This window comes from Peromyscus maniculatus, chromosome 1 (genome assembly GCF_049852395.1).
Source record: "Peromyscus maniculatus bairdii isolate BWxNUB_F1_BW_parent chromosome 1, HU_Pman_BW_mat_3.1, whole genome shotgun sequence".
NCBI lineage: Eukaryota > Metazoa > Chordata > Mammalia > Rodentia > Cricetidae > Peromyscus > Peromyscus maniculatus.
Genome location: NC_134852.1, coordinates 19,013,189 through 19,085,277, shown reverse-complemented (window position 1 = coordinate 19,085,277; position 72,089 = coordinate 19,013,189). Strand labels below are relative to the sequence as shown.

Below are 72,089 nucleotides of genomic sequence, written 5' to 3'. Positions count from 1 at the left end.
GGACTGTTAGAAGACCAATAGTGTTAAATCTTTAGAGAAAAGCAGAAACAAACATTTAGGAAGACATAAAATTTTTTTAGATAATATATACCCATACACCGTTTCACTCTGTTTCTTGGGATAGATGATTTGTCCTTTTTTTTTTCAGTTGTCTCATTTGTCCAGTGTTCTTCAGATTCCTTAACCTTCATTCTCCTAAAAGACAAAAACAAAAACCTTTCCCCAAGACTAATTTTGGGGATGTTTCCTTTTGACAAGTTATTATCTGATTAAAGGAAAAGGCATGTGTTATTGATACAAGTTAGTTTAAATTGGATGTTCATGCTGGTTGATGAACTATCACCTCCTCTAATTAAGAGGTCTCTCTTGTTCAAATCGAACCTTTATCAATTTTGATGGTACCCACAGCTTATCTTCTCCTGTAGAAACAAAAGCAAAACCACGTCCCCAATGTAATACATACCCTGGTTTCCATTCTGAGGTCAGCACATCCTTAAAGTATATAGGCTGATTTAATTCTGTAGTTTTTTCTATTATCCAATGTCTCTCTGCAGCTGTTGTTCCTTTCTCATTGGCATTCAGAAAATTCAAAGTTAGAAGAGCATTATGCAGTCTATTTCTGGGGGTTTTTGTTACCCATTTCTGTTTATTTAGCATATCCTTTAGAGTTCTGTTTGATCTTTCTATAACTGCTTGACCTGTAGGATTATGTGGTATGCCTGTAATATGCTTTATATTGTAATAAGCAAAAAACTGTTTCATTTTAACAGAGACATATGATGGAGCATTGTCAGTTTTGATTTGTGCAGGTATACCCATGATGGCCATAACTTCTAGCAAATGAGTGATTACAGAATCAGCTTTTTCAGAACTCAAAGCAGTTGCCCATTGAAATCCTGAATAAGTATCGATAGTGTGGTGTACATATTTCAATTTTCCAAATTCTGCAAAGTGAAACACGTCCATCTGCCAGATTTCATTTCTCTGAGTACCCTTTGGGTTACATCCTGCTGGTAATGGCGTCTGATTGTAGAAGGAACAAGTAGGACATTTCTTTATTATTTCTTTGGCTTGTTGCCAGGTTATGGAAAAATTCTTTTTTAAACCTTTACTATTAACGTGATGTTTTTTATGAAATTCTGAGGCCTCCAGCACATTTCCTATCAATAATTTATCAATCTCTTCATTGCCTTGTGCTAGAGGGCCTGGCAGACCAGTATGGGATCGAATGTGAGTTATATATAAAGGATGATTCCTTTTCCTGATTGTATCTTGTAATTGAATAAATAGTGAAGTTAATTCTGAAGCATCAGGGATAAATTCTGCAGTCTCAATATGTAACAGCACTCTTTCAGCATACTGAGAGTCAGTTACTATGTTGAGAGGTTCTGAAAAATCCATTAATACCAACAGAATAGCATACAATTCTGATTTTTGCACTGAATTATACGGACTTTGAACCACTTTACTTAAATTTTCTGATTTGTAACCTGCCTTTCCTTCTTTGTTGGCATCTGTATAAAATGTACGAACTCCAGATATGGGTTTTTGCCGTACAATTCGAGGCAAGATCCATTCAGCTCTCTTTATAAGATCAATTCTATTGCTTTTGGGATATTTGCTGTTAATTTCTCCCAAAAAATTACTGCAAGCTCTTTGCCAAGGTTCACTTTCTGTCCATAATTTTTCAATGTCCTCCTTAGTTAATGGTACGACAATTTCTGCTGGGTCTATGCCTGCTAATTGACGAAGTCTCAATTTTCCTTTGTAAATCAAGTCAGAGATTTTTTCCACATAAGTTTTTAATTTTTTATTTGGTTTATTTGGTAAAAATATCCATTCCAATATAATATCTTCCCTCTGCATTAATATTCCAGTAGGAGAACGCCTAGAAGGTAAGATAACCAAAATGCAATCCAGCTTTGGATCAATACGATTCACGTGTCCTTCATGCACTTTCTTTTCTACCAAGGCTAATTCTTTCTCAGCTTCAGGTGATAATTCTCTTGGACTATTTAAGTCCTTGTCACCTTCTAAGGTTTTGAACAAATTAGTCAGTTCATCATTTTTTACCCCAACAATAGTTCGTAGATGAGAAATATCTCCAAATAATCTTTGAAAGTCATTAAGAGTCTGTAGTCTATCTCTCCGAATTTGCACCTTTTGGGGTCTAATTTTTTGTAGCTCTATTTTATATCCTAAATAATTAATAGAATCTCCTCTTTGTATCTTTTCAGGAGCAATTTGTAATCCCCAGCGAGGCAAAATTTTCTTTACTTCTTCAAACATTATTTCTAAAGTATCTGCATTTGAGTCAGCTAGTAAAATATCGTCCATATAATGATAAATTATAGATTTAGGAAATTTTTTACGTATCACTTCCAATGGCTGTTGTACAAAATATTGGCACAGAGTTGGGCTATTCAACATTCCCTGTGGGAGGACCCTCCATTGAAATCTTTTAACCGGTTGAGAATTATTATAAGTAGGCACTGTAAAAGCAAATCTTTCTCTGTCTTTTTCTTGTAAGGGTATTGAAAAGAAACAGTCTTTTAAATCAATAACTATGAGAGGCCATCCTTTTGGTAACAGAGTAGGCAAAGGCATCCCAGATTGTAGAGAACCCATTGGCTGAATTACTTTGTTAATTGCCCTAAGGTCTGTTACCATTCTCCATTTACCAGATTTCTTTTTAATAACAAATACAGGAGAATTCCAAGGGCTGGTTGATTCTTCAATATGCTGAGCATTTAACTGTTCTTCTACCAGCTCTTCTAAAGCCTGGAGTTTCTCTGTTGTTAAAGGCCATTGCTGGACCCATACAGGCTTGTCTGTTAACCATTTTAAAGGTAGAGCTGTTGGTGTCTTTGGAAGATCATCAGTTATTGTGCCCTGTTCTTGTATAATATGGATGGCTGGTGACCACTCATTAGAACAATATCTTCTAATATTTCTCTCAGTAACATGTGCTAGTTTATGATTTGTTTCTGAGATTGGAGGGATGTTAATCTGAGTATTCCATTGTTGCAACAAGTCTCGACCCCACAGGTTCATAGTTATGTTAGCCACATATGGTTTTAATTTTCCTCTCTGTCCTTCTGGACCTATACATTCGAGCCATCTTGCACTCTGTTTCACCTGAGATAATGTCCCAATTCCTAACAGTTGAACGTTTACCTCCTGAAGAGGCCAAGTTGGATGCCAAAATTCTGGTGCAATTATGGTAACATCCACACCTGTGTCTACCAGACCAGACAACAAAACACCATTTATTTTTATCGTTAATTTTGGTCTTTGTTCATTAATAGAAGTTTGCCAAAAAATTTTCTTTATGTTTTCTCCTGAATTTTCTATTCTCTCTGTTTCATCATTCTGACCAGCATGATTTATTCCAATAGGCATTTGGTTATTTAATCGCTCTCCAGAGCAGGCATTTCCTCTATGGCTGCCGGAAAGGTTTGAACTGGATTTGCACTGGGGGCCTGCCTGAGGCCCCTCTGGGAGTTTCCCGAAGACTGAGGCAAAGGATTACCCTGTCTGTCCTTTGTTGATCTACATTCGTTGGTCCAGTGTTTTCCCTTACCACACCTTCTGCATACTCCAGAAGGAAGGGGCATTCTGTTGCCATTGTTCCTTGAAGAAACATTGTTTCTGGAAATGACCTGTCTACAGTCCCTTTTCAAATGTCCTTGCTTTCCACATCCAAAACATCTAACACTCCTCAAACCTTTTGAAATTACTTCTCCTACCCATGTATCATCATGCTCATCAGCTTCAACATTAATTGTTTCTCTAATCCAATCTTCCATAGGTGCAGATCTTGCCCTTAATGGCCTGATTATTCTTTTGCATGCTGCATTCGCATTCTCAAAGGCCAAAGATTCAATTATTGCCTTACCAGCTTCTGAATCCGAGACCGTTCTCTTTACTGCTGAAGCCAGTCTTTGTAAAACATCTGTAAAAGACTCTTTTGGGCCTTGCTTCACCTTTGTAAACGACTCAGATTTTTTTCCTGGTTCCTCAACTTTGTCCCATGCATTCAAGGCTGCCGTTCGACATAAAATTAGGGTTTGGACATCATATAAACATTGTGCTTGTGCTGAAGCATATTGGCCTTCGCCCATAAGCTGATCCTGGCAAACTTGTACTCCTTTATCCCTCCATTGTTTTTCTATGTTTTTAGCCTCCTCCTTAAACCAAGTCAGAAATTGAAGTCTCTGGCTGGGTTCCAGAACACCTTGTGCGAGGTCCCGCCAGTCCTGAGGTACTATCCTATTATATGTTGACCAAGTGTTTAACATTTGCTTTACATATGGGGAATGCATGCCATAAGATACTATTGCCTCCTTAAACCTTTTTAAATCCAACATTTCAATTGGAGCCCAAGTATTTTGTGTAGCCATTTGATCAGGCATCTGCTGTACTGTTACAGGATAAATTAAGGGTGACTGTGTGAAAACAGGCTTTCTTTCTGCAACCTTATGATCCCGACTTGAAACAACTTCACTGTTAATTTCTTCTGTCTGAATTTTTACAGGTTTAACAAGTTCTTCTAACGCTGTTATCCTGGCACTTAAATTGACTATCTTTTTAAATATTAAAATGTGGATTATTATAGTGATGAAGTGCATAATTCCACCAATACTAATATTATATAGTTGTTCCATTGCCAGACTGCCTAAAATTTCGAACAAAAACCAATTTTCTTCCAATGTACACATAAAACCCATTTGTTTTTTAATGTGGAAAAAAATTCTCGTTTAGATAGTTTCCTTTAAAATATCTGATATATTATGACTTACCAAATCTGTGTAGAACAGTAGAAATCCGAGGGGATTTTCAAAGCAGCCACCTAGTGTCCCAGGTGTAAATCCAGAGAGAGAGAGAGAGAGAGAGAGAGAGAGAGAGAGAGGAAAGAGAGAACGCACAAGAAAGTGTAGCCGGCTAAAGCTTAAATGCAGCCACGTGTTCCCTCTTGTGCCGAGTCAAGGCTTGGGTCTGGCTTCCTTAAGCTCTGACCGTGCGTTGGCTTTACAGGCGGGGCCCTGTTCGGCAGGGCAGGTCTGAGTTGTTTGTAGCACCGGCTTTAGGCAAGCTGCTCACAGACCTAGGCTCGGGCTAGAAGTTGCTACCCGGACTAGGACGCCAGCAGCTCGGACTAAGAAGCCGATCGCCGCCGGCCGCCGTGTGCCGCCGCTGCCGCCGCCGCCGCTGCCGCGGGCCGCCTGCCGCCCTTGCGGGAAAGCGGACCTGCCGCCAAGCCAAGCAGTTTTTAATGGATTCTTGTCACGTTGGGCGCCAGATGTAGATGTAACCAACCGTCTTATTAAATAAGAAACACAGAAACAATGTAAAAGAGAAAGCCGAGAGGTCAGAGCTCAGAGCTAAAATCTCACCCTTCCTCCTGCTGTCCCAGCTTCGCGAAAAGAGACCTACTTCCTCTCGGTTCGTATTTTTAAAGTATGTTGTTCTGCCTTCTCATTGGTTGTAAACCCAAACACATGACTGCCTCGTCACTGTCTGAATGTACAGCCCCCTAGGTCTTAAAGACATATGTCTCCAATGCTGGCTGTATCCCTGAACACACAGAGATCTTATGGGATTAAAGGCGTGTGCCACCACCGCCACACTCTTGCTATGGCTCTAATAGCTCTGACCCTGAACACACAGATATCTTATGGGATTAAAGGCGTGTGCCACCACCGCCACACTCTTGCTATGGCTCTAATAGCTCTGACCCCCAGACAACTTTATTTATTAACATACAATCAAATTAATATTTCAGTACAAATCAAAATAATATTTCAATACAATTAGATTACCACCACAAAAAAGTATTTTGTCAGGGTTGGGTTGAAAGCTCGGTCAATAAAGCATTTTCAGCAGAAGCATGAGGATGTGAGGTAAGATCACCAGCATCTGTGTAATAGCCGAGCAAGAATTGTCACTCAGCTCAAACGATGGTGTCCTTTTCTGTTCAAAAGCTTTATAGTTTCAGAGATTCCAGTTATTACAATACCCTGCTAAGAAAGACCTTTATTATGTCATTGAGTTCAAGCATATTCCCTACTTTAACAATTATTAGGTTCAAGGTATCTGGTCTTACGGTGAGATCTTTGGTCAATTTGGAGTTGAGTTTTATGCAGCGTGATAGATGATCATCTATTTGTATCTTCTACATTCAGGAATCCAGTTTGACGAGCACTATTTGTTGAAGATGCTGTCTTTTATTCTAGTATGTATTTTTTGCATTTTGTGAAAAATAAAATGTCCTTAGATGTGTGGAGTTATATCCAGGACTTCAACTATATTCCATTGATTGATGTGTTCGTTTTTATGCCAATGTCATGCTTTTTTATTATTATTCATTTTAAATACCAACCACAGAACCCCTCTCTTCCCTCCTTCCACCCCACAACCTTCTCCCCCAACCCACCTCCCATTCCCACCTCCTCCTAGTCAAGGTCTCCCATGAGGAGTCAGCAGATCCTGGTATACTCAGTTGAGGCAGGTCCAAGCCCCTCTCCCTGAACTTAGGCTGTGCAAGGTGTCCCACCACAGGCACTGGACTGCAAAAAGCCTGCTCATTTACTAGGGATCGATCCTGATCCCCCTGCCTGGTGGCCCCCCAAACAGTTCAAGCTAAACAACTGTATCCAATATCCAAAGGGCCTAGTCCAGTCCCATGGGAGCTCCACAGCTGTTGGTCCACAGTTCATGGGTTTCCACTAGTTTGGCTGGCCATCTCTGTATGTTTTGCCATCATGATCTTGATACCCCTTGCTCATAGAATCCCTCCTTTCTCTCATCTATTAGACTCCTGGAGCTCAGCCTGGCACCCAGGCATGGATCTCTGCATCTGCTTCCATCAGTTACTGGATGAAGGCTCTATGATGATAGTTAGGGTATTCACTAGTCTGGTTACCTGATCAGACCAGTTCTGGCACCCTTTGGACTATTGTTAGTAGTCTAAGGTGGGGTCATCCTTGTGGATTCCAGGGAACTTCCCTAGCCTGTGTTTCTCCATATTCCCAAGATGTCTTTGTTTATCAGGGTATCTCTTTCCTTGCTCACCCACTCTGTACCTGTTCCAGCTTTAACCTCCCACTTCTTTATGTTCTCATCTCCCATTCCTGCCCTCCATTACCCTCCCCCCATTTTTATTAGTGTAGCTCTGTATTAAAATTTGAGGTCTGGTATTGTGAAACACCCAGAAAGTCTTTTATTAGTCAGGATTTTTTTTAGCTGTTCTGGGACTTTTGTATTTCCATATGGAGCTTAAGATTCCTTTTTTTCAATTTCTGTGAATAATTGTGTTGACATTATAATGAAGATTGAACTGAATATATAAATTCCTTTTGATACTGGCAGAAAAACAGACAAATGGAACAGAATTAAGGATCCAGGACTAAACCAATAAAGCTATGGCCATATATTTTTTTATAAAGGTGACAAAGATTGCAATAATAAAAGCAAGTCAATCAACAAATGGTTCTGGCAAAATTGGATATTCACATACAGATGAGGAAATTTAATTCAGATTTTCACCTTGCACAAATATCAACTTGAAAATGATAAAAGACCTTAATTTAAAATCTAAAACTGCAGGATGAAAGCATAGGGAACATTCTCTAAGACCTTAATGTAAGCAAGATCTTTCTGAAAAACACTTCAGTGGCATAAGAATTAACCCCAAGTATCAGCAAGTGGAACTACATGCAGTTAAAAAGTTTCTGCACTTCAAAGGAAACTACCAGCAGAGCACACAAACAGCCCAATGAACGGGAGAAAATATTTACCAGCTACACTCTTGACATGGGGATAATATCTAGAATTCACAAAGAATTTTTGATTCGCAAAAATTAAACATGAAGAAAACAAAACTGCCAACCAACCAACGGGGTTATAAAATGAGGAAGTGTTTTTCAAAAGAAGAAACACTAATGGCTAGTAACTGTTTTTAAGTGTCCTGTCAGTTGTGATGGAGCATGATGGTAGGGTATGTTGAAATGGCAGAGACACAGGGGGTCAGTAGTTCAAGGCCAGCCTGGTCTACATACTACAGTAATGGCTGATGCATCTTCAATCCAAGTACTTGGAGGCAGATGGATCTCTGTGAGCTCAAAGCAAGCCTGGTCTACATAATAAGGTCCAGTCCAATCAAGGAGAGACCATGAGTCCTTGTCTCCAGAAAAAATAGTTGTTCAATATCCTTAGTCATCAAGAAAAAATAAAACTAATTTGAGGAATCTCCTAGGAATCTACAAGGATAACCCCAGCTAAGACTCCTAGGGGATAGCAGATATGTAACCTGAACTGGCCATCTCCTGTAACCATATTGGTGCCTAGACTAATTGTCATCAGAGAGGCTGCATCCAGCAATGGATCAAAACAGGTGCAGACCCACAGACATACATTAGGCAGAGTTTGGGGGATCCTGAAGAAGATGAGAAGAAAAGATTGTAAGAGCCAGAGGTCAGGGATACCACAAGAAAACTCACAGAATCAACTAACTTGTCATCATAGGGGCTCACAGAGACTGAACTGGCAATCAGGGAGCCAGCATGGGACTGATCTAGTACTCTGCATATATGTTCCAGTTGTGCCATCTTGTGGGACTCCTAGCAGTGCGAATAGGGGATGTCTACAACTCTTTTACTGGCTTTTAGGACCCTATTCTTCCTCCTCATACTGGGTCACCTTGCCCAGTCTTAATACATTGGGAGGTACTTAGTCTTACTACAGCTTGATATGCCATGTTTTGTTGATACTCATGGAAGACCTGCCCTTTCCTAAACAGAAGCAGAGGAGGAGTCGATTGGGGGGATGGAAACAGCAGTGGAGTTGGGGGAAGGAACTGCGATTAAAGGAGGGAGGGGAAACTGTAGCCAGGATGTAAAATAAATACATAAATTAATTAAAAGATACAGAGAGAAAGAAAGAAAGAGAGAGGGGGAGGGAGGGAGGAAGGAAGGGAGAAAGAGAGAAAGAGAAAGAAAGAATGAAAGAAAGAAAGGAGGTATTCTAAAAAATTAAAATAAAACAAAATATGCTATATGCCAGGTTAAAAAAAGGAATACTGCATATAGGAGCTGGAGATCCAGAGATAAACTGGTAAACAATAGAAAACTAACTTCCATCACAGGGCTGTGGTGACATGGTTCTTTTTCTTTTCTCCTTTATTGAGAATTTCATATATGCATATAATATGTTTTGATGAAATCCACATTCCTTCTCTTCTTATGCATATATTAACTATACAAAATAATGGGTTTCATTATAACATTTGCATACATGTACACTGTATCCATTAATCATATTCAATCCTCATTACCACTTCATATGCACTCATCCCTTTAGTGCCTCCCTCTTCCTAATATTCCATCTCCAACTTACTTGCCTTTATCCTCTCAGTTTTTACAAGAGAGAACAAGTGATGTGTTTTCAATTTTACTTTTTTCATTATATTGGTTCTTCAATAATTTTGTAGAGCCTATTGATCATATTCACTTCCCATCCCAGAACTTTTCCCAGATCCAACCTCTTCCTTGCCCAACAAAACTTTCCTACCCACTCAGCTTTGCATTGTTTTTGTTGTTGTGTTTAGTCCATTGAGTACAAGTTGTGCTGCCCATGTATTTTTGAGTGTATGGCCTTCCACTGGAGCATGGTCCAGTTGCCAAGGGCCATGCTGCCAAATAAAACTAACTCTTCCTACCCCCCCAGTAGCTATCAATTGCAATTACTTTTTTATTAATGGGGTAGGAGTTTGAGTCTTAATTCCCACTCCATGCTGGAAATCAAGGACCTCAACAAAAGACCTGATACCATGAACCTGACATAGAAAGAAGTAGTGGATGTGTTTGAACTCATTCACATAGTTTCTGAACATGACACCAGAAACACAGGTGTTAATGCCATCCAATAAGTGGGACCTCATGAAACTACAAACTTCTGTAGCGCAAAGGACACCATCATTCAAGTGAAAATGCAGCTTGCAGAATGGGAGAAGTTCTTTACCAACTACACATCTGAAAGGGCATTATTTTCAAGAATATAAAAAGTACTAAAAAACACTAAATATGAAGAAAACAACTCAGTTTAAAATTGCCATGTTAAAATAAGCACAGTTCTCAGTTTTTACTCTTCTTAAATTTAATTTGCATTAGTTTATTCTTTGAAAAATTTATGCATGTATATAATACATTCTGATCACACTCACACCCCTACACTATTACCCACCCACCACTCACCATCTGCCCACAACTATCATGTCTTTTTGCTTTATTCTTGTTAGTTTGTCACCCAATGAGCATGGCCAGGACCACCTGTGAACATACAGCTGCGAAGCCATGCACTAAAACAGGAGTATCTCACCACCAATGATGTCAATCGGTCCCCCTCCCACAGTATCCATAAATTACAAACACCTCCACCAGGAGGGACCACCAGGTCTCATGTGCTCCTCACCCATCCATCACTGTATACTGATAAGGCCAGTGTTGTGCAGGCAGCAGCAACTGCTTTGAGTTCCTGGAGCAACAGTAATGCCATATCCATCTGCTGCAAAGAGAAGCTTCAACTTGGGATAAGTTGAAATCTTAAGGTCATTTAACTTGCATGTCCATGATAGCTAAAGATAGTGAACACTTTTAAAAGTATTTGTCAGCCATTTGTATTTCTTTCCTGAGAACTCTGCTCCCTTCCATAACCAACTTTTTAATTTGGCTGTATTTCTTTGTATTTATTCTTGAGTTCTTTGTAGTTTCTAGACACAGATCTTCTGTCAAACACATAGCTGGTAATGTTTTTTTTCAAATTCTGTGTGTGCCTCTTCAGTTGATTAAATTTCATTTTTTAATAACTCATGCCTTCTAAAATTGGCATTATCCACTCACACAAGGAACCTTCATCTAAAATTTTGAAAAGAATATTTGCTTATAAAGTACTAGCCTTCAATATGGATTCTTTATACCTTCTCAGTTTGACTCCTCTTCCCTACCCCTTCCTCTCCTCCATCTCACATCCCCCATCCCTGTTAGAACCTTGAAATACCCAGTCTATTGTCCCTCTTCCCCCATATCCCATGTCTACATATTTCATGGCTATGGATAAAATAGTTGACAACATGAAGAAAAGCAAGTGTTTGTTTTAGCTTCCAGTTTGAGGGGATAGTCCATCATGACAGCAGGTACATGGGGCAGCTGGTCACATTGTGCTAGAAGTCACTAAACAGAGAAGATGAAAACTGATTCTCAGCATTCTTTGCCCTTCTTATTCTGTCCAGGACCCAACTAATGCAATGATGCTGCAATCTAGAAATTCCTTCTCCAATGTGTACAGAGATTTGTCTTGTAGGTGATTCTAGACCCTATCAAGTTGGCTGTATTAACAGTTACCTTCCCTAGTAGTGTCTCGTGCACAGTGAAGCTCAGACTGACCCAAAGAATGAAGGAACATGTGAACCTAATGGAAAACAGCAACCACCAGATCATGTGACACATTCAGAGAAAATATATATTTTTTATGACAGAGAAAAAAGAGCATGGAGACAGTTGACATTATTCATGAGTACAACAGGATGGAGAAAATGTATTTCCTGAAACTCAAAGCCTCAGAGTATCACAGACTGCCATATAAATAGTAGGACAGAAGAGTGGAGAAAAAGGTGACAGAAGAACCCAGATCATGAGTGTGGTAGAAGCTCTGGCTTTTGGGTGGTCTTGAGGGAATGGTGTGCATCATTGGCATACAATACTTGCCTCTTTAGGTCGTAGGGAAGAAACACATAGGGAAGCCACACAACCAAGTCATGAGATCAAAATATTGAATATCAGGAAACAGAACAGGAGTCAAAGAGTCAGTCAAAAAAATTACATTACTTTCAAAATATTTGAAATCTTAAGTATTTCAAACCTTCCGCTTCGTTTTTCTCATTTAAATGCAGTCCTAGCTCTACAGAGAAGCTGAGCTTCTTGTGAACCCCATATTATAATTACTTAACTATTTGAAATTATAAAATACTCTACTAAATGATGTCTCTGTGTTTCAGAGCTTTGGGGGATGAAAACAATGATATATCATGAAAATACTCAGCAAGCCTGTATTACAGTTGGGACAACTGCTGTACCAAATTATGATGCCACAGAATTGCTTAGTAGTGTTTGGCCATTACTGAAGGTAACCTTCCATAGTTGAAGGAAGAACATATGCGTGGTGGTATTGTGTTCCTCAAAATATCGGGCACCCTAATAAACTTCTCAGGGGTTAAAGAACAGGACAGCCACTAGATACAGAGGCTAGAAAATGGTGGCACTCACACCTTTAATCCTAGCAGTCCAGAGGCAGAAATCCCTCTGGATCTCTGTGAGTTTAAGGCCACATTGGAAACAACCAGGCCTGGTGATACTCACCTTTAATCCCAGAAAGTAAGCCTTTAATCCCAGGGAGTGATGGCAGAAAGCAGAAAGGTATATAAGGCATGAAGAACAGAAACTAGAAGCATTTGGCTGGTTAAGCTTTTAGGCTTCTAGAAGCAGTTCAGCTGAGAGCCATTGAGCTGAGGACACAGAAGCTTCCAGTCTGAGGAAACAGCATCAGCTGAGGAACTGTCGAGGTGAGGAAGTTGTGGATTGTTCTGCTTCTCTGATCTTCCAGCATTCACCCCAATAACTGGCCTCAGGTTTGATTTTATTAATAAGACCTTCTAAGATTCCTGCTACACATATGAGTATGTCAGAATACATAAAACATCAGAACAAGTAATAAATTCAGAGAAATTACTTCTTCCTATGCCAAGGTAAAAGGATACTGAAAATAGAGTTGTTATTATTATTATTATTTATTACTATGAAGGGGAAAAGAGTAGGGAAAAAGTTATCTAAAAGTACCAGTATGAACATCAGCCACATCCTCAGATTTCCACAGAGCACTAAGTAGAGTATAAGGATGAAGGACATTGAGTAGGAGGTGACATAGATACCCACTAGGATCAGAATGGATTGGGTGGCTCTGTCTTCAGGTGAGACTCTGAGAGAATGCAGGGCACTGTGGATATACTGTACTTGCTTCTTGTGCCTATACAGAAAGCTCACCATGGAGACATTGGACCAGACCATGATACACAGATAGAGAACATCAATGAAACTGATCAAGAATATATAAAATGGGGATGCATTGTTGACAGAAAGAAATGCTAAACAGGAGCCCACATTGAATTTCTTAGTGAAATTTATGTTAGTAGCAAGGGCGGTCACTGACCTAATAACTCTGCTGTTTAGAAGTAGATGTACAAGCCAGCTGAGAGAACAGGAAGGAACAATGTACTTGATAGCTCTGTGTTTAAACTTCATCCACCTGGAGTGGCTGGGGTTGACTGTGATTGCTTGGAAACAACTCAGGAGACTTGAGGAATGGAGAGAAGCCCCACGGGCTACCCGATACAAGTATATAACAAATTTACATACATTGTGATCCAGGATATATTTCAACCCAAGCTCAACAATTGTCAGATCAATGCCTCTTGAGATTACAATCAAGAAGTTGGCAAAAGCCACATGCTTTGAAATCTCATCTTTGGGCATTAAACTCTTCCTAGTGAATATAGACATGAAATAATAAAACAGAAGTGAACAATTGCCCAGGATCCCTACAAGTATCTGGGAAAACAAAATAATCACAACTGACAAGTCAGGAACCATCCTCTTATCATCTAAAAAGGGCAAATTTATTCACATCAACAGACACAAAATAAAATATTTTAGCAGGAATTAATTTTGCATCTGTGATCGCCTGTCATTGTATGTATACACATGTGAAGAGAGTGTCTGAATTTTTATGTAAGTGCAAGTGGTGACCAAAGCTGATGTTGAATGTCTTCCTAAATCACTCTCTACAATTTGAGGCAATGCCTCTAAATGAAGCTGGAGCTTGTGCACTAACTGTTTAGAAAGCTCCAGGAATCCTCTTGTCTCTGATCCCTCAGCACTGGGATTGTGTTTACGCAACTTCATCCTTGGCTTGTTATGTGGGAGTTAGAGACATAACTCAGTTTCTCTTGTTTACATAGCAAGTACTTTATTAACAGCTTTCTCCCCATATTGGAATATCCATTAATTTTTAGTATAATCATCTCATCATCAACATTATAATTTCTAGTGACAAATATTTCTAAACAATTTTTTTCACTGATACACTTTATAATGAGATCAGAGACATTTATGATGGACAGTTAACAAAATTAAATAATTGAGGGGGGCGCTTAAATAATATTGAGTTTTAAAACTTTTGTCCATTAATCAAAATGTTTCTCTTAGGGATCAGTCTTGAGTTGTTATATGACTTATTAGTATTTGGGGATTTCTACACCTTGCGATGGCATTAACCAACCTGCAGACACAGGGTGGGGAAGCAGATTTTACTTCAAATCTGCAAGTGTGTGGGAAGCTATAAATCTCAAATTAGCTCAAGACCAGATCTGACCTTGCTTAAGGCTCACAGATGTATGAAAGATCCACAAATCACAGGAAAAGTTGTAATCCCAGGTATAAGGTCCTAGAAGACACAAAATAAATCCTTACCCTCAGAGGAAGACTGGAGATTGAGGCTCTGACTTTAAATGTCAGTTCAGCACATGGAAAGGACACACCAACCCTACTAGGACTTAGTTCTTCACTGAACATTGCAAGCACCACCACTTTAAAAAGGTGATTAAGATATTTACAATAAAAAACACAAAAAAGGACAGGAAATCTCAACCAACAAACTAACTCCAGAGGGAAAAATCCAAGCCCACAAACATAAACAGCATGACAAACAAAGACAACACGATTTCTCCATAAATCAGAGATCCCATCATAATGACTCTAAGTGAAAACCCTAAAAAGGCTTTAATAATCCACAGTAGAAGCTTTCATCAGTAGAATGCATCAGGCAGAAAATAGAGAGTGAAGTATGGAAGACAAGATAGAGGAATATGTCATGCAGTAAATGTCAATGATAAATTCAAAAGGAAATATGAACAAACAGTGGAACAGCTAGTTCTAAAACATTATGAAAATATCTAACCTTCAGATTAAAGGCATAAGAAAAGGAGAAAACCATAGTGAATGGATGAAGAATATTTTCAAAAACATTTCCCAAACCTAGAAAAGAGATGTTCATCCTAGTACAAGAAGTTCACAGAACTCCAAATATGCAGAATCAGAAAAGAAACCCTCTGTGGTGTATTATAGTTAAAATATTAAAATCAAACAATAAAGAATGGGCATTAAAAACATCAAGAGAAAAAATCAAGTCACTTATAAAGACAGGCCCAGCAGAATAACAGTTGATTATTTTATAGAAACTTTTTAAAATGAAAAGGATTTGGAAAAGTGTATACCAAGTGATGAAGGATAAAACAGAATAATATATCCAGAAAATGCTGTCTGCTAAGATTGAAGTGGAAATAAAAACTTTTCCTGATTGAAAATATATTAAATGAATTTATGACTACTAAGGCAGCTCTAAAGGTGATCATAGAAGGAAGACATGGTCTGAAGATCAGGATAAACACACCCAGGAAGCAATAAATTAACAATTCAGGAACAGTTAATCAAAAAAGATAAAAGTCACCACTAAAAAAATGATGGAAAGTAATACACAACACTCAATAAGCATTGGTTTTTTGAAAAGGTGATATTGACAAGGCTTTAGCTAAATTAACTAAAAGAAAGCAAATGCATAGATAACTAAAATTAGAACTGAAAAGGGAAATTGTACATAAATTCAGAGAATCATAAGGATATACATTAAAATTTTATATTCTACTAAACTGGAAAGTGAAAAAAGAAAATTTTAGATGACTATAGCCTGCCAAAGTTAAATAAAGATGAAGTGAATAATTAAAACAGATCATAGGAACCAATGAGATAGAAGCAGCAACTAAAAATCTGCCAACTGGTCAACCCTGAAACTATGCATCTACAATTAACATTAAATGAATTCAGCGGGTTGTATTTACATAATTATGTAGTATGCGTGTAACAATAATCATAGGAAAAAACATACATTTCAGAAAGACTAAAGGTAGAACATCGGAGGGACTAGAGGGGAGGACTTGGGAGGGATTGAAAGGAGAAAATGGAAGGGAGAAATTAATTAAATAATTGGAATTAAGAAATTATATTTAAACTAAAATTTTTAAAATTCTTCCAAATAAAAAAAGGTAAGGGCCAGATGGATTCCAGAACATGGGTCTACTAGAACTAAAAAGAATAATTAGCACCAATATTCCTCAAATTGTTCCAATAAGTAGAAATGGAAGGACATTTTCCAAATTCTTTTTACAAAACCAGTATTTTCTTGATGCCAAAACAAGAAAAAGACCCAATATCCAAATAAACTTATGGGTCAATCTTCTTGATGAATATAGATACAAAAATTCTCAATAAAATAGCTGTAAACTGAGTTCAAGATTCAATTAAAAAATCATCACCATTATTTAATCAGCTTTTTCTCAGAGTTTCAGAGGTGGTTCAACACACAAAACCTAAGAAATATAATACATTATATAAAGAGACTCAAGGAGAAAACCACATGATCATCAGACTCAGAAAAGGCCTTTGACAAAATCTGCTTCTTCATAAATAAAAATCCTAGAAAATCTGGGAATATAGGAGGCACATCAACATAATAAAGTCACTATACAGTAAGCCAATTTCATGCTAAGAAAAACATGATGTCCAAGAAAATAAAAAGTAAGATAAGGATATCCACTGTCTCCACTCCTGTTCAACATGATGCTTGAAGTCTAACTAGATCTAAGTGAAGATAAGTGAAGGAGATGTAGGTGATATAAATAGGAAAGTATCTTATTTGCAGGTGATATGATTCTATACATAAAAGACCTAAAGACAATCTACTAGCAAACTCCTATAGCTGATAAATACATTGAGCAAGAAGCAAAATACAAATTTAACACAGAAAACCAATGGCCTACCAACAAACAATAGACACACCAAGAAAGAAAACAATATCACTGATAATAGCTCAAAAAATAACTTGGAATAAATATCACTAAGGAAGTGAAAAACTTAAAGACCTCTGGTGCTCAAGGATTGGTAGGATTAATATTGTAAAAATGACTATCCCACCAAAAACAATAAATAGATTTCACACAATCCCCATCAAAAGTCCAACATAATTCTTCACACAAGTTGAAAAAAAACAATTTTAAATTTTATGTGTTAACACAAAAGACTCAAAATAGCCAAAAACAATTCTGAATAATAAAAACTCTGCCTGAAGAATCACCACATCAGATTTCAAGTTATACTACAGAGAGATAGATAATGATAAAACAGTATGATGCTGGCACAAAAACAGACACGTTATTCAGTGAAATACACTGAGATCCCATATATAAAATGATACACAACCACCTGATTTTTTTTCAAAGTTCCCAAAGACATATGTTGGGGAAAAGAGAGCATCTTTAACAAATAGCTTTGGGGAAACTGGATGTCTACTTATGGAAGAATGAAATTGATCCTTATATCTGAACCGGTACACAGATAAATTCCAAACAGATCAAACATTGTTAGGCCTAAACTCTGGAGCTACTAGAAGAAAGAATAGGGAGTAGTACACTTGATGATATAGGCTAAGGTAAGACTTTTCTGAATAAGACTATTATGCCAGCAAAACTATGCAACAGAATTGAAGAAAAAACATAAAAAAATACATTTTTAAAAATTGTGATTACTAAGTCATTCAGAGGATCCTAGAAGGAATGCTCCCCACTGAAGGAAAAATGACATGAAGTGGCCACAGGGGTACAAGAAACAATACCAGGACAGTTATTAAAACAAGGTCTAAGAAATCACGGTAGGAGGTAGTGCATATAATTCATTTACCATCTTGAGACGGTGTCTCATTGTGTTTTCCTTTCTGGCCTGATACTCACTCTGCATACCAGACTGGCCTGGAACTCCCAGAAATCTGCCTGCCTCCACCTCTAAACTGCATGGATTAAAGGAGTGCACCAACATGCTCAGCTAAATTATTTTTTCAGTAAAGACATAATGTGAAGTTTGTGAGAATAATCAGATGAACTCACTAGAGAAACATTAACTATAATCCACACCATGTAATCCAACTTCAAGTGTTCATCTGAATGCAGAGCCTCCCACATACAGTGTTGTTTCCTGTGCAATCTAGTTTGCATTGTAATGTACGTCTCTACAATTTGAAGAAATAACATGAAATGTTAACAAGACAAATCAGCCAGTTTGAGAGACTCAATAGTTATACTGTAAAGGTTAGGTTTCAAAATTTTATCAAGCTTTGCACATTTCTATTCTTGAGAAATCAGCTATATAACATGACATAGAAACATAGAAAAGGGGAGAGAGAAGTATGATGAGAGAAAGAATGTGAGGATCCACCTGTGCAATGTGAATGTCTTTGCAGATAGTGGATCTATCCAGGAGCTTCTGAATTAACTGAGGAACATTATCTTATCATCTTGACATGTATACATCCACATAAACAAGATTTTTGTAGAGGAAGAGCTCTCTGATGCTTCAAGTATAGGAAGGCACCCCTGATAGCTCCTTTTTCTACTCTCCTCCCATTCCTGAAAATTGACTGCAAAGTGACATACTCATTTACTAGGCACTCTATGGTTAAAAATTACTGTGAGCTAGGAAGATAATGAACAAATAGATATTATAAGTCAGGACAGACTAACAGAGCATACCAACATGAAGTGAGACAGGGAGAAAGACCAAATGTGAATGATGGTTCCGAGGTAAAAAATCATCAGTCCTTGGCACAATGTTGGCAAATGAGATGGCAAGTTTATAGGTGTGGTGTTCAAACATGGAAAAGCATAAGTAGTACAATCTCATTACAGAAACAAAACTTAAGACAGTTTTTCCTCAATAAATAATCTGGGAAGCAGTTCACCTAAAAGAATTGGGGGCAGAAGCTTTAAAGAGAAACTAAAAATCTGAAATCAAAGGATAACATTTTTAGACAATCAATTCATTATGAAAAGTCCTTGATAATATGGAAGAAAAGTGACGAAAGTCAAGGATAGAAATTGAACATGAGGAATGTATTTGACATAATTGGAACGAGGTGACATTCAAAGTAGAGCCACTGTAAAATGATTTTCATAAAAGTTTACTTCATGAAGCTAGAAAAGGCTAGGGTGTTGCTTGGCCACAGTGCAGAGTCCCATAAATGGGAGGGAATTCACAGAGAGAGGGAAACACCCTCCGAAGCTGCATTTCCAGGCCACCGTGGGAGTTGTCTCCACTCAGTGCCAGGCCGTGTCATGTTCCAAGCTCCAAGCCTGGTCCTTCCTCTCTCATGGCTCCCACCCTTAGGAATCTAGGAGAGTATGCTGCTGGACAGAATCTATGCCAGGGCTTTCTCTGTGCATCTAAACAACACACGAACCTTCCTCCTTTTCCATGTAGAGCCAATTCCCCTCAAAAAAAATCTCTTTCATTCTAGCCTTCACTAGAAGTCTGCATTAGTCAACAAGCCTTTTTCTCAACTTGGATTTCAATCTGAATTTCAGTTTACTGAGGTTTTAGGGTTAAGAGAAACTGCTGGTCAAAGGAGAAATTTACTCTCTGTGGAAGCTTATTGCAAAATTAACTGATAAATCTGTCCATTGCAACATTATTTTACAAGGAAACTCTAGTGCAGACTTCAAAAGACAGAACTCCTAATCACAATCATTATGTGGTTTCAAAATATACATATTTTCCATTTAGTTATATAAGAGCTTCCATTGCAGACATATCCCTTTCTTTGAATTTTAGCTTGTACAATTAATTAAAACTATTTTGAGTGCTGGGCGGTGGTGGAGCATGCCTTTAATCCCAGCACTTGGGAGGCAGAGGCAGGCAGATCTCTGTAAGTTCAAGGCCAGCCTGGGCTACCAAGTGAGTTCCAGGAAAGGCGCAAAGCTACACAGAGAAACCCTGTCTCGAAAAACCAAAACAAAAAAAACTATTTTGAGCAGTTATGTAATATTCAAATATTGTGTCATTTTCAAATTAATAACTTGAAATTAACAAAAGAGAAGGGAGAATGAAAAGAAAAGAAATTCACCCCTCAAAATGGATGACATAAAGAATTCTGCAGCTGAAAGAGGAACCTGCTTCGTGCAAAGTAAGGAAGACCCAAGACAGCCCATCCCCAAGCCTCACAGGGAGAGGTCCAGTTTCACATGAAGGCCCTTTCAGAATCTCACTTCCAAAGACAGCAAAAAGGCTATTTTCCCTTCTCTTTCATCTACATCTAGATTCTCTGGTCACCTCTGTCTTGGGTTGAAAGGAAAATTGACTCACCTGTGTTGGGCGTGTTAGAGTGAGATGGTGAGTCTGTCTTTTGATTGGACTCTGGTCAGTGACTTACAGTTTTTTATTCCCTGATCCCTTTCCCCTCATGACCACTAATTTTTAGCTCAACTCTAGATCCATGACAGCAATTTCATTAGGGATTGATAATAAGTTTTAAACACTCTATTCTAATTACCTGTCAGGTAAAACAAACACAATTTACCTGAGCAAATCTAAAAAAGTGATTAGCAAGATTTGGAGAACTTTTTTGTGGTCCCTCGGTGTGTACAGGATATCACAGGGACAGGCACAGGCGGCACCTAATTGTCTGCCTCATACCCATTTTAGAACCTCTGAGAGACAGCCCAGCACACACTCCTGGTCAAATGCAGTGTTTCAATTCAGTTTCACCTATTTACAACTTCTGAAGAAGTATCCCTGAAGTCTTGGCTTTTTCCTATGCTGTCAAGCTTTCCTATGCTCTGCCTGCTTTGAGGCTTTGCCACATGTAAATGATGGTTCTTATGAATATATATGAGGTGCTTTCATTTGACTGTTGGCTATTTCCAGAGTTTCAGAGAGTTTATGAAAATTTAGTGCAAAACTAAATTTTAATTAAAATTAAATTAAATTTAATTTAAAAAAAATCAGCAAAGTCAAAACACTGTAATTATAAATTCATTTGAATTAATCTCATTGTGATTGTACAAGAAGCAGGCAACGGATGAATGGTGAGGATAAAAATAGCAAGATTATTCTCAATTGTTCTATCTCTGTGAACCAACAAACAACCAAAAGATAGATTTAAAAACATATGTATGAACATAAATTGATAAGCTATATATTAAGAGGAATCTGAACAATAATCTATACAACTCACACAAACAAATCTTGTTGTGTGTTATTTTGTTTGTGTTCTGACAAATAAAGCTTGCCTGGAGACCAGAGGGCAGAGCTAGCCACTAGTTAACCATAGAGGCCAAGCACTGGTGGCACACACCTTTAATTCCAGCATTTGGGGGGAGGAAGCAGGAAGATCAGGAGTTCAAGGCCACCCTGGGCTACAGTAGATTGAACCAGTCTAAAACAGAACAAAGATGGGTAGTTTTAATCGCCGCACTAGGGAGGTGATTCAATCTGAGATTTTTGTAGAGGTAAGAAATATCTAGTGGCTACGGCTCTGCTTCTCTGATCTCCAAGCAAGTGTTATTTGTCAGAACATAAATAAAATAACATTCAAAAATCTATTCATTATCTATACAAAGCTATCAACAAATGAGACAGACAAACAGATCAAGAAGAAAATGTAAAAGATGACTGTATATAATTAAAACCTGGGAAGACATGCAGTAATTTTTAAAATGAGCCCGAGTGTCCTGGACACCACTAATAGTGCACAGCTTCCAAGATGCTGTACTAATTTTGATCCTATCACCCCATCCCAAGAGACCAAATATGTAACCTAACCAATCACATATATTGTTCTACATCTAGCCATCCTACCAGCAGAAACCCAGTGAGAAAATGTCTAAACCTTCCCCCTTTTCCTAACACTAACCAGCTTTCCTACTACTTCTGTCTGCTTTTAAGGAATTCCTGAAATGCAAATGGTCCTGATTGTCTCCCTTGTTGTAGCAAGTTGTGATAAATAGTTATTAGGTATTCACAGCTGGTTGGTTGTTAATTATTTCTAATGGTCTCCAGTTAGCTTATTAAAATGCCATAAGACATATTGTAAATGAATTTGGAATTAGTCTATTGTGTGGTTGTAAGGGGGTTGTTTGGTACTGAGTTCAATGTGTCTCCTCTGAGTTCCTATCTTAGGCTGTTGACTTTGTACCAGTGCGTAGTTCCTATCATAGAAGTACACCTAGACAAACATCTTACAGAACTCAATCTTAGCATCCCATTTGCATCTGGCAATCTCCAGATTACAAAAAATAATAAAAATATAATTCACAGACAAGTATTTTGTTTCCCTTTTGTTGTGAATAAAAAGTACTGTACCATTTAGGACAACTCTAGCTAGATTTTGGAGAACTTATCACTAAAACTTCCTCACTGGGACATCAACCTGACTTTTTGAATTATGAATATGCCCCCTTCTGTGATGACTAAATTTGGATGTCAGTATGGCACACCTAGGAAAATGGAATATCAACTGAAGAATAGCCTCCATAAAGCTGGCCGTTGGGCGTGTCTACGGGGCATTTTCTTGACTCCTCTAATTGATAGAAGAGGGCCAAGCCCACGATGGGCAGCAGCATCATTATGCATATGGGTCAGGGCTATATAAATAACAAAGTTAGCTAGATATGAGTGTGGGGAAAAACTAGTAAGCAGCATTCTTCTGTGGCTTATGTTTCAAGATCCTGCCATGAGTTCTTGCTTGGTTTCCTCAGATGATAGACTGGACTCTGTAAGCCATATAAACCCTTTCTTCCCATGTTTGTTTTGTCAGTGTGCTGTGGGATGCCCTTTCTGTACACTGTGAATATGTGTCACTACCATTGGTTAATAAAGATCAGATTTGATAGAGGAAGACCCCCTGAAAAATCTCCGATTGGAACAGATGGCCTAGATGATCTAATGTTTCACGAAACCTCTTTTGAAGTTTCCTCTGAGTTCCACACCCAGAAAGGCTTCAAGGATGCTGGCTGAGATGATCCAGCCACACTGACTTATAGTGATATTTTATTTGTGCTGAAATGTGATTTTATTTGTATGTTAATAAAATTGCCTGGGGATCAGAGCTAAGAGCAAGGCATTAAGCAGAAGTCTGGTAGTGGTAGCACATGCCTGTAATCTGATCACATGTTAGGCAGAGTCTCTGTGTGTTCAAGGACACAGCCAAATGGTGACCCAAACTTTTAATCTCAGTACCAACCATAGAGACCTGGAGGTCTGTGTAGATAGGCAGTGACGAGGAGGTCATGCAGTTGGGTTTACAGCCAATGAGAAGGCAGAACAGAAAGGCAATAAAAAGACAGGACACAGGAAGAAGGTCTCTCTCTGGGGAGGACTGCAGTGAGTGGTAAGAAAAGTAGTCTTAGCTCTTGGCTACTGCTAGATCTCTGAGCTTTTAACTCTTTATTTGGCTCTGTGTTTCTTATTTAAGAAGACCATTTAGAATTACACCTACACAGACTACTCCAGTCAGTACTTGACCATAATCCTAAATTTTCTCAGGGTCCCCATAAGATTAAGAACACTCACAATCAGCAGGAAATAGCCTAGAAAACTACACCTACATTCCCTCCAAAATATGGATTTTGGATGTTTGTCTGTGTTTAGAATGTTGGTTACAAATTGTTATGGATAATGGCTTAAGTCTTTTATTCTTTTTAAAATAAAAACCCTGAATATAATCTCCTTTGTTTAGCTTTATTATTGACCATTATCCATGCCTCAACAGAATGTACCAGTCACTGCTGACTCCCCATGGGAGATCTTGCCTTGGAGGAGGTGAGAATGGGGAATAGGTTGGGGAGAAAGGCTGGAGGCAGGAGGAGAGAGGAGAGGGAGATCTGTGATTGGTATGTAAAATGAATAGAAAATGTCTTAATGATAAAAAGAAAAAGACCGGGCAGTGGTGGCACATGTCTTTAATCCCAGTACTTGGCAGGCAGAGGCAGGCAGATCTCTGTGAGTTTGAGGCCAGCCTGGTCTACAGAGTGAGATTCAGGAAAGGCACAAAGCTACAAAGAGAAACCCTGTCTCGAAAAACAAAAAAGAAAAGAAAAGAAAAAGAAAGAAGAATGGGGAAATATTGTGGGATAACGCTCTTGTACACTGTAAATATTTTTCACTCCTATTCATTTAATAAAATGCGATTGAGTTGGGGGCCCCTCAGCCTTTGGTTCATAGATCCTGTGCTTCCATTCATTTGGTTATTTGTCCCGGTGCTTTATCCAACCTTGGCTTCAACAATTCTCGCTCATATAAATCCTCTTCTTACTCACTAATTAGACTCCCAGTGCTCCACCAGGGGACCAGCCGTGGATGTCTGCCTTCAGATTCCTCAGTCCTTGGATGGGGTTTATCAGGCCACCTGAACGGGTGAGACAGTCATTTGGCTTGATCTGTTTGGGAGGCAGCTGTGCATTGGTGCCAGGTCCTGGGCTCGTTGCATGAGTTGGCTCTTTGAATCCTGGGACTTATGCAGGGACGCTTGGCTCAGTCTGGGAGGGGGGAATGGACCTGCCTGGACTGAGTCTACCAGGTCAACCCCGGTCCTCGGGGGAGACCTTGATCTGGAGGAGGTGGGAATGGGGGGTGGGCTGGGGGGAGGGGTGGGCGAGAGGGGGAGAACAGGGGATTCTGTGGCTATTATGTTGAACTGAATGGTGTTATAAAATAATAATAATAATAATAATAATAATAATAATAATAATAATAATAAAAACCAAAAAAAAAAATGCGATTGGTCAGTAGCCAGGCAGGAAGTGGAGGTGGGGTAATCAGACTAGCAGAAGTCTGGGAAGAGGAAGGGTGGAGTCAGAGTCACCAGTCAGATGCAGAGGAAGCAAGAAGAGAATATCAGACTGACAAAAGAGCCACATGGCTAAACATTGGTAAGTATTATGGGTTAATTTAAGTGTAAGAATTAGTCAGTAATAAGCCTGAGTTACCAGCCAAGCATTCATAAGTAGTTTTAAGCCTCCGAGTCAATTATTTGGGAAGTGGCTGCCAGGTATTTGGGATTTGCTGGTCAGACAGAGAAACTTCCTCCTACAGTCAGTGTTTTACTACAGCAACAGAAAGAAAACAAGGATACCTTCATTTCTTTTTCTTTTCCTTTCTTATATTGAGCTTCCTATGGGGACTATATCTAACTACTCTTGAAATAGGGAAACACCTGACCAGGTAGCCAAACCCTACTTCGTTATATATAAAATGAGTAGCTCAATGCTACTTTAGCATTCCCCACATTATCAACAGGTCAAGGTTCACAATGGATGCTCTGAGCCCATAGACCAAAAGACATCTTTCCCCATAGCCTCAACTCAAGGAGCAACATCTTGTCCTCTTTCCAAACTATAAATATGTACAGTTGAAAAAAAACAGAATTCCTAGACAACAATTACATAGTTAACACCACTTTACAGATTGAAAACAAAACGCCAGTAACATGGTCAAATGCCTTGTCATACCCACAAGGACTGGGAACAACACAGAACAGAAGTACCTTTTCATTTTTAAAATGTTTAAAAATAGATGCAGCTTTAATAAGATTTCGGGGTGCTCTTGATATCTTTACCTCTTCATGTAGCCCATTGGCACCTTGAGAGGTGACTATAACCAGATATTTAATAATGCATAATGAATGAAATAACACCTGTGTCCTGTTACATGCACCTCCCTGACTCTATAGAATAATTTTTTCTTCTTTCTCCTACTTCTTCTCTTCCTCATCTTCATCTTCTTCTGGCTCCCCTTTCTCACTTCCTCTTCCACCTCCTGCTGGGAAATTTTACCAAACCTCTTTGTTCCATCAAAGATTCCTCAAGACTTATATATAGTTCATAATATCCTTCTCAGTGATGCACAGTTTCTTTTCGCTGCTGATAAGTTATTACAGCCCAGTTTTGCTCACACTTGTCAGGTAGCTCCTCTAGCAAGGATGAGTGTCTCATGGGTCCTTTCTTACATCCATGCTGGAATTTTGACTGGCTTGATCTTGTGCAGGTCCTGTGTAGGTAACTACAGCTACTATGAGTTGGTGCATGATACAGACATGTCATCCCAAAACTTGGCTCTCCCATGCTCCCCTAGTCTGCAGCTCTGATTGCATTCTTTCTATGTATTTTTTTGTGATGCTCCTCTGAGTTTAAAATGGGGAGGAGGTATTATTGAGCATTTCTTGGGTATATGCCCAAGAGTGGTATAGCTGGATCTTGGGGGAGATTGATTCCCAATTTTCTAAGAAAACACCATAGCCATATTGATTTCCAAAGTGGTTGTACAAGCTTGCATTCCCACCAGCAGTGGAGAAGAGTTCCCCTAGTTCCACATCCTCTCCAGCATAAAGTGTCTTCAGTGTTTTTGATCTTAGCCATTCTGACAGGCGTAAGGTGGTATCTCAGAGGTTTGCAGGCAAATGGATGGATCTAGAACAAATCATCCTGAGTGAGGTAAGCCAGACTCAGAAAGACAAATATGGTATGTACTCACTCATAGGAGGATGCTAGATGTGGAACAAGGATGACTGGACCACTACTCACATCACCAGTGAGGCTACCTGGAAAACAGGACCCCAAGAAAGACATGGAGAAATGGATGAACAGGCTGGACATGAGTGGAAGCAATGAAGGGCGAGGGTCAAGGGAAAGAGAGCAGGAGATCCCAGCTGGATCAAGAACAGAGAGGGAGAACAAGGAATAGGAGACCATGGTAAATGAAGACCACATGAGAAAAGGAAGAAGCGGAGAGCTGGGGAGGCCCACAGAAGTCCACGGGGATGCCCCCACAAAGGACTGCTGGCAATGGTTGAGAGACAGCCGGGACTGACCTACTCTGTTGATGGGATGACCAGACACCCTAATTGTTGGGCCAGAAACCCCATCCAGGGACTGGGGAATCTGGATGCAGACATCCACGGCTGGGCCCCTGGTGGAGGGCTGGGAGTCTGATTAGTGAGAGAGAGGAGGGTTTATATGAATGAGAATTGTTGAGGCCAGGGTTGGATGAAGCACAGGGACAAATAACTGAACGAATGGAAATACATGAACTATGAACCAAGGGCTGGAGGAGGGGGGTGGCAACTGGATCGGGCCCTCTGAATAGGTGAGACAGTCGATTGGCTTGATCTGTTTGGGAGGCATCTGGGCGGTGGTGCCAGGTCCTGGGCTCGTTGTTGCATGAGTTGACTGTTTGAGGCCTGGGACTTATGCAGGGATGTTTGGCTCAGTCTGGGAGGAGGGGACTGGGCCTGCCTGGACTGAGTCTGTCGGGTCGATCCCAGTCCTTGGGGGAGACCTTGATCTGGAGGAGGTGGGAATGGGGGGTGGGCTGAGGGGAGGGGGGGCGGGAGGGGGGAGAGCAGGGGAATCTGTGGCTGTTGTGTGGAACTGAATAGTATTGTAGAATTAAAAATAAAATAAAATAAAATAAAATAAAATGGGGAGTAGGTTATATAGATGATTCATCCACATTTGCGGCTCTAAACATTTCTAAACACAACCACATGAGCAGATGCTTTTAATGGGGAAATTTTTTTTTGGAAAGAAGTTCTTCTGCATCCCACAGACTGACCTTAGTCTCTCTATGATAGCTGAGAATGACTTGAATTTCAGATCCTTCTGCCTCCATCTCCTGGGTGGAGAAATTACAGGTGTGCATCACCACATATAGAGAATATATATTTTAATTGAAAAGATTTTTTTTTCTCATAGAATATATTTTGATCATGGTTTTCCTCCACCAATTCCTCTTAGGTCCTCCCCAGCTACATACTCACCAAAAAATGTTCTTCTCTCTGTGTCTCTATTTAAAACCAACAAACACATGCAATGAGCCCAGGACCTGGTACCACTGCCTAGATGCCTCCCAAACAGATCAATCCAATCCACTGTCTCACCTATTCAGAGGGCCTGATCCAGTTGGGGGCTCCTCAGCCTTTGGTTCATAGTTCATGTGTTTCCATTCCTTTGGCTATTTGTCCCTGTGCTTTATCCAACCTTGGTTTCATCAATTCTCGCTCATATAAACCCTCCTCTTTCTCACTAATTAGACTCCCGGTGCTCCACCCGAGGCCTAGCTGTGGATGTCTGCATCCAGATTCCTCAGTCCTTGGATGGGGTTTCTGGCACAACTATTACGGTGTTTGGCCATCCCATCACCAGAGTAGGTCAGTCCCGGCTATCTCTTGGCCATTGCCAGCAATCCTTTGTGGAGGTATCTTTGTGGATTTCTGTGGGCCTCTTTATCCCTTTGTTTCTTCCTTTTCTCATGTGGTCTTCATTTACCATGGTCTCCTATTCCTTGTTCTCCCTCTCTGTTCTTGATCCAGCTAGGATCTCCCGCTCTCTTTTCCTTGACCTTTGCCCTTCATTGCTCCTACTCATTTGAAACCTGGGACTTATGCAGAGATGCTTGGCTCAATCTGGGAGGAGGGGACTGGACCTGCCTGGACTGAGTCTATCAGGTTGATCTCAGTCCTTGGGGGAGGCCTTGCTCTGGAGGAGATGGGAATGGGGAGTGGGCTGGGGGGAAGGGGAGAGGGGCAGGAAGGGGGAGAACAAGGGAATCTGTGGCTGTTATGTAGAACTGAATAGTATTGTAAATAAAATAAAATAATAATAATAATAATAATAATAATAAAACCAACAAACAATTGAAGAAGAAACAAAAACAAAAAACCCCCAAAACCCACAAAAGAAGAAATACAAGCAAAAAAACCAATAAGACAAACAAAATGCCCAAACAAAGCAAATGGAACAAAACAACTACAAGAATACTATGGAGTTCATTTTGTGGTGCCAACTACTCCAGGGCATAGACTTACCCTTAAGCATGGTTAATATACCCAATGAGATGCCATGGAGAAAACCATTTTGTCTTTGGCACTAAAGTCTCCGTTGTAGCCAACTGTTTGATTGGGGGTGGGAGCCTGTACCGGAAAATTTCTTAAACTCTGTTTTTCAGTAATGAATGTGACTCCTAAGTTGCCAAAGAAGTAACACACCATCAGAGGATTAACAGATATTCCTGATTCTTTAAATACATAGATCATATGTATATATGTTACAAGTTCTATTTCATCACCTTCTTGTAATTATACATTAATGTGACTTTTTGAAAGACCGAGTGATAAAACTCTTAATTTTATGGTAAAATTACATATTCTTACTGATTAAAAAAATCAGATTTGGCCGGGCGTTGGTGGCGCACGCCTTTAATCCCAGCACTCGGGAGGCAGAGCCAGGCGGATCTCTGTGAGTTCGAGGCCAGCCTGGGCTACCAAGTGAGCTCCAGGAAAGGCGCAAAGCTACACAGAGAAACCCTGTCTCGAAAAACCAAAAAAAAAAAAAAAAAAAAAAAATCAGATTTATGACATTACTAAATTTACTAAATTTGATTAAAGTTTATCAAATAATAATTTAAAATTGGGAAGGGAGCTGGAGAGATTGCTCAGCTATGAGGGTACTTGCTGCTTTTGCAGAAGACCCAAAATCAGTTCCCAGTATTGACATGGCAGCTCAGAACCATTTGAAACTCCAGCTTTAAGGGACCCAATTCCCTCTTCTGGTTTCATTAGGCACATGTGTGGTGCACAGACTTACATGTAACCAAAATACTCACACATATTGAATAACATAAATAAATCCAATAACTAAATATATAAAGAAAGAAAGGTTAGTGAAATAACTGGGTCAGTAAAGTGTTTGCATAGCAGCCCAAGGAACTGACTTGGGAGATTATAGATCCTATAGGACAACCTACAACAGCTGTTTTTTTTAAAAGTCATATTGTCCAACTTCTGCCTTTTAAATATTTATGTTTGTACTCATAGATTTGTGTTGCACTAAACCTTGGTCAGAGAAGCTTCTCTTTTGTAGTGGTTAATGCATGAACTCAGATCTTGTCAAGTACTGAGAATGAGTGATCGTGAGTCCTCAGCCATAGACGTCCATTACTCCAGGTGCAGGGGACACAGCATATAACAAGAAACAGAAAGAAAATTACAAACTAGAAGATATAGAGGAGAGCTATGAAATTCTGTCTTCCATATATGGCATGCCTGCTTCCCATATGAACTCACAGTCACTGTGGCTACGGGGCATGAGATCTACACAATGTTAAGCAGTGAAGATTCCAGCATGGATGTGGGAAGGGTTACTAAGGCCCCACTCCTATATATGGAACCATTGGCAAGTGATCAGTGCTAAGAGCAGGAGAGTGACTTTTTCTTGGGTGTTTGAGAACTAAGTTGTCCAAACAACAGTGATGACCCACACTCATGAGCTATCAGTAGTACTAATTGGCCTTGGTGGGTCACATAAAAAAAAGAAACAAAAATAGAAAGGATGTGAAATTGAGAGTGAGATATACTGGAGAGGAGATATTGGAAAAGACGTAGGGGAATAGGTATGACCAGGCTAAACTCTCTCTCTCTCTCTCTCTCTCTCTCTCTCTCTCTCTCTCTCTCTCTCTCTCTCTCTCTCTCTTCTCTCTCTCTCTCTCTCTCTCTCTCTCTCTCTCTCTCTCTCTGTGTGTGTGTGTGTGTGTATAAAACTTGCATATATATGAAGTTTTAAAATAATAAAGAAAAATATTTTAAAATAAACATAGCCCTCTCCAAACCGATGATTCTTTCTTAAATTTATGCCATCAAAATACATGCACATTGCAAATAGAATCCCTTTGCTAGGAAGTTCAGAGAATCCTCATTTAGGCAAGTTCAAAATTGGAATCCACACATCAACTATTCAAATACATAACTGTAAACACATGCACTAGAGTTTCCTCAGACATGAAAATGAATAGACTCCAGCAGCACAGCAATAAAACAAGAAGCTCTTAGAAAATGCAGCTTCAAAGTAGTGAGATGTAAAAGATTCCTGGATCTTCAGTTTTAATGCCCCTTAGTGCTGGTTATTAACTTCTAAAATCACCCAAGATATTAGGTGGTGATGAAAAGCTGACAGGTCTGCTCAAGTCCAGACAGAGACACATATTTCCTTTGTGCCCTCTCCCTTGCCCTAAACATGGGACTTGTGTGGCTCTCCTTGTGACACCCGAGTACTCTAAGGACTCACAGAAAAGTTTTTCACAACTCTTTATAATGGCTTCTGTGGATTTGCTGTCTTAATCTGGACTTTTTTCATTTACAGGTAAGTGGTGCAAGGCTGTTGAAAAGGTATTCTTAATTCCCCATATACATGCTGTTATTGATCTAGAGTTGAAAATCACAAGTCCTGTGAGAGAAAAGACCAGGGAATTATAAACCTGTAAGTGAGGGATCAGTCTCCTCTCAACAAAGCAGACTCAATCGCCTAGTACAACACCCACTACAACAATTTCTGTGTTTCACAGAACACACTGTAAGTACATTTTCTCTTTATAGCAAGTAGCAGGTGACTAGAGAATCTATGAATAGAGGGAATAAGGGAAAATTACTATTGCTAAATATTGAAGTAAGATGATGAAAAGGATTTCACATGAAATGGAAGCTATTTCCTGCTGGCAAAGGATGGATAGTCTCCTGTCTTTCCCTTTATGTGCCTTCAACAAGCTCCAAAGGGTACATTCCTATCTTGTGATACATTGACACCACTCATTTCTGTGTGTAATATGAATATACATGCAAATGAAAACATCCAGATAGACAGACAGATAGAGATAGATAGATAATAAATAGGTAGGTAGACAGATAGACAGACAGACAGATGATAGATAGGTAGGTAGACAGATACACATAGAGAGATAGATACATAGAGATAGGTAGATAGATGATAGAGAATGTAATACATGTGTATGGCTGCCAGAGGAGTGATTGGATAACCTTCCATTTTCCTCTCTGCCTTTTTTATTTAAACAAGATCTCTGGCTGAATCTGGAACTTGTGTGTTTTTTTCTAAGCTGATGGCCAACAACCCTCAGCAATATCTTGTAGGCTGTGTGATCTTATCTCAGGTCCTAACGCTTGCAACAAATGCTCTTACCTGTTACCCCATCTATTCAGCCCATTTTAAGGGTTGAATTTTGCTCTTGTTCTCCTCTCCTTTCAGAGAAATTTTCCTTTTAAGATTTATTTCTATTATTTTATATTACAGGTATTTGTGTTTCTATCTGTTTGTGGGCATGTGCATATGTGTGTTCAGGAGCCAATAGAGCCCAGGAGGTATCAGATTGTTCCTGGAGCTGGATTTACAGGCAGTGGTGAGGCACTCTGTGTGGGTGTTGCAAAAAGAACCCAGGTTCTTTGAAAGAATAGCAAGTGCTCTTAACTACTAACCCATCTCCCTAGCCCCCAAAGTTACCAATCTTAAAATCACAGGTGTGTAAGCCATTAATGACTTTCTAAAATCTTTAAGTAACTAAAAGATTATTTACTTTCTTAAAGAAATAGGTACTTTAAACCACAGCTTTTGTGTGACTGAATGGACAGTGTGCATATTGAGCAACATTGCACACACAGTGTGATTGACTCTTCCTTCTCTTTGCAGACTCAATTAGAATTCCTGTGTTTCAACAGAGAATTATTCCAGTTAGTTTTGCAAACGTTTGGGACAATAGATACCCTTCTGCATCAGCTTAAGGGATGTACAGAAAACACAGTTACTATTATCCTCAGCATCTCATGGTTAGAACTGTGAAGATGTTCTTGATTGAAAACCCAAGAGGGAAAGCTAACTGTTGACTAGTGTGTTTTTGACTGTCCCTGATGCAGTCGGAAACTCAGGAGACATTTAGGACATGAACCCAGGGTTCAAGTTAAAAGGCGATGGAGAGTCCTGTCACTTCCAGAATCACACAAAGAGCATCATGGGCTGGACAGGGCCAGACTCAAGCAAAGAACACTGCAAGGGGAGCAGGGCAGGGGGCATTCTGGGAACTATTGCTTCTGAGTGCTTCCCTCTGTATGTGAATTCTCTATGAATGCAGACACAGCTTCTCCAAGTCCCTTGATTCCCAGGCTGAAAGGTACTTTTCTGGCTTTTTCAAATGAATTTATGGAGAATTCTCCTTTGAATTACAATAGAGAGATGACTAGCAGTCATTTTCTTTTTGGACCTTTTATTGCTTTTCTTCCATATTGCTGAAGAAAATTCATATTGAGCTATCTATCTACAGACAAAGTCTTTCCTTTCTAGATGTTCCATTATCTCTTTACATCTTCCAATTCCTATTATTTTGGATGAATTGCTTATTATTCATTATAGACTGATGAAATGACTGAACCCAAATATGGCATGTATCACAAAATCTGACTCACTGGAGCTGTCTTGTTTGAATACAGTATTACCTTGCCTGATTTTCCAACATTGTTTAATAGCCAGACTGTTTTTACCTTGTGAACCAATGTATTTTGTCTTATTCCCTGTCTAATTTCATGCTACTGTGTTGTGCAAGCATTGATAGTTTTGAACCCTAACATTTGTAGTACAATTTCTGACTCTTTCTGTTTAACTGATTGTTAGATCTGTCTTGATAACATTTAATGTTATTTCTTCACATTGCTGAGGCACTGAAATTCTAATATATGCAACACCATCATGCTAATAACTCTGCCTATGGGGGGATGGTTAATGTTTTCTACTTGAGTGTTCTCAAATTACTTATAAACTTCATAATCTTAGTGTGCTGAAAATCAGAGACCCATGGGAAGAAAACCTTTTTTCTTTCTTTTAAATTAGGGAAATATGGCTGGGTGGTGGTGGCACACGCCTTTAATCCCAGCACTCAGGAGGCAGAGCCTGGTGGATCTTTGTGAGTTCATGGCCAGCCTGGTCTACAGAGCGAGATCCAGGAAAGGCGCAAAGCTACACAAAGAAAACCTGTCTCAAAAAAAAATTAGGGAAATATGAACATAAAGGATTGTATTTTAAAAAAATATAACAATGCTAGTAATAATTTTCATCAGATTCAAATTTTCAGAATTTCTTACCGTTTTTTTTTTCTGGTTTCTCTCAGCCTGTGTGTTGACGTGTATTTACCCTTTTCATTCCTCTTCTCACCTGTTTCTGTGTCTCTGGGAATAGTGGTAAATTTCCACGTTTGTGTATTAGAGATGCATTACAGAAAGCAATTAAGTCTAATGTTGACATTAATACACTCAATTCTTTCAGAATGTTAGAAGTATATATTGGATATTAATTTAGAAAAAAAGAGCATTAGTGGAACTGTGAAGACTATAAAGCATTAGCGGAATTATGAAAACTATGACTCCAATTTCCATCTCTTTTTTACTCCCACATTTGATAACCCACAATGTGTTTGATCATGACATAGTATCCTATTTATTGGGTAACTTGAGCTAAGACAGACAATTGGCCTGATGAGACAATGAGACAATTTGAGCTCCTAAAAATTAACACACATTTACATGTCTTCTTACTGGTTGTACTGATGTGATTAAATTTATTTATCTCAGGTGAAAAGAACATGGTTCCTGAGAACTTGCCAATGGGGATTCTTTTCTTTTCTCTAACAGCTGTGGGAATTCTTGGCAATTGGTCAGTTCTTCTTCCTTATGTAATGTCTGTATTCACTGGAAAAACTCTGATGCCCAAAGACCAGATTTTAAGGCACCTGACTTTAGCCAATTCCTTGGTTATTATCTCAAGAGTAATTCCTCACATAATGGTACAGCTGGGCTTGCGATATCTCCTGGGTGACGTTTTATGTAAGCTCACTCTCTACAGTAATCGAGTGTCCCGGGCCATTTCCCTGCACTGCACCTGCCTCTTGAGTTGCTTCCAAGCAATCACAATCAGCCCCAGCAACTCTAGGTGAATGAAGTTTAAACATACACTCTCCAAGTACATGGTTCGGTCCTGCTCACTCAGCTTGCTTGTGCATCTGCTTCTAAACACCAAAACAGCTATAGATGTGATTGGACCTGATACTAGCAAGAACTTCACCAAGAAAATCAAGTTGGGATACTGCTCAACATTTGTTTTTGACAAAACTGTAACTTTACTAAACCTGTCATTGCTTTGTTTCACTGATGGTCTCTGTTTGGGTCTCATGATCTGGACCAGTGAATACATGGTAAGCATCCTCTGTAGGCACAAGAGTCAGTTACAGCACATCCACAGTGCACAACACACCCCCAGAGTCTCCCCTGAAGACAGAGCCACAAAAACCATCTTGACTCTTGTCTGTACGTTTGTCCTCTCCTACTCAATGTCCTTCATATTAGTTATCTATACTGTAGCATTTGACAATACAAGGCTTTGGATGATCAACATATTTACATTCCTAGACACATGCTTCCCCACATTTTGCCCCTTCATTCTCATCCATAATTACAAATCATATCCCAAGAATCATTTTCTCTGCTGTAGGAAAAGGTAATTTAACATGGTGATTTGTGTGTTATGATAAAATTAAATATTCTTTCATCTATTATTGAACATTAGATTCACACATGACCAGGTGTTGTTTAGCAAGTTGGTTACAATTCTGCGTAAACAGTTCCATGACATGAAGGTATCTCTTTGCTTTTATTCTAAAAGTTAAGAAATTGGGGATCATCATGTACTAGGTGGAGCTCCGGGAGTCCAATTGATGAGAGAGAGAAGGAGTAATATGAACAAGAGATATTGAGATAATGATTGGAAAAAGCACAGAAACAAATAGTCAAACCAGCGGAAACACATGAACTGTGAACCAATAGCTGAGGAGCCCCCATGGAACTGGACTAGACCCTCTGGATAAATGAGACAGTTGTTTAGCTTGAACTGTTTAGGAGGCCCCCAGGAAGTGGGACTGGGACCTGTTCTTGGTTCATGAGTCAGCTTTTTGGAACCTAGGACCTATGCTGAGACACTTTGATCAGCCTTGGTGCAGGGAGGAGGGGATTGGACCTGCCTCAACTGAATGTACCAGGCTGGACTGACTCCCCAGGGGAGATTTTGCTTTGGAGGAGGTGGGAATAGGGAGTAGATTGTGGGGGAAGGCTGGAGGGTGGGAGGAGGGAGGACAGGGGACTCTGTGGCTGATATGTAAAATGACTAGAAAATCGCTTATATAACATTTAAAAAAAAAGAAAAAAAAGAATATCATATGCTTAGAGATATCTAATTGGCTGTTGAGGTATGTGTTTCTCTTCAAGCACAGCCTGGACTCTGGTCCCACTGCTGCAACTGAATTATAGAAAAAAAAGAGCAAAGAAAAATCCAGAATCTTTGGCATGTGAGAATAACATGTTTATGTGATCAATTCTATTTTATTCATTCACGTTTTGGCTTCACTGATGTTCTGTATTTTATCTAATGATGTGGATTTGTGGCTCCACTTCCAGGTTCCTCTATGGGAAGAAATGACAAATGCTGTGTATTTGCTGTGCCCATTGTTTCTTCAGACTTCCCTGGAAAGACAGAGACATCCCTAGTCTTCCCAATTCTGCTGTGAACCATTATCATCTCCTATTCAGCTGCTTGCCCCCTGACATTCGGTATAACAGTCTGTGACAATCCAAGGCTGTGGAGGTTAACATCTACATTTCTACAAGCATTCTCCATATGTTGTCCTATTTTATTCATCAGTGTTCCAAACTTAGTCTCCACACTCTCTTTTCCCTGCCATGGAAAAGATAATATTCTTCTAATCTCTCAATGTGTCACAAGTTGTTGATTTCTGTTCATGAATATATCCATATGTTCTTTATTATTTGTGCAAGGCTAACATTAGGTAACATGATGGTTAATATTGATAGTCCACTTGATAGGATCTGGAATCACCAAGGAAACAAAATCTGAATACATCTTTGAGGGAGTTTAAAGCTGGGATAATGGAGGTAGAGGACACAGTCTAATTCGGCACAGCCATCAATTCTCTGGTTAGATTCCTGGACTGAATAAACTGGGGAAAGCAAGTTGAGAACTGGCATGCATCTCGCTTTGCTATCTGTCTACAGATGCCATGTGATCACCTGCCTCAACCTCTTGATACCATGATCCCTTCCCATAATGGACTGTGTCCTCAAACTGCAAGCTGAAATAAACCATTTCCACTTTAAGTTGTTTTTGTCATTTTTTTTGGTCAAAACATTGAGAAAATTAACTAAATAACTCAATAGCATCCTAAATTGTCCTGATATGAGTCATTGTGGTGGCTACAGCCTATTTAAATGGAGTTAAATTCTGAGGTTTTTTTTGTCTTTTTACATTGCTGTAAAATGGACAACTCAATGCCTGCTGGCAGAAGATGGCAAATACTGCAACTTTTGGGTGGCTGTCAACTCAAGTTGATCCTCCAGGATTTACAACATTATATAGAATGGGGTCTATATCTTTCCAACTTATGTGATTAATACATGCTTAGAATTTCAGCTTTGTATATACAAGAGAAAAAAAGTACATACCCTAGAGAAGACAACACTATTTTTTACTCTTCCTATGAAATAAAAGAAATAAGAATGTAAACAAGGACAGAGTTTATTTCCATCAATGGTAATAAATAAATACATACATAATTTTATTCATTATAAAACTGAAAGGTTTCCTATCGTGATTTTTAAGATTTATGTATTTCTAATCTAATATTACCTAATTCTGTTAAAGCACTTTTTCCTTCATCCACTTCTTTTTACTAATTTATATTTCAAGGGTGGGGAATTGAAGCCTGTGTTTTTGTCTGAATAGTTGGGCTATATGAAAAATGGGATAGGTTATAGAGATATAGAGTTCCATGATTTCCAAGATAGTAGACATCTACATAAGGTGAATATCATTTAAAGATAATGTGTTGAAAACATGAGAACTGTCTGTTATAGTGTTTTAGTACAATAATTCTACCACTCTGTAGGCTGAGACAGGAGGATGGCTATGAATCTGAGGTGAGCTCAAACAAGATAGAAAGTCTGAGGCTAGCCCACCCTACCTTATGAGACCCAAGCAATTCAAAACAAAACATTAAAAAAACACTATCACCACTACCAGAACCACCACCAAAAACATTTGAAGACTGAGAACTAAAAGTTGTCTTCGTTTAAAAAAAATAGAACTTAGTATGGCCATTGCTTTTGTTTACCCTCCAGAAAGTCACAGAGAAAGTAGTCTGGTACAGACCTGGAAACTTCATCCCTACTGGCTAACTTCCACAGTGCTGGGGATTTCTATTACATTGCTGGAGTTGAAAAGTTATTATCAATCATACCACTGTGCACTGTGACAATAAATGACTTTGAAAGACATGCTCACTGGTGTAATAGTGACACAAACATCAGTCCTCCTCCACAAGCTGAAGTCCATGCCTGGCACCATTATTGGACCAAGAATCCATGACTAGACAGGTCATAGGCTCTAGGAGAGAACCCATTGCTTCTAATCTTCTAAATGAATATAGTATTAGACTGGCTCATAATGACTTGTCATACCCATAGATTACTACATCTCTCAATCCTCATCAGGTAAGTTCTTATTTGCAGTAGATAATGATTAACTTAGAAATGCATAACTGTCTAGGGGCAGAGAATAAGAGACTATATGACAATGTTTATCCCTAAACAGGATGTCTCTGTCACATCTCCTCCTCAAATTACTCAAGAATCATTGCAGAAAAGAACATGGAAAGACTGTAAGAGCTGGAGGTGGTTGATGATTATACAGAAACAATGTCTTCTGTGCACAGCAGGGCACTGCACATGTGAATTCACAGTGGTTGTGACAGCATGCACAAGACCTGTACAAGTCCAAGCCATACCAAATCCCATCATACAAAATGGAATTGGCACTAAATTCTTCCCTAGCTGGGGGCTAATGGCAATTGTCAGCTGTTGAGATAAGAAAAGATACTGTTTTCTCTTACAGCATAGCTCCTGGCTATCAGACTATACTCCAGTGGAAGATCATGCATGCAAGAATATTTGGGCAGCACCCATTGGTCTTGCTTGATAGGTCTGTTTTTAAAACACAGAAAGTTAGTGGGTAGGGGAGGGAGAGTGGCTCTGTAAAGAGTTGGGGGAGGGGTGAATATGATTAAAACAGCTTATACCAAACTCTCAGAGAACTATTACAAACTAAAAAAATATAGAGATCAATATGATTAAACCATGACTTTTTTTTTTGAGATGGTCTGAGAAAAGATAAACATTTAATTTTATTGTGTTTCTTATTTTCACTGAAAATTTTATCTTAGACTCGTGGAGTGATTTTTTCCCCCTCCTTTTTTTAAACTAAGAGTTTTTCTACTCATTTTACATATCAACTACAGATTCAAATGTCCTCCCTCCTCCCATCCCCCAAACTTTTCCCCCAACACACCCTCCCATCCCCACCTCATTCGAGGCAAGGTCTCCTATCGGGAGTGAGAAGAGCCTGGTACATTCAGTTGAGTCAGGTCCAAGCCCCTCATCCTTGCCCCAAGGCTGCACAATGTATCTCACCATAGGCACTATGTTCCAAAAACCTGGCTCATGCACTAGGGACAGGTCCTGGTCCCACTACCTGGGGGCCCCGTAAACAGGTGAATCTAAACAATTGTATCATTTATCCAGAGGGCCTAGTCCAGTATCATGGGGGCTCCTTAGCTATTGGTCCACAGATCATGTGTTCCCACTAGTTTGGCTAGTTGTCGTTGTACTTTTTCCAGTCATGGTCTCCATATCTCTTGCTCATAGAATCGCTCCTCTCCACCATCGACTGTACTCCTGGAGCTACATCTGGGACCTGGCCATGGATCTCTGCATCTGCTTCCATCGGTCACTGGTTGAGGGTTTTTTTAATGACAGTTAGGGTGTCCCGACATCCGATCACCAGAGTAGGTCAGCTCAGGCACCCGCTCAACCATTGCCAGTACTCTATAGTGGAGTCATCTTTGTGGATCTCTGGGGACCTCTCTAGCACTCTGCTTCTTCCTATTCCCATGGTGTCTTCATTTATCATGGTATCTCTTTCATTGTTCTCCTACTCTGTTCCTGATCCAGCTATGACCTCCTGCTCCCCTAAGATTTCTTTTCCCAACTCTTGACCTCCATTACCCCTCCTCACTCCCAGTGTGCTCATGTAGATCTCATCCATTTGTCCATTGCTGGGTGATCCTTGTGTCTTTCCTAAGGTCCTCCTTACTAGCTAGCCTCCCTGGAGTTTTGAGTTGTAGTTGGTTATCCTTTGCTTTACATCTAGTATTCACTTATGAGAGAGTATTTACCATGATTGTCTTTCTGAGTCTGGGTTACCTCACTCAGGATAGTGGAGTGATTTCAATTTATTTTTCATATACAATATACATACATACCACTTGTGTGTGGAAATTAATGTTGCCTTTACTTCTCCACATAATCTCAGCCAATAATAAAAAGATTTCTGTCTAGTTCTGAAGTATATGTATGTATATACTCATTCGTTTTATTCCTAAAGGCATGGTCATGGTCCGGGATTTCAATAGCTTCTACATGACAGTCTCATATCAGGTCAGCATTATAAGCTTATTTATAAGCTTATTTATAAGCTTATTTATAAGCTTATTTATAAGCTCAAACCATGACAGCTTACCAGAAGTATTGATCCACCATGTTTCTAACTTTCCAGCTACAGATAGAACACAAATTAAACACCATGCCCCTCAATTCTATGACATTACTCTGATGCCCTCTTTTGTCCTCCCCAAAAAACTGTATGCCTGTGTATACATGTATGGACACACACCCACACAAAATATATTCTTTTATTTTTTTGTTCTTTGCTTTTCAAGACTGTTTGTATAGCTCTGGTTGTCCTGAAACTCACCCTGTAGACAAGGTTGGCCTCAAACTCAGAGATCTGCCTGCCTCTGCCTCTTAAGTGCTGGTATTAAAGGTCTGTGCTACGATACCCAGCTAAAAATAAATCTTAAAAAAGAGCATCTCTTGGGGCTGGAGAGATGACTCAGAGGTTAAGAGCATCGACTGCTCTTCCAGAGGATTCTGAGTTCAATTCCCAGCAACCACATGGTGACTCACAACCATCTGTAATGAGATCTGGTGCCCTCTTCTGTATACATAATAAATAAATAAATCTTTAAAAAAATCACAAATCTAAAATAAAAGAGAATCTCTTTACTCTCATCTATTTAGTCAAACTTTTAATTTGTAGAATGCTGTAAAACAATCTGTAATCATTTCCCCATGTACTCAGATAACCGTCATTCTGGTTTCCGTGTCTATGAATCTGACTACTGTGGTATGTCATGTAGGTAAAACTGTACAATATTTCAACTGTTTTATTGTGCTTAACAGTTTCCTCATATTAATTCATATTTTTAGTTTTGTTATAACATCCCTCTTTTGTGAAGAGAAATAATAACCATCTATCTATCTGTCTATCATCTATCTATCTATCTATCTATCTATCTATCTATCTATCTATCTATCTATCTATCTATCTCTATTTTTCAGGAATTGGTTTCTCTGTGTAGCCATGGCTGTCCCGGAACTCACTCTGTAGACCAGGCTGGCCTCACACTCACAGAGCTCTGCCTACCTCTGCCTACAATGTGTTGGCTTAGCCATAGTCTGGCTTATGTTGTATATTTAAACTATATTGTGTTTGTCTATACATTGCATTACAGTTTCTTTGTAATTTTGATACTGCAAATGATGCTGAAGTTTCAAAATAATCTATAATAATCCCCTGGACTTTTGTTGTGTGCCTTCTCTTTCAGCCATTATTACTTTAAGATTTGCATTCTTATCATTATTTATTATTTGAGTGTGTGTGTGTCTGTGTGTGTGTGTGTGTGTGTGTCTGTGTGTGTGTGTGTGAGAGAGAGAGAGAGAGAGAGAGAGAAAGAGAGAGAGAGAGAAGGGGTTCGTGTGTGTGTGTGTGTGTGTGTGTGTGTGTGTGTTTGTATGTATGCATGCAGGTTCTTTGAAGGTCAGAAGAGGGTATTGGGCCACCTGGAAGTGGAGTTACAAGTATTTGTTAACCCCAACATGGGTTCTAGGAAACAAACTCTGAAAGAGCATATGGCTCTTGACTGCTGAGCCATGCCTTCAGCCCAATCTCTAATTTTTGTTAATTTGTTTTATTTTTCTCTTTTTTTTGCTTAGTTTTCCTAAGGAGCTGTGACTTGTTTTTTTTTATCATTTCAAAGAACAATTTCTTTGATTCATTGATTATTTCTTTTGTTCCTATAGTCTCTTTGACCTTAATTTCAATTCTGATTATTTTTTTTATTTCAGTTGGCTTTGGCTCTATCCAGTTGAAGTTATCTTAAACTATGATGGTTTTTATTTCTTTAAAGTTTAAAAATTTTTAATTTTATTTTGTCTATAGGTGTTTTGTCTGCATGTACATGTGTATACTGCATGTATGCAATGCCTGTCGTGTCCAAAAGAAGACACTGGATCCCTATGAACTGGAATTACAGGTGGATGTGAGCTGCTGTATGGGAGCTGTTAATGGAACCCAAGTCCTCTGTAAAAGCTATAAGTTATCTTAATCACTGAACCTTCTCTCTAACCCCTATAACATGATGTAAACTCCACAAATGATAAAAACAACAGAAAGATAGTACATCAACACAGCTTGTTACATGTAATAAAATTAATGGAAATTTTTCCTTAAAAAGTCATGAAAATATTGCTCTCTCTAGACTGTTTACCTCCTCTCTCTTTAGCTCAGGAAAAAAAGCAGAAAAATAGATAAATATTTGATAGATGACTTAATAAAGATAACTGGTTTGATGACCAAAAATATAAGGTATTTATCTAACTTAATAGTGTATCTTTTTGAGAAATGGCCCTACTATACATCCATGCCTGTCTTTAAAGTCACAGAGATCCACCTGCCTCTGCCTCCTAAGTATTAGGATTGAAAGTATACACAATCTTGCCCATCACAACTTCATAATTTTGAGGAAAATATATATTAAAAAGGAATAAGTCAACATTATATGCAATTGACAGTAGTTAAAGTTATATTATTGTGAAGGGTCAACAAGAAAAAATTAATGAATATCCATAAATATTGCTGTTGGGAGTATTAATTGTGATCACATGACCTTGACAATGACACACACAACGCTCAGGGATTGTGGTGTATATGTGTGTTTACATTGCAGGGGATTGAATCTAGGACTTTATATATGCTAGCTCAACATTGTCACTTGAGTTGGATCTATGGCAAAAATTCCATTTTTAAGTTTGTATTTTCAAAATGCCATCAGGTTTATACCTAAGCACTTTACAAGAGTGTTTAGAATTATAAAATAATTGTACACAGGTAGTCCAACACCAACTGTCCATATAAATAGTCTTATATTATGCAATGGATGGAATTTATTTACATCATAAAACTGAACAAACTTCAACTTTAAAAAATTCATGGATGGATAGTTTTTAATGTAACTTGTAAGAAGAGAAACTCCAAATATCATTGATTTGTCCTTCATGAAAGCCCCTTAATGCTGGTGTTCTTCAAATTTATGGATTCTCACAGACAGTATGGTGTTGGAGAAGGACTTCAGGTTGACCCGAAGTCAGCGAAGCCACATGATAGGCCTCTGATTTTTAAAATTGACTTCTGTGCCTTCTGCCCTATCCCTTCAACATCTGTGCACTCCAAGGGGGCAAAGCAAATTTTCCTCTGAATTCTTCATAATCGATTCTTTGGATTTACTTATGTAATTGTTACCTCTTTTCACTGTTACATTAACATGGGAAATTGTTTAAATGTCACCCTCAATCCCTCATGTAGACGATGTCACATATCTAGAGTTGGATTGGATTGGATGTCCCAGATCTAGATCTCCATGTGGCCAGGGACCTAGGGAAGAATAAACTTATAAATCAAGGACTAGACTATCATCCCAATTACAGGGCAGAATCAGATTCTTGTTGAGTTGCCTAGCATCCTGCTATCACAGAGTACAAACATAAGAAGGTTTTCCTTCTATATTAAGACTCAGGCAATCAGAAATTAGAACTTTAGATAGACCTTGGGAAGGGGACTCTGTTCTTAGTTTTGAATGCCAGATCTTTAAGGGGCTTTCACATGAAATGGGAAGTATTTCCAGTGGGGGATGGACTGGTTCTACTTCACTGAATACCAACAATTTCACTTTTTATCACAGGCTGTCAGAGATGATTCTTGATATCACTCTTTATCAACATGACTCCTCCTTTGATTTCTCCTGTCCTTCTCATCTTCTGATCCCATATCTGTTGATGGAAAGAAAATAGTCTTGAAATCATATGCACAAAGTAGTTATTGGCATATGCATTTATCAAATTTTCAGTTATCTTCCATAAAACCTGTCAAAGTGTTCCATTTTCAGCTTTCTTCCAAAATATTTTTGTTAATTATTGGAGAATATCATACTCCAAACTCCTTCCAGATGCACTCCTCTCTCTCTCTCTCTCTCTCTCTCTCTCTCTCTCTCTCTCTCTCTCTCTCTCTCTGTCCATCTGCCCATCCATCCATCCATCCATCCATCCATCCATCTATCTATCATCTATCATTTATCTATCTCCCTCTGTTCCTCTCTACTTCTGTCCTTCTCTCCCCATGAATTCCAATTTGTGCAGCCTCATGTATGTGAGGTTATCACCTAGAGTGTAGTTGACCTACTAGGGGTCATAGCCTTAAAGAAAATTTGATTCTCCCTCTCCCAGAGCTATCCTTGCCAATATCTACTCAGGGAAGGGTGGGAGTTCATGCTCACCTTCCTCCTCCATGCTGAGATTTTGTTTGGATTGAGTTGGCTTCAATCTTGTGTATGCTGTCTCACCTTCTGTAAATTCATATGTGCACCTGGCCTGCAGTGTCCAGAAAGTACTGTTTTCTTTTCAGAAAGTACTGTAGTCATCCACCTCTGGGCTCTTACAATATTTCTCTGCCCTCTTCTCTGAGGATCCCTGAGCTAGGTTTCAAGGTAAAAAATCTGGCACATGGGAGGTTAGAATGGGGAAATGGGAAGATATGATCATATTTCACTGTGTACATGGATGAAAAACCTCAAAAAAACAACAAAAAAGTTAAATAGGAAATATTCATGCTTAGGAACATGAATTATACCCAACACTGCTATTTTCTTTTTCGTTTGTGAAATAGTTTCACTGCATAGTACATGCTAGCCTCAAACTCTTTATCCTCCAGTTTCAGCCTTCAGAGTGTTAGGATTACAGGTTAGTGCCATACTGAAAAGGTTTTGTTTCCCTGTGGTCTCAGGATGAAAGTCTATGTAAAAATATTTGTAATAAAGATTGCCTTCAGTTACTTACATGAAAAAAATACCTTTAGGAGTCACAAATTTTCTTTCATTTCAGAGTGAGGAAGGAGTTACTATAATTCTTAGATATTCACAGTTGATCAAAATCATAAAAGTAATCTTTGCTTGGAGTCTAAATGGGGAAAGCTGATCACTGACTTATTAGAGGTGCTTGTATTTTCTGAATCTAAGGGAGAGTTTTGGGACATGAAGCTAAGATGTGAGAAGGAATAGTAAAAAGTTTCTTTGTCATATACATCAAGACCCTAAAGACCTCCACCATTCTGTGCTCCAGTGAATTATGCCAGGGGTTCCTGAAGACAAGTCATCCAGGAGGAGACAAATTAAGCTCAAAGCCTGGAATTGAATGAGGAGCATTACACATGGAGCAGGGCATTCCTGGAACTGCTGTATCTGAAGACATCTCCCTTTCTCTGTGAATTTATGCTGTTCAAAAACAATGTTCCTGCAACTCTCATTTATATAAAACCTCAAGTGTTTGTTTTTAGCTTCATTAGAACTCTTCTGAGATTGGTCTCCTCAATGTCCATCTAATTTCAATCATGCATCATTTCAATAAAAGCACCGTTCTTTTATTTCTGGTGAGGAGTTAAATCAAGTTTTCTCCTATAGTGCCGAAGACTTTGAATATAGTCCTGGATGCCTAAGAATACAGATTTTCATGACTATATATTTTCCTTATGCAGTCTAGTCCCCATCCTTCAGATTAATTGCATTATATGCCCTTTAGATTAAGAAAATTATTGGGAGTTCGAGGCCAGCCTGGTCTACAAAGCGAGTTCCAGGAAAGGTGCAAAGCTACACAGAGAAACCCTCCTTCAAAAAACCAAAAAAAAAAAAGAAAGAAAAAAGAAAAGGAAATGATTGGTATATTTATTTTACCATTAACTACTACTCAGTTGTGACTTTTGTGTCTAAAACCACATTCAGAATTGTGTCATATCCTGACATTTTTTAATCTATGATATAAAATGGTTCACATTTTCCCTTGTTCCCGTGGATTTTCTTACTTTGTGTTGTGCTGTGCTAAACATTCCTTCTTAACAATATATGTTTGTTCACTGCTTTTTCGATTCTTGATCACACTCAGTTATGGAACATTTATTTAATGAGTGTGTTGCTATGCACTAAACTTCCACCACTAGAAATGCTGAAGAATGAGACACCATTCTTGAGTGGCTTCCTAGACACAGATCTATTCCATGTGTCTTTATCACAGCCATGTTACATTTAGGTAGTGATCCTTCATACCAGATTCTCCATCTTTCTCTCTCTGGTCTCCTTCTTTATCTTCCTCTCACCTTATCTACACTTTTTCCTTCTTTTTTCTTTGTGTAGATAGTTACTCAAGCATGAAGTTTTTTGAGCATTCATAGTCTTTTGAAACCCATCTTTTAATACAATTAGTAACAGTATTTTTATTCTTTGTCTGCTTTTCTGCCCATATGGGCCTGTGTACAGAGGCCAGAGAGATGTCAGATCCACTGGAACTGGAGTTATTGGATGTTGTAAGCCACCTACCATGGGTACTGGGCACTGAACTCAGATCCTTTTGAAAAGTACCAAGTGCTTATAACCACTGAGCCATCACTAACATTCTTTATCTGATGGTCTGTCTTAATATTTTAAAATATCTTGACACATTGTTGAGACAGTGATTTGCAATTCAGGCAACTATCCCAAGGCTCATGACATTATTTGGAATATGGTCATCATTTCTCTGGGTAATTTCGGCATTCTTAGAAACTTAGTATTATAGCTTTCAAATGTAAATCTATTTTCTTCCTTAAATCAAAAAGACAAAGACTTATATATAGTTTGAATAATTTTAGGAATCAATGATAATGAATATTTAAAATAAGTTTCAAAATATAAACATATCCTATTGTGTTTTTTAATTCATGAAACATTAATTTAGGCCATCTCAAGTTTCCTGACATATATTTAAATTGATATATTGACATCACTGTTCAGTGTTTTATTCCTATTAATGTCTATGAGAAAAATTAATTTTCACATTAATTCTTATTGTGCACTGTTTAATTGATCATAATAGAAAAAATGTTAAGCTAGACTTTAAACTGAGTATTTAGAAGTATTTTTCTTGGGGCTAGAGAGGTGGTTTAGCAGGTAAGAGCACTTGCTGATCTTCCAGTGGAACCAAGTTTAGTTCCCAGCACCCACATCAGATGGTTCATGCCTGCCTGTAACTCCAGCTTCAGGAGATCTGAGATTCTTTCTGTGGTCTGCAAACACATGGCATACTTACACAGAAACACGGGCACACACAGTCATGCATGTGGCAGGGTACTGTGCTGTTGTTCCCTTTGGGGGAGAGGGACAAGTAGGCACAGAGTCAAGGACACAGACTCTAGGAGAATGTTGAAACAACAAACTCAGTTTATTCAGGAAGAAGCAAGTCTTATATAAACCCTGCACCCCACCGTGGGGGAAGGTCTGATGAATATGCATCTGCTGTTGGGACATGGCTGTCTCTCTTTTGTCCAGGTCATCTCCAGATCATGTCTCAGCTGCTGTTGCTAAGGCCCTTAGGCCAACTCAAGTTGGCTCTCAGAAAGTATGTTTTTTACTGGTTTGGGCAGGCTGGCCCTCAAGCCTGTTATGGATGAGTCATCCCACACGTGCACACATAAATTAAAGTATATCGTTAAAACATAAATATTGTCTTCATTTTTAATTTCCTGCCATATTGACTTCATGATTATTTTTGAACATTTATGATGTTGATGAATAGTATAGTTTTGTTTCTGACTTTAACATAGATGAGAAGCAGCTGGGTGGTGGTGGCACACGCATTTAATCCCAGCACTCAGGAGGCAAAGGCAGGTGGATCTTTGTGAGTTCAAGGCCAGCCTGGTCTACAGAGTGAGATCTAGGAAAGCCTTAAAGCTACATAGAGAAACGCTGTCTCAAAAAAACGGAAAAAAAAATATGAGAAGCTTGATTCAAAGTCATCCTCTGGAACAATCTTTGCATCCTATCAGAATATATTTTACAAAGACATTATTAAACAAATTCTATAGTTTGCTTATACTATATCTAAGATATTTATATCTCTATACAAAATAGCCCCAACAATGAACAGTGTATGAACAGTGTATAATATATATGACAAATATGTTAAGATTAATGAGTAGAACTTTAAAAATTGAGAACACTGAAATCATCATTAAACTTCATTAATTGTATATAGCAAGTACCACCAAGATTGATACAAAATATTCATTCATAAAATCAGCCAACTTTTGGACAGTATTTATCTTTGTAAAAGGTATATAAAGTCAATGAAGATGTGGCTATTTGAATTAAACTAATTAAATTTTATAGAATTATGAGTTTGTGTGGGGGGATATATGCAAGTGAATACAGTTCCCGTAGAGGCCAGAGGGGCATTAGATCTCCTGGAGTTGGTGTTACAGGTGGTAGTGAGTTTATTAATTTGGGTGTAGAAACCCAACTCAGGTTCTCTGAAAGAGCAGCAAGTGCTCTTAATCATTGAGCCAGTTCATGTATCATGGACAGATTTTATTCCCACAGGGGCCCCACAAACAGACAAAGCTATGCAACTTTTTGCAGCCCGTTGTCTATGGTAGGACACCTTGCACAGCCTTGATGCAGAGGGGGAGGGGCTTGGACCAGCCTCAGCTGAATGTGCCAGATTTTGCTGACTCCCCATGGGAGGCCATACCCTTTTGGCTCTTAGAAGTACTAAGAGAAATCAAACATATCTATATGAAGAATTGTACTTAAACCCCTGCAGTAGTTACACTGTCAATCAATGAAAACTGAAGACTCAAAATATTCATGACCAGGTGGATGACTAAAAATATGGTAGACTACACTTCTCAGCATTAAGAACTAAGTGTGTATATAAGCATAACTGATAAATTTCATGATAAAATTCTGAGTGCACTCAGAAGAAAATTACAAAGCATTTCATGATTTCAAGCATACAAAATTTTATGGATTAAGAGTCAAATGCAGTAGAAAAAAAGCAGTCGTTTTCTGGTGGACACAAAAGAAATATTAATGCACAAGGTACATGTATGAGTAATGGTCAGGTCTAATACTGATGATGTTGAGGGTAGTTTTATGGGAATGTAAACTTATTAAAATATAATTTAAATGTGTGTCATTTATTGCATGTCTTTGATGCTTTATTAAATGCAGTGCCCTTAGATCCCTAGCTAGTCCTGTTTGCCCCATGTGTCACACAGAGCTTACTACACATTTCCTACTAGAAACCGTATCATACCATGTAACCACATTTGAATTATCAAATCCAGAGATCTATGTAGCAATATATCTCATCTCGTAACTCCTTTCCCATTTTCAGAATAATAACAATGGTGCCTTGAGTGGTAGAAGAAAGCAAAATACTCTCATGAAAAATCCAAGCCAAGATTCAATGCAGCATTTACCAAACTTCCTCCTTTAGAGCATGTTCACATCCAAATTGTGCTTTATGCAATAAGATACAGTAATAAGACAAGAGAAACTACTGACCAGAAGAAACAGCAAAAAGAGAATAAAATTCTCAGATGTGTTGGAACTGGAGGACCAAGTGACAATTTCTGTGAAATGCAGATAAAGCTCCCAGATATTGCATTAGACTAGAAAATGAGAACTAAATCAGAAAAGATTTTTTTTTTTTGGTTTTTTGAGACAGGGTTTCTCTGTGTAGCTTTGCGCCTTTCCTGGAGCTCACTTGGTAGCCCAGGCTGGCCTCGAACTCACAGAGATCCGCCTGGCTCTGCCTCCCGAGTGCTGGGATTAAAGGCGTGCGCCACCACCGCCCGGCCATCAGAAAAGATTTTAAGTGCTTAGTTTCCTACAAACATAAATAAGGGAAAATATCCTATTTTGTTAAATGGGCAAATGGAAGTGAAATTAAAGGTGAGATATCTGAATAAAAACTTAAAGTGTAGATTCAGACACTCTAAGAACACTCGAGGAGGTACTCATGGTTTCAGGGTGTCATTGTTATGTTGAAATAATATATCAATGCCTGTTATTAATGGCACAAAAGTCAGGACTGAAGGTCTCCCTACCAAGTCCATGTGTTAACATGTAACAACCAACAACATAGAGAAGATGGAACTTTTATTCCCCACTGCGAAGGACTTGGGTTATTGGGGTGTGCACTCCCTGGGGACCAGAAGACAGTAGATTAGACCCATGTCTTCTTTGCAGAAAAATTTCTCCTAGGAAAAGTTATTTTAGATTCATTATGTTAGTAATGTAACTTCTCTGGAAAAGCAGGAGGCCAGAGTTTTATTGTTTGAAGAAACGAATATATGTAAAGAATTGAATTACACACAACCAAAACATTTTGGGGAATCTTTAGAAAGCAGATGTTGGAACATATAAAATGTAGCATCTAGCGTCATGGAGATGGGCATATGAGGAAAATGAACCAAGCGGACCACAAGGCTGTAGTGTCAGGTTTTATCTAATTTTGTTTTAATCATGTATTAATACTACATACTATGGTGTTGCATCATGATTCTTTCATACATGTGTGTTATGTGCTTGTGTTATATTTACCCTTTGTTGTCTCATCTACTTCTTTCTTTTCTCCTCTCTGGTTCTTATTCTCTTCTCAGTAGTCCATATTTTACTCTGATTCCTTTTAGTTCTTGGACTTCACATGAAAGAAAGTGTACTATTTGGCTTTGTGAAGCTAACTACTATTTTCTTTCTTTTTTGTGAGTTTTTGTGGGGGCAGGGTTTCTCTATGTAACAGTCCTGTCTGTCCTGGATCTCACTCTGTGGACCATGCTAGCCTCAAACTCAGAGATCTGCCTGCCTCAGCTTCCCCAAGTCCTGGGATTAAAGGCCTGTGACACTACCACCCAACCCTGACTAATTTTTTAAGGTGAATTCTATCCATTTTCCTATAGCATTTTCAGGCCATCTGCAGAGCTGGCTCAGTGGGTAAAACCATGTAGTGATCTAGAGGAAATGAGTTCCAGTGTTTCAGAACTGGATGTTACTCCTTTTCCAGAGGATCCAACAATCTCTTCTTGCCTCTGTGGGCAGTAGTCAGTGAAGGAGGAGCACATACATACTCTGAGGCGTGCGCACACACACACACACACACACACACTCACACACACATATGTGAAATAAAAATTTTAAAATCTGATCAACACATCTTGGGGCTGGAGAGTTGCTTGGTGGTTAAGAGTATCCAGGAGCTTTAAATGGTGGTTCAAAACCAAATGTAGCTCCAGTGCTAAGGACCTCTGCAGGTACTTTATACATGTGATGCATGGACATATATGCAGTAAAAATACACATACAAGTAAAATAAGAACACCTCTCCCTGAAAAATGAGCAGGAAATCTTTTCTGAATATTCCAATGATGTTTGCTCTTTTACATGCATTTTCTCATGTTCACATATAGTATCCATATTATAACATAATCACTGTATAATATGCTGCTGGTTCTACATTGCTGAATAGTAAATTATGTAAGAAAATATTATAATGAAATATCTAGATATCACATTACATGGCACAAGTGTCAGTTACAGGATACTTGATACTTTGCAACTGCATTCTTAGCATTTTGCATCTGATAAAAGAATATGCCAATATATAAGTAAAGACAGATGAGCAGGGCTCATGCCAAACTTGGAAGAAGCTATCTCTTACCACATCAGGGTAAAATATGCTGGAATTATATTTAATATTGGTGATGACAACAATGGGGTAAAATATGAAAAAGCATATTTTGAGAAATAGAAATACACTTACTCCCCTTAGCGTTGGACTTTTTTGAGTAGGTCATAAAGATGACAGAAAAGAAGAGAATGAGTAAGAAATGACAAATATGCACACCAGGAGGATGGCTCTGTCCTCAAATGAGACTTTTATTAAGTGCTGAGCACTGTGAATATGCTTTACTTGTCTCTTACCTATGTAGAGGATAATCGCTATGCAGACCCTTGAGCAGATTGTGTGACCCAGACAGAGGCCATCAGGGAAGTACAGTAAGAACATATATAATACAGTTGCCACATTTCCTGAAGCAAACTATGAGCAGCACTCATGAATCACCCCATTAGTCACATTTTTATTGTAAACAGGACCTGACTTTTGCAGGATTCACAATGTTTTAAAGCATGTGCACAAGCCAACTGAGTGAGCACAAGAGAACGATGTACTTGGTGGCTTTGTGTTTAAGTTTTGTCCACCTGGAGTTGCTGGGACTGATTGTAATTGCTTGGAAGCAACTCAGTAGGCACATGGCCTACACACCACCCCCTTCATTGTAGTGTTACTGCACCTGTAGCTGAAAAAGTAATTGTTTGCTTCTGTCCTAGGGAAACTCCCAGAGGAACCTCATGCAGGCCCCCACAACACTTCACCTTCCACATGTTGAGCCATAACTCTTGTTACTATTTTTTTCTTTAATATTTATTTATTTATTTATTTATTTATTTATTTATTTATTTATTTATTTATTTAATATCTGGGCCATATGTCCTCAGTTAGGGTTGGAGTTTAACAAAACCGTCCCCCATGCTAGAAAGGTGACTCCCTTAATTCTATGCCTTTTTTAATTAAGGAATTTTTCATTTATTTTACATACCAACCGCAGATTCCCCTCTTTTCCTTCCTCCCACCCTTCCAGCCTTCACCAACCCACCCTCCACTGCCTCCTCCAACAAGGTAAGGCCTCCTATGGGGAGTCAGCAGAGCCTGTTACATTAACTACAGGCGGGTCCATATACTCCCTGGTGTGTGAGGTCATCCACTGGAACTTGGTTTGTAGGGGATATACCCTAAGGAAAACTGACTCTCCCTGTCTAGAAGCAATGAACTGTCCAAGCCCCTCCCCCATCTTCAAAGCTGTGTAAGGTGTCCCACCATAGGTAGTGGTCTCCAATAAGCCAGCTCATGCACCAGGGATGAATCCTGATCGTACTGCCGGGGGCCCCTTAAGCAGATCAAGCTACACAACTGTCTGGCTTATGCAGAGGGCCAAGTCCAGAAGGACAAACATGGTGTGTACTCACTCATAAGTGAATACTAGATATAAAGCAAATGATTGCCAGATTGTGTCTCTCTTATGCAGGCAACCACAGCTGTTGAGAGTTCTTGAGTTCAGTGGTCCTGTAATAGCCAGCAGGTATTGCTTTTCTGGGATCCTCCATGGCATCAGGCTCTTAAGATCTTCCCATGTCCTTTTCCATGATGTTACCTGAACCCTCCAGTGAAGGGTATCATACAGATATTTTATTTGTGACTTGGCATATTAGAACCATTTTTCTCTGCATTTAGGTCAGTATGATAACCACCTTCACAGAACAGAGAAACTTGTCTGATGAGTTTTTAGTGTTGCACTAATCTATGGCTACAGGCATAAGAATATAGAGGGTAATTTGACTCTAATTCCTTTTAGCAAAATAGTGGCATTCTTTTTATCCATAGGGTTATGAGGTCCCCTGCATTGGATTCCAGGCCCAATTTGCATTGCCAGGCTTCCCCCAGAACAACGGTTCTCAACCTGTGATGAGCACAAAAAAACACATTTTAAGATGGTCTTAGAAATCCCCAACCATAAATTTATTTTTGTTGCTGCTTCATAACTATAATTTTCGACAGAGTGGTATCTCAGTTCCTAATACATTGGAATATGTGTTTTTTGATGGTCACGAACCACAGTTTGAGAAGCTCTGCTGTAGAGCAAGCCCTAAGTCCAATGAGAAAGCACCTGGTTACTCTAATAATAATTGTGCCACCAATGTATCCATGGAGTACCTTACTTTGCTGATCATTGTTTTAGTTTACAGTCTTCACAGCTGGATAAGACTATTGGTGACTTTCTTCCTCCAACAGCCCGAATGCATCTCAGGTACTAAGAAATGTACCCAGCAAGGATGAAACATCTTGGTCAATTTGAACTTGATTTCTCATGTTCACATCCAAAGTGTGTGGTATCTTCAGGAAAAAGTTCTTGCTATAAAGTTTTTGGTGGTAACCAAGAGCAACGTGTTGTTTGGGGTTCTCCAGGACACTCCTCCCCCCAAAAAAAACTCACAGAGAGGCATCTCAGACTGGTGTTTTAGTGGTCAACCTGTGGCTTCTGAAATGAGCATAATACTCTATATAGGATAACCACAATGAAACATTCAGAGGACTTACTAGACAATTCTACCTGAAATACACATTACCTCATAAAAACCCAGTTGTATTATGAAACCTGGATTACTTATATCTATGTTACAATATTATCTAATCTCTTATCACCTTTAACATTTTATCATAATGGTTCCATTTGTGGCAGAAAAAAACAAATTACTTTCATGAGAAACCTAAGTTAAGATTAACTGCAACAGCTAGCAACCTTCCTTCTTTAGAGCATATTCACATACAAATTGTATTTTATAGAAATAAGATACAGTAATAAGATAATACAAACTACTGCCCAGAGGAAACACAAAATGAGGATGAAATTCCCAGATATATTAGAGCTGGAGGACCAAGTGATGATTTCTGTAATATGCAGAGGAAGTTCACAGATAATGCATTAGACAAAAGCCAAATAATTAAATCAGAGAAGATTTAAAAATGGTCAATTTCCTACAAACACAAATAAGGAAAATTGTCCTGTTTTGTGAAATTTGCAAGTGTAAATAAAACTGAAGATGAGATATCTGAATGAAATAAACTTAAAAGTGTAGAAACAGACTGTCTAAACAGAATCAAGGCGGGTAATCATGGCTTTGTGTGTCACTGTTATTTAGAAATAATATGTCAATGCCTGTCAATAATGGTGCTAAAGTCAGGATTAAAGGGCCCCCACAAATTCCATGTGTTAACATGTAGCCCTCCACACAAACCACGGAGAAAATGGAGCTTTTATTCCGAGGTAGAAAGGACTTGAATTTGGGGGGCGTACATTCTCTAGGGAACAGAAGACTCCAGACTAGACCCATTTCTCTGAAGAAAAAGCGACATTTTCTCCTAGGAAAAGTTATTCTAGATTAGTTATGTTAGTAATGTATCTCCTCATGAGAAAGCAGAAGTCCAGAGGTATACTTTTTGAAGAAATAAATATATGTGAAGAATAAAATTATACACAACTTTAACATGTGATGAATCTTCTAGAGAGTGAATGTTACAGAACCTGACATGTAGCAGCTGGATTCATGGAGAATGGATGTGAGTAAAATGAACCAAATAGTCCACAGGGCTATGGTGGTAGGTTTTGATAACTTCTTTATTTTAACCACATATTAATAGTACACAGTAGAGTATTGCATTGTGATACTTTCATACATGCATATTTTGTGCTTGTATCATATTTATCCTTCATTGTCTCATCTATTTCCCCCTTTTCTTCTCTCTTGTTCTTCTCCTCTTCTCAGTAGTTCATATTTTATTCTGATTCCTTTTTGTTCCTTGGTTTCACATGAAAGAAAATGTAGTATTTGCCATATTGGGTATTTTATCAAGGTTCATTCTGTTTCCATCCATTTTCTGCAGTATTTTTAGACCAGTGATGACACGTGAGGGATTGTAATGTCGGCATATGAGAAGCAATAAACCATAGTCTGACACTGGACAGCTGGCTCGGTGGGTAAAGCTCTTACTGAACTTCCAGAGGAACTGAGTTCAGTTCCCAGCAGTCACCTTGAGTCTCTCACAACTGCCTGTAACTCCAGTAGCAGAGCATTCAAATCACCTCTACAGACAGCAGGCATGACATGCATGTGGCACACATACATACACAGAGGTACACACACCTACACAAAATAAGAACATTTAAGATATAAACAAACATATTGGGGCTGCAGAAATGGCTTGGTGGTTAAGAGCACCACTTGCTCCTCCAGCGGATTCAGGCTTTATTTATAGCACTCAATGATGGCTCAAAACCATGTGTAACTCCAGTCCTAAGGGGTCCAATGTCCTTCTGACCTCTCCAGGTACTTGATGCATGTGGTGTACAGACATCCATGCAGGAAAAATACCCATACAGATAAAATAGAAATATGACCCTCTAACCTCTGCACACACTCACACACACCTGAGCAGAAGTCTTTCTTAAGTGTGAAGGTAATTTCTGGTCTCTTAGATTTATTTATAACCTCATGTCCATGTATACTTTGACTATTGTCACATAATAATTTGTAAAATATGATGATTCTACATATTTGAAAATTCTCATTATTGTATAGTATATTACATAAGAAAAATGTTATAATAAGATGTGTAATGATAACACCATATGGCACAGGGTCAGTTTTAGGGTGCTCAATATTTCCTTTCTTTTTTAAAAAATTCATACTTATTCTTCTATTATAGAGTACATCCCAGTAACATCAACTGAATACAGCACAATAAGACACAATAAGTCCAAGCACAAGCCCTCACATCAAGGATGGGCAAGGATTGAAAACGGGCCCAAGAGTAGGCAAAAGAGTCAGAGCTATCAACGTCCCACTGTCAGAAGACGCTCAAAACCCCAAGCTGACAACCATACGATATATGTAGAGGACCTAACCCAGACCCATGCAGGCTCTGCAATTGCAGCTTCAGTGTCTGTGAGCTACCATGAGCTTTGCTTAGTTGATTTCTCAGGCCATGCACTCCCAGTGTCTTTGACCCCTCTGTTTTCCACAATTCCTTTTTGTCCCTCTCCTCAGATCTTGGGGAACTCCTAGCTTAGTTAAAGATGGATAGTTCAGCCTTCATATTCTCCATTAGTAAGAGTCCTCATTAGGGTTACCTTTGTGTATTGCAGGAAGTTTCCACTGCACTAGGTATCCACATTGCTCACCAAATGCTAATTTCAGTCATTTCTCCTCATATTCTTTCCCTCCATCTCTCCACCTACACCTGCCACCACCAATTCCCATCCCTACCCACCCTCATGCCACCTGAAAAATCTATTTTATTTCCCATTCCAAGGAGATCCATGCATCTCCACTTGAGCCCTCTTTGTTCCTTAGCATTTCTGGGTCTATGGATTGTATCATGGTTATCCTTTACTTTACAGTTATTATCCACTTTTCAATGAACACATACCATGTTTGACTCTCTGCCTATGGGTTACTGGAGTTGGTGTTTTCTTTGAGCTGCCAACCAGCTTCCCAACAAAGACACAAAGACTTATTAATTATGAACGTTCTGTCTTAGCTTAGGCTTATCTCACTAACTCTTTTAAATTAATTTAAGCTGTATCTATTCTTTAAATTTTGCTTTGGGCTTTTTACCTTTCTTTCATTCTGTATGTCCTATTTTCCTCTTACCTCTATGTCTGGCTGGCTCGATTTCGGCATCTCTGTCATCTCTTTTTTTCTTTTCTTTTTCTCACACTCTGGAACCTAAATTCCTTTTTCTACTTATGCTCCCTGCTCAGAAATTCTGCCTATACCTCCTCCCAACTCTTGGATATTCAGTTTGTTATTAGACAAATCAGGTCGCTTAGGCAGGCAAGTTAAACAGCAACATATCTTTACATAATTAAGAAAATGCAATACATCTTTACATAGTTAAACAAATATTCTGCAACATAAAAAATGCAACACATCTTTGCATGGTTAAATAAATATTCTTCAACTGGTTTTGTCACTCAAGATGATTATTTAAGTTCTATCCATTTGCTTGCAAATTTCATGACACCATTTTTTAAACCACTGATACCACTCCATTAAAATGTATTGCATTTTCTTTATCCTTTCTACAGTTGGGGGTCATCTAGGTCATTTCTAGTTTCTGGTTATTATGAATAAAGTTACTATGAAAATACTTGATCAAATGTCTTTTTGGTAGAATGGAGCATGGTTTGGTTATATGCCCAAGAGTGGTACTGCTGCATCTTGAGGTGGATCCATTATAAGTTATTTGAGGAATTGCAACACTGATTTCCATAGTGACTCTAGAAGTTTGCACCCCCATCAGCAATGGAGGAGTGTTCCCCTTGCTCCACATCCTTACAAGCATGAGATGTCACTTGTGTTTTTGATTTTAGCCATTCTGACAGGTATAAGATGGAATCTCAAAGTAGTTTTGACTTCCATTTCAAATATGGCTAAGGATGTTGAACATTTCTTTAAGTGTTTCTTAGCCATTTCAAACTCCTCTATTGAGAATTCTCTGTTTAGATCTGTACCTTATTTTTAAATTAGATTATTTGGTTTATTCATGTATAGTTTCTTGAGTTACTTATATATTTTGAATATTAGCCCTTTATCAGATGTAGAATGGTGAAAAATCTTTTCCCATTCTGCGGGCTGTCATTTTGTCCTATTGTGGCATCCTTTGTCTTAAAAAAGTTTTCACATCCAAGAGGTCCCATTTATTAATTGTTGATCTTACTGCTTGCACTCTCCCTGTTCTGTTCAGGATGTTGTCCCTGTGTCAATGAGTTTAATGCTATTCCTCATTTTCAGTGTTCACTGTATCTGATTTTATGTTGAAGTCTTTCATACACATGGCCTTGAGTTTTATTGCTAGTTGTTGTGGCACACACCAGTAGGATTTGCTGAAGGAGATGGATACAGGAGTATGCTCAATATTTTCAAACTAGAGTCTTAGCAATCTACAAAAGATAAAATAATATGCCAATACATAAGCAATGGCAGATGAGCAGGGCTCATGTTGAACTTGGAAGAAACTTTTTCCTACTACAGCAGGGTAAAAATATGCTGGAACTAGACTTGATATTGCTGATGAGAACAAAGGGGCAAACTATGGGAAAGCATATTTCTAGAAATAGAAATACACTTACTCCCCATAGTGTTGGACCTTTGGAATAGGTTGCAAAGATGACCACAATGGATGAGAATAAGTAAGAGATGACAAATATGCACACCAGGGGGAGGATAGTTTGAGCAGCTCTGTCCTCAGGTGAGACTTTCAGAAAGTTTTGAGCACTGTGAATGTACTTGACTTGTCTCTTATGTCTGTAGAGGAGACTCACCATGGAGACACTTGAGCAGGCCATGAGACCCAAACACAGGCCATCAGAGAAGCACAGTAAGAACATGTACAGTGCAGTTGCCACATTGCCAGAGGCAAACCATGAGCAGTATCCATATTTCATCCTGCTAGTTGCATTTTTGTTGTAAATGGGCCCTGGCACTCTTGCTGGAGTCAAGATGTTTAGAATCAGGTGCACAATCCAGCCTAGTGAGCAGGAGGGACCAATGTACTTGGTCACTCTGTGTTTAAGAGTCATCCACCTGGAGTTGCTTGGGTTGATTGTGATCGCTTGGAAGCAACTCAGTAGGCACATGGCATACAGGCACATCCCCCTTGTTATGCGGTAAATATATACTATCAATTTACATCCAACATCATCTAGGAAATACTTGAATCCAAAATCTGACATTGTCCGTGGAATGCCTCTTGAGATGAGAGACAAGCCATTGGCTAAAGTCAAGTGCTCTATAATCAGATCTTTTGGCATTAAATGCCTTCCAGTGAGTATCAAAATGAGGTAATAAAATAGTATTGAGGAATTTCCAAGCACTCCCACTGTAATCTGGGAAAAGAGGAAAATTCCCATTGCCAAGTTGTCAGAAGCCATTTTCACTCCTATTAAAAATGTAAATAAGTTTATTATGGTCAACAGACCCTGGTAATATACTATGGATGTGCATTATGTCATCATGTTAGCTTAAATAATATATTTATCAGTTTGCTGTAGTTACATAGCTCTCTCATTAAAGAAGATTTTCTAAAACTTTGTTCTTTATTGAAGGACATATCTTCACTCTTTAAATGGGAAGTTTTGAATATGTTTACTGAAGATTAATGTTTTCACAGGACCAGGTGCCACATGACCTTCAAAACAGCAATAAATAGAGGCAGACATATATGTGAATTTGAGGCTCACCTGATCTACAGAGTGACTTCGAAGATAGCCAGTGCTACACAAAGTGAAACTGTCTCAAATAATCCTTCCCCAGGAACTAATGTTTTCTTTGTTTTTGACTAAACACAGTGATTTAGGGTCAATTTTCAAAGAAAGAATTTTTAAAACATCCCATAATTTCTGAAATTCACATGACCAAAACTCAAAATTCATTGTGAAAAACAAGAGAAAATGTGTGAAAATCATATTTGGAATGAGGGATTAAATATTCAGAATATAAAGAATAATTTCTTTTAAGATATATTTTAGTGTTAATTGTGTGTGTACTGGGGTGGCTGCCTATGAATATGAATCCCAGTAGCGGCCTGAAGCATGGACTCTCAGGCAGATGGATTTGTAGATGGTTGTGAGCCAGTGGTAGGAGCTAGTAATTGGACTCAAATTCAAAGTAAGAGCAGTATGCACTTTGAAAGACTGACTCATCTATCTACCCTAAAAAGAATATTTAAAACTAAGTTTGAAAAATCTTAAATATAAAACAAATGAGAAGTGGGTTCCAAACCTGGATAAATTTCCTATAAACAATCCAGAAATGTTAAAAATGTATGCAAAATGAGGCCCAACATCACCAATAATTAAGGAAATAAAATGAGGTGCTGTCAATCAAAGTTGAAACAAGCTATCATCACATACAATATAAACAGTTATTAATCAAAACAAATTAACATAAATAAAAGCAGGAGTTAAAGCTGCCTACCATAGGTGAAATAAGAACCCTTGTTTCTGCTCTATAGGAAAGTAGAATGTTGTAGAAGACTTACAAATTAGTCTTGGTTTTCTTCAACAAAATTTGCACATCATTACCAAGTTCCAATTGGAGTGTTACTGCATCTCCCATGTGTTGGGTCATCAACTGTTGTTATTAATAATGACCAATGCTGTGCAAGGATCAGGGGACATGAGCAGATACAAAGCCCCACAGAGAGTGGCCAGTGTTGAGTAAGAGGGATAAATGAGGGATTTGACATTCCATACCATTTCTCTCCAGAGTCTCAACTGTTCTCAGGAAGAATCTCAGGAAGATACAGTCACTTCTTTTGTAAATGTTTTTTTTGACTCAATGGTCAGACCTTCTGACCATGAATGGTTTTGCATAAAATGTATATCCATTTGCATCACATACAATATAAACAGTTATTAGCTTTCTCAATATACTAAAATAGAATTACTAGGTAACATAGTTGTATAATTTTGGGGCATGTACCCGAAGGATTCTATGTCCTGCCCAAGAGAAGTTTGTAAATCCATGTAAACTGTTGAATTATTCACAATAACAAGGAAATTATGTCCATCCAGAAATTCATCAGTAGATAATGGAAGTTTCCTATATACACATTTTGTTCATCTGTAAAGGAGAATGAAATCATGAAATACTCAGGAAAAACTTACAAAGAAGTCAAGAAGGTGACAAAGACACAGGAAAACAAAAACCACATGTTCTTTCTCAAAGAGCGACATGGATAACAATGCCCATGTGTGCGGAAGTGTTGAGAGTATGTGATTATAGGATATGCTTCCAGAAAGGAGGTCAAAAGATGCAGAAGTGGTATTGAGAAGTCAAGGGGGAGGAAATAGGACAAATGTGTCATTAAAGTGAAAAGAATTATAAATTTATAGAGAAGTGCCAGTGGATTTGGGGAAAATGGACAAGGAAAGTGGAAGAGGATAGTCAATAAACTTGCTTGAAAATGCCATAATGACATCAAGTACTATGTTTGTTAATTAAAATATTTAAAAATTAAACTACACAATGAAAGGAGAGAACCAGCTCCCCAAACATCTTCTAACCTCCACACATGCATGCTGTGTGATGTGTACATTCCTTCCCAACAGTCTGTGAATCATGTAATGAAAATTTAAAAGACAATAGAGTGATGATTGACAGGGATGCAAAGAGAAGGTGATGAGTGTTTGTTCCTTGGGCACAGAATTTTTGGTTTGTAATGAAATGTTCTGGAAATCAGCTGCATATCAATAGGATCATTTTTCACATGACTGCACTATACACTGACAATGGTTAATATGATAAATGTTTGTAGTTAAAACTTGATTCTAATTTAAAAAGTAAGGGCACTGTGGTCAATAAATGAGAAATTCTTGCAATGTGTGCTATAGAGCTAAGGGGATGAGTCAATTAAGATGACACTGACTTGGACACATAGGTTAGTGTTATAAAGCTTAGAGTCATTGATAAACTTGTATTTTGTCTACAAGCAAGAGTTAGAAGAGTATTAGATAGGTATATATAATATGACAGAATTTTTATGCTGTTATTTTGGTCTGAGATTAACTTATTCACAGAATTACATGACATGAGGAGATATATGACAGCTTTGAAACTCTAGACAGTGACAAGACAAGAAAAATAAAGAAAGTCAAACATACCTGTGTGTATTTTCCAGAAGAGAACCGGCCTAATTCTTCACATGACAAGAGTACTTTATCATTATGTTCTTGCAGAAAGCATGTGAGCTGGAACCACATAACAACCAGTTTGGGGGTATATTTAGTGAAACATAGATATAGAATCAGGAAAACAAGTTTCATTTTTAAGAATAGCTAAAATACCAAGAAATAAATACTATTCCTAGTATGCATGTATTCCTTACTTGTAATTAATTCCATTTTTAACTCTTAATTTTCAAGCTTCCATAAAATTCATCTTTCCTAGTAGAATAGTCACCCTATAATTCTATCATTGATAAAAATTTCAACTACCAGTAACAATATTCCACCCATTCCTATAATCTATCTATTCAGATATAAAAAATAGATTATAGCATTTTCCAGAAATACATAAATTGATTCATAATAGAAATGAAAAGATTAAAAGTACTTCAAGCTATTTATAATGAGATGGGGATGTAGCCCATGGCTTGTCCAGTTGGCAAAATGCCCTGGTTGGGATTCCCCAATATTATCAGTAAACAAAAAGAAGAATACAAATAAATCTTCTCTTTAAATCTAAAACTTAGGAAGAGACACGTAGAGATAGAGAGAAGATGAGGGAGATGGAGCCAGAGCCACAGAGGATAGACAGAGACAAAGGCGACCAAGCGAAGCTAGACAGATGAAATGAGGTGATATCAATAGGAGATACTTTACTAAGATATTTCTACTATGAGAGACTCATGGGAGGAGCAGGGTTCACACACCTTAGGGAGGACTAAGGACAATTGACTCTGCTCTGAGACAGAAATAGCCCAAATTTCATCTAAAAACCTATTCAAATTCCCTGTTCTTATACCAACACCAGAGTTTACCCTACCCCACCTATTCCTTTATATCTTAACTTCCTTCCTTCTTTCTTTCTTTTCTTCCTTCCTTCCCTCCTTTCTTCCTTTGATTCTATCTTCTTTCCTTTCTCACCTCTTTCTCTCTTTCCTTTCAGCAGAGCTGTTAAAAGATTATTTTAACAAAGACTTCTTAAGTACAAGCACAATTAAGATAGGTACTTAGCTAGAAAATAAAACTTATCCAATAGCGAAAGCATGGCTTCTCCAAGGAGTGCTTCTAATGTCTTTAGTTCTTGCTACTCCTATTCTCTGGTCACTCACCTCAGTGCTCAGTGACACCACGATGGTAGGTGTTGCCATGAGAAGTGAGACTCTGCTATAACTGGGATGGGACACTTTCCCCGATTTAAAGGTTCATAATCTCTTGGTATTCTTTCCCAGAAGACTGGTGATTTTCAACTCACTTCTAGACCCATGATGACAGCATCTCCACAAGGATCTGAAGTAACTTTTAAACACCTTGGTCATGTCACAAAAGAAAACAAAATGAGCAACTCTGACAGCATCTCCACAAGGATCTGAAGTAACTTTCAAACACCTTGGTCATGTCACAAAAGAAAACGAAATGAGCACCTAATTGCACAAGGAAGCAATTAGGAATTAGAATGGGAACTTTTCTGTCAGTCTTTTGGGCACAAAGCATATGGCAGAGAGGCATGCAGAAGGAACAGAGCTCCATTGCTATTCAAGTAGAGGCAAGCTGCATGGCCTTGCCCCAAGAGGGACTTTCCCTATCACCTTGTATCCTAGATAGTATCCACAACTCAAAACTGTTAGGATGCAAAGACACTCAGGAAAAATGTCTACCTGAGGTGCCTATTAACATATCAAAGGGGAAGCATTCAAGAGATGGGACAATATTTCAATGGATAATAGTGTTTGATGCAGAAATCTGATGACCCGAGTTTGTATCTAAAGCACAACATTAAAACACATTTCCAAGGGCTGCAGTGATGGCTCAGTGGTTAAGAGCCTTTCCCACTTTTGCAGATGACCAAGGTTCACTCCCAAGCTCAGATGGAACAGCTCATAAGAGCTTGAGATTCCAGATCCCGGGGATCTGATGCCCCTTCTCACATGTAGGAGCTTCTTCACATATGTACACATATATACACTCAAGCACAGACACATGAAATAAAATAAAGTGAAATAAAAATGAAAGGCAGATCCAGCAGCAGAGACATCTGCCATATGAGCTCCTAAGAGTTTGGAGAATGAAGACAAGAGGATCTCTGTGAGCTTCTGAGCCACCTCATCTGGGGTTCAAATCATAGAAGAGAGTCTGTCTCAAATAAGTTGGAAGGTAAGGCCCAAAAGCCCTTCACAGAGGCACCCACTAACACATAAAACACACACATACACACATGAAACATAACACACAGGAGATACACAGAAGCATCAACATTTATTTACTAATGAGAATTAACAGCTAATATTTAGGCAATTGGTAAATTTTAGTGAACTGTCAAATCAGTCATTTTCTTTAACCTCACATGCCACTTGGAAATGACAACAGATGGAATGACACAGAAGTTAAATGTCAAATTTTCACTGGCTAAATGCTAGTTAGAAGCCACACGCTTCTTCGTGTGCAGACGTGTGGTGATATTTTATTTGTACTGAAATGCGATTTTAATTTTATGTTAATAAATAAAGTTGCCCTGGGGTCAGAGCTATTAGAGCCATAGTAAGAGCGTGGTGGTTAGAAGAGCTAGGTAGATTTCTGTGTGTTCAGGGATACAGCCAGTATTGGAGACATACGCCTTTAAGACCTGGAGGGCGGTACTTACAGGCAGTGATGAGGCAGTCATGTGGTTGGGTTTACAACCAATGAGAAGGCAGAACAGAAAGATTATTTAAACAGGGACACAGGAAGTACCTCCCTCTCTCGGGGAAGCTAGGAGCACTGCAGGAGGTAAGATTTTATCTCTGAGCTCTGACCTCTCAGCTTTCTTTTTTACATTGGCTCTGTGTTTCTTATTTTAAAAAGACGATTGGTTACATCTACATCTGGCACCCAACGTGACAAGAATCCATTAAAAACTGCTTGGGGCCGGCTCCCTAGCCGGAGCAGCTGGCTCCCTAGCCCCGGCCCAGGTCTGCTTGGGCTCAGGCTGGACTGTGAGCTGCTTGCTTAAAGCCAGTGCTACAAACAGCTCAGGCCTGCCCTGCTAAACAGGGCCCCTGCCTGTAAAGCCAAGCCTTGACTTGGCTCAAGAGGGAACAAGTGGCTGGCTTTAAGCTTTAGCCGGCTACCCCTTCGCTTTCACTTTCACTTTCACTTTCGCTTTTGCTTTCTCTCTTGCTTTCTCTCTGTCTCTGTTTCTCTCTGTCTCTCTCTCTCTGTCTCTCTCTCTCTCTCTCTCTCTCTCTCTCTGGATTCACACCTAGGACACTAGGTGGCTCTTTTGAAATTCACTCGGATTTCTACTGTTCTACGCAGATTTGGTAAGTCATAAAGGAAACTATTTAAAAGACAAATTTTTTCCACATTTAAAAAAAAATGGGTTTTCTGTGTACATTGGAAGAAAATTGGGTTTTTGAAATTTTAGGCAGTCTGACAATGGAACAACTATATGAAAAGATTAGTATTATGGGAATTATGCAGTTTATCACCATGCTTATTCTCATTTTACTATTTAAAAAGATAGTCGATTTAAGTGCCAGGATAACAGCTTTAGAAAAACCTGTTAATTTTAACAGTGAAGTTGGTTCAAGTTTGGATCATAAGGTTACAGAAAGAAAGCCTGTTTTCACACAGTCACCCTTAATTTATCCTGTAACCGTACAGCAGATGCCTGATCAAATGGCTACACAAAATATCTGGGCTCCAATTGAACTGATGGATTTTAAAAGGTTTAAGGAGGCAATAGTATCTTATGGCATACATTCCCCATATGTAAAGCAAATGTTAAACTCTTGGTCAACATATAATAGGATTATACCACAGGACTGGCGGGACCTTGCACAAGCTGTTCTGGAACCCAGCCAGAGAATTCAATTTCTAACGTGGTTTAAGGAGGAAGCTAGAAACGTAGAAACACAATGGAGGGATAAAGGAATACAAGTTTGTCAGGATCAGCTTATTGGAGAAGGCCAATATGCTTCAATACAAACACAATGTTTATATGATGTTCAAACCGTAATTTTATGTCGAATGGCAGCCTTGAATGCATGGGACAGAGTTGATGAACCAGGAAAAAAACCTGAGTCATTCACAAAGGTTATGCAAGGCCAAAAAGAATCTTTCACAGATTTTTTAGAAAGACTGGCTTCAGCAGTAAACAGAATGGTCTCAGGATCAGAAGCTAGTAAGGAAATAATTGAAGCTTTGGCATTTGAGAATGCGAATGCAGCATGCAAAAGAATAATAAGGCCGTTAAGGGCAAGATCTGCACCTTTGGAAGATTGGATTAGAGAAACAATTAATGTTGAGGCTGATGAGCATGATGATACGTGGGTAGGAGAAGTAATTTCAAAAGGTTTGAGGATTGTTAGATGTTTTGGGTGTGGAAAGCAAGGACATTTTAAAAGGGACTGTAAACAGGTCATTCCTAGAAGCAATGTTTCTTCAAGGAACAATGGCAACAGAATGCCCCTTCCTTCTGGAGTATGCAGAAGGTGTGGTAAGGGAAAACACTGGACCAACGAATGTAGATCAACAAAGGACAGACAGGGTAATCCTTTGCCTCAGTTTTCGGGAAACTCCCGGAGGGGCCTCATGCAGGCCCCCATAGCAAAACCAGTTCAAAACTTTCCTGCAGCTGTAGAGGAAATCCCTGCTCTGAGCGATTAAATAACCAAATGACTATTGGAATAAATCATGCTGGTCAGGATGATGAAAAAGAGAGAATAGAAAATTCAGGAGAAAACATAAAGAAAATTTTTCGGCAAACTTCTATTAATGAACAGAGACCAAAATTAACGATAAAAATAAATGGTGTTTTGTTGTCTGGTCTGGTAGACACAGGTGCGGACATTACCATAATTGCACCAGAATTTTGGCATCCAGCTTGGCCTCTTCAAGAGGTAAACGTTCAACTGTTAGGAATTGGGACATTATCTGGAGTGAAACAGAGTGCAAGATGGCTGGAATGTATAGGTCCAGAAGGACAGAGAGGAAAATTAAAACCATATGTCGCTAACATAGCTATGAACCTGTGGGGTCGAGACTTGTTGCAACAATGGAATACTCAGATTAAAATCCCTCCAATCTCAGAAACAAATCATAAACTAGCACATGTTTCTGAGAGAAATATTAGAAGGCATTATTTTGAGTGGTCACCAGCCATCCATATTATACAGGAACAGGGCACAACAACTGATAATCTTCCAAAAATACCAACAGCTCTACCTTTAAAATGGTTAACAGACAAGCCTGTATGGGTTCAGCAATGGCCTTTAACAACAGAGAAACTCCAGGCTTTAGAAGAGCTGGTAGAAGAACAGTTAAATGCTCAGCATATTGAACAGTCAACCAGCCCTTGGAATTCTCCTGTATTTGTTATTAAAAAGAAATCTGGTAAATGGAGAATGGTAACAGACCTTAGAGCAATTAACAAAGTAATTCAGCCGATGGGCTCTCTACAATCTGGAATTCCTTTGCCTACTCTGTTACCAAAAGGATGGCCTCTCATAGTTATTGATTTAAAAGACTGTTTCTTTTCAATACCCTTACAAGAAAAAGACAAAGAAAGATTTGCTTTCACAGTGCCTACTTATAATAATTCTCAACCGGTTAAAAGATTTCAATGGAGGGTCCTCCCACAGGGAATGTTAAATAGCCCAACTCTGTGCCAATATTTTGTACAACAGCCATTGGAAGTGATACGTAAAAAATTTCCTAAATCTATAATTTATCATTATATGGATGATATTTTATTAGCTGACTCAAATGCAGATACTTTAGAAAGAATGTTTGAAGAAGTAAAGAAAATTTTGCCTTGCTGGGGATTACAAATTGTTCCTGAAAAAATACAAAGAGGAGATTCTATTAATTATTTAGGATATAAAATAGAGCTACAAAAAATTAGACCCCAAAAGGTGCAAATTCGGAGAGATAGACTACAGACTCTTAATGACTTTCAAAGATTATTTGGAGATATTTCTCATCTACGAACTATTGTTGGGGTAAAAAATGATGAACTGACTAATTTGTTCAAAACCTTAGAAGGTGACAAGGACTTAAATAGTCCAAGAGAATTATCACCTGAAGCTGAGAAAGAATTGGCCTTGGTAGAAAAGAAAGTACATGAAGGGCACGTGGATCGTATTGATCCAAAGCTGGATTGCATTTTGGTTATTTTACCTTCTAGGCATTCCCCTACTGGAATATTAATGCAGAGGGAAGATATTATATTGGAATGGATATTTTTACCAAATAAACCAAATAAAAAATTAAAAACTTATGGGGAAAAAATCTCTGACTTGATTTGGAAAGGAAAATTGAGACTTCGTCAGTTAGCAGGAATAGACCCAGCAGAAATTGTCGTACCTTTAACTAAGGAGGACATTGAAAAATTATGGACAGAAAGTGAACCTTGGCAAAGAGCTTGCAGTAATTTTTTGGGAGAAATTAACAGCAAATATCCCAAAAGCAACAGAATTGATTTTATAAAGAGAGCTGATTGGATCTTGCCTCGAATTGTACGGCAAAAACCCATATCTGGAGTTCATACATTTTATACAGATGCCAACAAACAAGGAAAGGCAGGTTACAAATCAGAAAATTTAAGTAAAGTGGTACAAAGTCCTTATAATTCAGTGCAAAAATCAGAATTGTATGCTATTCTGTTGGTATTAATGGATTTTTCAGAACCTCTCAACATAGTAACTGACTCTCCGTATGCTGAAAGAGTGGTATTACATATTGAGACTGCAGAATTTATCCCTGATGCTTCAGAATTAACTTCACTATTTATTCAATTACAAGATACAATCAGGAAAAGGAGTCATCCTTTATATATAACTCACATCCGATCTCATACTGGTCTGCCAGGCCCTCTAGCACAAGGCAATGATGAGATTGATAAATTATTGATAGGAAATGTGCTGGAGGCCTCAGACTTTCATAAAAAACATCACGTCAATAGTAAAGGTTTAAAAAAGGATTTTTCCATAACCTGGCAACAAGCCAAAGAAATAGTAAAGAAATGTCCTACTTGTTCTTTCTATAATCAAACGCCATTACCAGCAGGATGTAACCCAAAGGGTACTCAGAGGAATGAAATCTGGCAGATGGATGTGTTTCACTTTGCAGAATTTGGAAAATTGAAATATGTACACCACACCATTGATACTTATTCAGGATTTCAATGGGCAACTGCTTTGAGTTCTGAAAAAGCTGATTCTGTAATCACTCATTTGCTAGAAGTTATGGCCATCATGGGTATACCTGCACAAATCAAAACTGACAATGCTCCATCATATATCTCTGTTAAAATGAAACAGTTTTTTGCTTATTACAATATAAAGCATATTACAGGTATACCACATAATCCTACAGGTCAAGCAGTTATAGAAAGATCAAACAGAACTCTAAAGGATATGCTAAATAAACAGAAAGGAGTAACAAAACCCCCCAGAAATAGACTGCATAATGCTCTATTAACTTTGAATTTTCTGAATGCCAATGAGAAAGGAACAACAGCTGCAGAGAGACATTGGGTAATAGAAAAAACTACAGAATTAAATCATCCTATATACTTTAAGGATGTGCTGACCTCAGAATGGAAGCCAGGGTATGTATTACGTTGGGGACGAGGTTTTGCTTTTGTTTCTACAGGAGAAGATAAGCTGTGGGTACCATCAAAATTGATAAAGGTTCGATTTGAACAGGAGAAACCTCTTAATTAGAGGAGGTGATAGTTCATCAATGAACATCCAATTTAAACTAACTTGTACCTGTAACACATGTCTTTTCATTTAATCAGATAATAACTTGCCAAAAAGGAACATCCCCAAAATTAGTCTTGGGGGAAGGTTTTTGTTTTTGTCTTTTAGGAGAATGAAGGTTAGGGAATATGAAGAACACAAGACAAATGAGACAACTGAAGAAAAGGGACAAATCATCTATCCCAGGAAACAGAGTGAAACGGCATATGGGTATATATTATCTAAAAAATTTTATGTCTTCTTAAATGTTTGTTTCTGCTTTTCTCTAAATATTTAACACTATTGGTCTTCTAACAGTCCTAGTTCAATTAAAATTTAAAGCTGACTTTGGAGTTGGAGAATGGCTCTCTCCTTCTTTAAACTCAAGCATGTTGTTAAAAGGAAAATGCAAACTCCCTGTATCATGCCAGAAAGAGCCATTTTCTGCTATGGGACAGGACAAAAGCCAAATTAATTAAGGGACTATTCTATTACTAATCTCAACTCTATGATTCTATTCTGATTCTTTAAACTTTTCTTAAAGTATAAATTTTATATCAAAATTTACAAGATTGATATATATATATATATATATATATATATATATATATATATATACATTTTAAACTTTGTTAAGATATGAATGGTCATATAGAGTACTAACTAATTCTAGAAAAAAGGCTTCAATTAGCTGCATATATATGTCTTTGTGTTCGAGTCTCTTATCAGTTTTCTGCAGGAAATCATGGCCAGGCCTAACATCAACTGAAATCTCCAGGAAGAAGATGGGGCCCCACAACAACAAACACAACAACAACAATTCCACGTGGACAATAATAATATCACTGAACTGACAAACATCATCTATAGATCAGCTTTGAACTACAAGGTGATCAGAGCAATTTTGAGATGTCTAGCTGAGATGATCCAGTCTCAAAGACTACTTGAATAAGGACTTGAGATAAACCCTGAACTTTGGCTTTATACATAGACTGGATAATAATGAAGGATATAGTTATCTTTCCTAGAATTTGACAATTAACCTAAAAAATTTTCTTTCAGGATAAAGATAACTTCGCCCATACCCAGCAGGAAGCAATTTTAAGAATATGATACCCACATTGCCAAAGAAGTGGTGTGGGGCGGGTGGTTTTTGGTTCTTTTAATGGGTTTTGGGTCTGGGATAATTTTCATTATTTAGGGGGGTAGGTTACAAGTTGTCAAGGGTTAGGAAAAAGGCTAAGCAAAGGAGATTAGATTTAAGGTTTTTGTTTAAAAAAAAAAGGAAAGAAAGAAAAGAAAAAGACAATTACTAGTTTTAAATACTTTACATTATTACCAACTATTAGGATATAAAGAAATGAAAGTTAGTAGTTAGACATTACAATAGAAATTGTAGTCATATTAGATATATTTTAAAAATTGAGCAGAGATGTTTTAGACAGGTCATCTTCAAACCCTTCAGAGATCTACAGAATATGGCATTTAAAATGTTTTAATAACTTAGAAATTTTTCTTTTTTGAGACATGTCGGCTCCTGGCAGTACCAATCTACTTCAGAGAAAATATGGGCATTGAAGAAACTGCATATGGAGTTAATTTTCATTGTGGCAAAAGTTAGCCACTGGACAACAAAGTATCCTCAAATCAACAGAAAAAATGGACAGACAGAACACGAAACAAAGGACTACCAATTCCTGCCAAAACAAGTGTGGTTATGGCTTTATCAAAAGGCATCTTCTGAGGCCAGGACAATATGGCACCATCCCTGAAGT

The 72,089-nt window shown here is 38.5% G+C and overlaps 1 protein-coding gene and 2 pseudogenes across 1 annotated transcript; 1 reads left to right on the top strand and 2 right to left on the bottom strand.

The window, feature by feature from the left end:
- The first annotated feature begins 34,415 nt into the window (after positions 1-34,415).
- On the top strand, positions 34,416-35,393 carry LOC107399932 (vomeronasal type-1 receptor 4-like; annotated as a pseudogene).
- A 16,366-nt stretch (positions 35,394-51,759) lies between these two features.
- Positions 51,760-52,501, bottom strand: LOC102906385 (vomeronasal type-1 receptor 4-like; annotated as a pseudogene).
- Positions 52,502-58,861: 6,360 nt separating this feature from the next.
- LOC102906082 (vomeronasal type-1 receptor 4-like) lies at positions 58,862-59,851 on the bottom strand. The gene has a single exon (XM_006996363.1). It carries the CDS (start codon positions 59,795-59,797, stop codon positions 58,862-58,864), a length of 936 nt encoding a protein of 311 aa, XP_006996425.1. The 5' UTR covers positions 59,798-59,851.
- Between the last annotated feature and the right edge of the window lie 12,238 nt (positions 59,852-72,089).

Bases quoted from the DNA above. Each gene is read 5' to 3' on its own strand.
- LOC102906082 (XM_006996363.1), bottom strand. From the start codon at position 59,797: ATGGCTTCTGACAACTTGGCAATGGGAATTTTCCTCTTTTCCCAGATT.